The 66,944-nt window shown below is 46.0% G+C and overlaps 2 protein-coding genes across 3 annotated transcripts in view; both read left to right on the top strand.

Moving 5' to 3' along the window:
- znf423 (zinc finger protein 423) overlaps positions 1-22,313 on the top strand; it is a 134,867-nt gene extending 112,554 nt beyond the window's left edge. For both annotated transcript variants that reach the window (XM_076042661.1, XM_076042660.1), the window contains exons 19-21: positions 6,014-6,145; positions 8,395-8,510; positions 22,066-22,313. In XM_076042661.1, the coding sequence (XP_075898776.1) occupies positions 6,014-6,145; positions 8,395-8,510; positions 22,066-22,095 (278 nt within the window). In that variant the 3' untranslated portion in view covers positions 22,096-22,313. The remainder of the gene's footprint in view (positions 1-6,013; positions 6,146-8,394; positions 8,511-22,065) is intronic.
- A 3,459-nt stretch (positions 22,314-25,772) lies between these two features.
- On the top strand, positions 25,773-54,200 carry peds1a (plasmanylethanolamine desaturase 1a). The gene is made up of 6 exons (XM_076042662.1): positions 25,773-26,036; positions 40,158-40,277; positions 40,462-40,553; positions 46,749-46,893; positions 50,228-50,440; positions 53,331-54,200. Exons 1-6 carry the CDS (start codon positions 25,877-25,879, stop codon positions 53,453-53,455), a joined length of 855 nt encoding a protein of 284 aa, XP_075898777.1. The 5' UTR covers positions 25,773-25,876; the 3' UTR covers positions 53,456-54,200.
- The last annotated feature ends 12,744 nt before the right edge of the window (positions 54,201-66,944 follow it).

Raw genomic sequence — 66,944 nt, 5'->3', positions numbered from 1 at the left:
CCCACACTAGCAATGGGTCAAGCTCACCCTCCCACCCCTCGCATCAGCACCCACTCACCCCCCCTCCCTCCCCCGCTCCCCCTCCTCCACCCTCCATCCCTCCTCCCTCGGTGGTTGCCATGGAAACACACCTTGAGCGAACCCCCAGAGAGGTGCACACTCCTCCCCCACCTCCTCCTCCTCCTCCTCCTCCTCCTCCTCTCGTCCACTGCTCTCGACCGTGTTGCACTCTTTCTTTCTTTCTTTCTTTCTTTCTTTCTTTCTTTCTTTCTCCCTAAGCCGCCGCCGCCGCTCCTCCTCCACCATCCATCCATCCCTCCATCCCGCCGTCTCTCACTCTCTCTGTCACCCCCTTGCACCACCTCCCATCAGTCGCCTGGCCTGCTTTACGGCCTCCGCGCCGCCAGGGACCACACACACACACACACACACACACACACACACACACACACACAAAAGACATTTTGCGCCACTCTCCCGCTCCCTCACTCACATGGAGCCTCCTTGGCCCCACACAGTTGTGTGCTGAGGGGGGGGACCAGTGGAGGTCATAGTGAGTTTTTAACCCCCGAGGGCCTTTAGTCGCCTCCGTGGACGCAGAGGAAGAGGAGGAAGTGGAGGAGGAGGAGGAAGAGGAGGAAGAGGAGGAGGAGCAGCAGTCGCGTTCTGGCGACGGCTAAAAATGGTTTTAGAGAAGTGTTTTTTTGTTTGTTTTTTTGTTTTTAAGCGTGTGCACGCTTGGGAGCGAAGAATGGGGGGGGAATCAAACACCCTCTGGGACCCTCAGTCAGTCCCTCAAGGTGAAAGCAGGGGGCGCTGGTTCGTGTCTTGCTGCAAGATTGCGTGGCGCAAAGGAGAGAGAGACAAGCGATGCCACCTGGTCTCTCTGTCTGTCTCTCTCTCTCCTGCCGCTCGCCCCTGGTCAATTAGCAGAGAGAAGGGGGGGCGGGGGGGGGGGTGACGAGAGACTGACAGGCGTTTGCTTGTAAAACGCTTTTTTTCCCTCCAGAGGGATTTTGCCCCCCCCACTCCTCCACCGTGTCAAGTCTTTCTTCCCCCCCTCCCCCGTTTGCATCCTTCCTCTCACCTGGCTGCCTTCTCTCCATCCATCCTCTCACCCCTCCGTGTTTGCATCCTGTCCTCTCAATTTCCCCCCATATTTCCCCCTCTTTTGTTCTCTCCCCCTCTCCCTCTCCCTCTCTCTCGCTCTCTCTCTCCCCCTCTCTGAGGTAAAACCTCATCAGTAATTCTACAGAGGCACAGCAGTTCCAATTACCTGTGGCGCGCGCGCATGTGTGTGTGTGTGCGTGCATGCATGTGTGGGTTTAGAGTCAGACCAAGCCCTCCTCGCTCATTTTTTTTCCTTTTCTTCCATCTCTCTCTCTCTCTCTCTCTCTCTCTCTCTCTCTCTCTCTCTCTCTGGTTGTTTGTCTACATCTGAGACGTAATGAGAACGCTGCTGCTGCTGCTGCTGCTGCTGCTGCTCCTTATTCGTGTTCGGGGCTCAACACCTCAGAGTCAAGTGTTGGTAAAGGAGTGGCACAAGCTCACGGAGATTTACCGCAATTCAATCATCATCTTTCCAAACTTTCAATCTTCTATCCCACCCGCTTTTTTTTTCTACCCCTTCGCTACCACACGTCGCAGTGCACGTCTCATCGTCCCAAATTCCCAATAAATGCAGCAGCACCCTCCTTGATAATTATCAGTGGCTATGTGTAATTGATTTTTTTTTTTTTATTCAACCTTTATTTCACCTAGAAGATTGAAGCCATTGAGATTAAGAGCCTCTTTTTTTTTTTCAAGGGAAACCCATCAGCCAGCAGCAAAATGCAAAGCACAGTCGCAATATACACAAATAAAACACAAGCAAAATACAGTAGAATTAAATATGGCCATACCAGGGTTGAGAGCTCTGCTCGTACTCGTAAAATACACGCCGATACTACGACACCGATGCCAGTTGTATATGTATGTGCCCGACAATTTAGTTGAATTTGTGCTTGTCGTGCAGTGAAACTTGTGACAGTCGCCCTAAATGTTCTAGAAAATCATGCTGAGGAATTTTGTTGAAATAGCAGAACATCTGTGGGGTTAAAAAGAAAGTCCAAGTATTTTTTAAAAACGTGTATTATCAAGTACTCTGTAAGAGTTTCAGCGAGTACTGAAATGCAAGTACTCGTACCCGTATCGGTGCATCCCTGAGAAACAGTAAGTAAAAATCAAGCACATGTAGTGGAGTCGGCCTCGGGCGATCTCAGTATCCAGTCATTATTCGGCATCTTCCACGCTAAAGGCTAAAGGTGCTAAAGGTGCTAAAGGCTGATGTGAGCCACATACAAGAGGAAAAAGTCAATTTTCTGTCGTGCGGTTAACAAACTCGAGTCCTAACCTTCACCCCGTCTCTCTCTCTCTCTCCCTCTCTCTCTCTCACTATATATTCCTCTTCTCTCATCCCTCTCTCTCCCCTGTGTTCTCTGTCCCAGCGTCGGCCTCCCAGGGCTGTCTGTGTCTCTGTGTGTGTGCGTGCCTGTCTGTGTGTGTGTGTGTGTGTGTGTGTGTGTGTGTGTGTGTGTGTGTGTGTGTGTGTGTGTGCGCGCGCGCGCCGGCGGATCAAATGCACTCTGTGAGACAAAGCGTAACGGCAGGATGCACTACGACTCTGTCATCTCACTATGGGTCACATACGCGCACACACACGGGCCGCCGTCTCAGAGGGGGGACGGCGCTCAGAGACGGCGCTCCCCGCACACACACACACACACACACACACACACACACACACACACACACACACACACTGATCAAAACAATGTATTTGTCAGAAAAGAGAACTCTTTCATGGGACACACACACACACACACACACACACACACACACACACACACACACACACACACACACACACACACACACACACTGAGGCCTCTCTCCATGCCCTTGTGCCGGACAGCCCAATTATCTCTCTGCACCTCGCTGTTTTTTCCCTTCCGTTCTCTCGTTCCCTCTCTTTTCCCCCCCTCTCACACCGTCGCCGTGTCTTTCCTCTCCTGTCGCCCGCGTTCCTCGCTACCCACGTGTAATTGATTGACCCTTTTAATTAGCTTCTCATGTTCCTCCGACCTCGTCGACGTCGCCCGCCGCTCCGACTTCTCCAGACCGAAGTTGTTTTGTTTTTTGTTTTGTTTTTTTGTTTTTTTTATCCTTGCGTAAATTATCCGGTTCTACATTATCGACGCCGCTCGCTCAGCTTTCGCTTTTGCTTTTTGATTGTGAGGGTGAAGGTCACGGGACCCTGGCTAATTGGCCACGTCGTTCGTAAAGGTAGCCGACGCCCAGCCGGCTCGCTGCGATCCTGGCGGCGCGGCGGAGCGCACGACGCCTTGTGGAGACAACAGCCCGCACGTGTTAAGGGCAACAGCCGCGCTAAAGGGGCTTTTTATTTAAGGCAGGACCCCCCACCCCCCCACCACCACCACCACCCCCACCCAACACACACTGGTGTTGTAGTCAAGACCACACCAACCAAGACCGAGACCCTATCAAGACCAGAGAGTATCGTGATCGAGGCAAGACCAAGACTTTATACATCAAAGAAAAATAGCAACATAACAGAAAAAAAATCAGCAGCATTTCTTTTTTCAAATTCAAGCATGCTTCTAAATCAAGGAATCTTTTTCTTTACCATTTTGCTGCTTTGGAAACTATTGTAAACTGTTTGAAAAAACAAAAACAAAAAAACAACTTTGCTTCCTGTCAAGTCTTGATCAAAAATCCCCAGTTTGTCCAGTCCAAGTCTGAGACAAGACCAAGACCCTTAAAAAGTGGTCTGGAGACCAAGACCCATCTTGAGTACCACAGCACTAAGACGCACACACTCACATACACACACACACACTGAACACAACTAAAAACAGTCATATTGTCTTTGAGATTTGCATCATCATTTGCATTCATGGTCTTATGAAGTCGAGGAATTGGCGAGGAAGACTCGAGTGATAATTAAAATATGGATTATGACGACTGATTAAACTGGGAGTGTTGGACACTCCCATGCCGCACCCCCCCCCTCCCCCCATGTATCCCTCTCTCTCTCTCTCTCTCTCTCTCTCTCTCTCTCTCTCTCTCTCTCTCTCTCTCTCTTGCTCCATGTGACTCTTTCCTGCTGTTTCAATCTCCTAGTAAATGATAATGAACCTCTATCTGTCTCAGTGTGTCTTGGACACGCTGGCGCCCCACACTACCCTGGCCGCCTTTGAGGATTGTGTGTGTGTGTGTGTGTGTGTGTGTCTTTGGGGACAGGGACCATGCGGCATACCGTCTTCTCCATATAAGCCCCATGCACGCACACACACACACACACACACACACACACACACACACACACACTCCCCCCACAGCTATTGAGGCGGGATTAGGGCACCCTTGTGTCGGCCTTCCAGGCGAGGGAGATGGGAATCTTTGTGTTGGGTTGTGTATATTAGTCAGTATGGGTGTCATGGATGTATGATTGAAGACGTTATTAACCCCCACAATCCCCTGCAGCTCTGCGGCTGAACTTCTTCACGCTGCTTAAATGCATGCACAGTTTTTTTCTTGTGTGTGTGTGTGTGTGTGTGTGTGTAGAAGCACACTACAAGACATGAGATAAGTGACAAAAAGCACTAAAAACAGATTGTGTGTATTTCTGAGTCTACGTGTGTTTGTGTGTGTGCGTGTGTGACATCACAAGGGTGCTACAGACTGGCCTGCTGAACACACAATCTGATCTCCCTGGGTTGCACACACCTACAGTGTGCATCTGTGTGTGGGCCCCTTGCTGTGTGTGTGTGTGTGTGTGTGTGTGTGTGTGTGTGTGTGTGTGTGTGTGTGTGTGAGAGAGAGAGAGAGAGAGTCACACTGGGATGTTTGCACTGTGTGGTATAATGATGATAAGGACATCAGGCATCATATATGCAAACTACCATCCATTTTTAGGTTTAATTTTTGTCTCTTGTGGAGAGGGAGAGAATTAATATTTAATTTATATAAGCTGTATGTTGAATTAATAATGATCAAATTAGTTGTTTTTTTTAATCATTGTAACTGCTTGCAGTCCACACAATTGTATGTGAAACATTTTGGTGGAATGGTTCTTCTCTCTCAAAGGCCACGTTCTTCAAATCTCCTTAACACACATGTTTACGTGGACGTAAAGCGTTGAAAAGAGGAGAGACAATTAGACGGAAGGAAAAAAAGAAACATGGCACGTGATGGAAGATAACAAGAGGGTAAAGGGGGGGGTAGGTGAGGGGTTGGTTGAATTGGAGTCCGCACCAATTAATCTGCGAGCGATGACCCAAGAGGGACGGGGCGGATTCAGGGGGGGCGGGGGTAGGGGTACGGCTGATGCAAAGGACAGAATGAGTGAGCGAGATGGGGAAGGTGGATAACGAGTAGAGGGAGGCCAGGAAGGATGGATATAGGAAGGACAGATCATCTCGGCCTCGGTGGGGAGGACAGGCAATTACCAGTTGGGGCCGACTTGGCACTGGGAATGGTGTGTGTGTGTGTGTGTGTGTGTGTGTGTGTGTGTGTGTGTGTGTGTGTGTGTGACTGTTGGGGGGGGAGTTCACGAGAGAGAGAGAAGGAAAAATGAAGGGAGAGCGTGCCGGGGCCTGGGAGAGGAGGGAGTGTGTAACGCAACCTGCTATATCATAATGTCTATCATAAGCGGCGTGTTGAAGAGGGGCCTTCAAATCACAGGTTTGGATCTGCTCTCCGAAGGGCGTCCGGCCGCCTCCGCCGAGCACCGACGGGCGGCGTGCTGTCAGAAAAATCAGTCTGACTCAAAGAGTCACTTCTTGTCTCTTCTCTCTCTAAATTTACTGTATGCCGTCCGCGATTTCTTATCAATGAAGTGTTTTTTTTTATTCCCCCTGATGCTTCTACCTGCTTCCTGATGGTGACATTTTCTACGTGTGCGATTCCCTAACCCTGTCCCGCGCACGCGTTGTCTGTCTCCCATTTGCAGAGGAGGGCATCAATCACGAGTGCAAGCTGTGTAACCAGATGTTTGATTCACCTGCCAAGCTGCTTTGCCACCTGATAGAGCACAGCTTCGAAGGCATGGGAGGTACCTTCAAGTGTCCCGTCTGCTTCACAGGTGAGAGAAAAGACTCACTCACGCACGCACCCACCCACTTTCAAGGACGTCAACGTCTTGTGTGGTTCGCTGATGACACAACGTACTTTATGTTCAATTAAACCCTTGCACCTGTTCATTTGGGAATATTTATTCCATAGTACCCGCGCAGGCTTTGGATATTATATTATTAAAGACACAAAAAAGTCATAAATGAATATGAATCTTTAAACGCACCAGCACCACTGCTACTGTATTTTCATTTATGATTTATGCCATGGGAGTCTATGGGGTCAAAAGTCAGCTTTGTCCTAGAGACATCGGACCACTTGCAGGTTCAACGGGATCCCTCAAGACACAGCCACGTCAAATTTGGGGCTTCTAGCCCATGAGGAACCCCGAAACCCTAACCCTAATTCCAGCAGTAACCCTAACCCTAACCCTCATTCCAGCCTTATCGCTAACCCTAATGCCATGTAAGTCTATGGGGTCAAAAGTCAACTTTGTCCTAGAGACATGGGGCCACTTGCAGGTTCAACGGGATCCCTCAAGACACAGCCACGTCAAATTTGGGGCTTCTAGCCCATGAGGAACCCCAAAACCCTAATTCCAGCAGTAACCCTAACCCTAACCCTAATTCCAGCCTTATCGCGAACCCTAAGCCACGTCAAATTTGCAGGTTCTAGGGGGGCATGAAAAGGTGTGAGGCGTGACAGAGAAAGTTTGAGAACCACTGATTTAACTTACGAGTAGAACCAAGCTGGTGCGCACTGAACCCAAAAGCAAGGTACGTCATCTTGCCCTAAATCAAACAGTCGCAGTTGCATCACAAGCTCAGTCTCCTCCTCCGTTCAAACATAACGCGCCATTTTCACTTGAAGTGAACTGGTTACGTGACCACGTACATCACGTCCGGTGACGTGAAAATTTGAAAAAAGTGTTTCCATGGCATACCTCTCTTTCGATACAACCACCTCATGAGAGCATAAAAACCTTTTAGCCATATTTAAGAGGTTTTTCGTTTAGGTGCTTCCATTACCAGTTTTTTATTGCGATATTTAGGTTTTGCGCAATTCTAGGGGTAATTGAAACGCAGCTACAGTTGTACAATATTCACAGAAGCAGAAAATGAAACCGCTTTTCTTTAAAGTGTCTCAGCAGCATGTGTAATTGTTTATGCATTATTCAATACATATTAGAGAGTCTCTCCGAATGAGCCATTAGGTACAGTATATTGATTAAGCTAAAAATGGAACGATAACTAACAATACAGAGTCCTCACTGCGTCCAGGTCCTCGTCGTATGTCGTGGCTGCACGGTTTTGCATGTTAGAATGAACTGGCGGCGCTCGCAGGGAGCCGTGGGGACCACATTTGGAATCCTTCATTGTTAAACACGCCTGTCTGTGGACTCGCGCCGCGGCGGGGTGCCACTGGCCGAGAACAAAGCAGCGTACATGCTGGAGCTGGTGCAGTTAGACCTCCAAACAGGACCGTTGTGGACTTCTGTTGGGCTCTTAAGCCACAAGAGGAGCCAAACAAATTGCTCCATGGCCAGATTAGGCCCGTGGTGTTCAAAGTTTTATTCAACGGCCTCGGTATATTACTAAAAAAAAACTAAAAAAAAATGCTTCTACCCTCGCTTCTCTCCCTTCTTTCCCTACTCCTCGTCCCCCTCCCCCACCCGCCCACTGCATTGTTGGGAGATTGTCTTGCGCTGTCTGCCCCCACAGGTACGCAGCGCTGCGTTAAACTTTAACTCTATTCCTCCGTGGCCTATGAATTAGTAAGATGGGCACCGCTCCTCTGGGGCGTCTTAATAATTCAACACATACACACTCAACAGTGGAAAAAGCAAAAGTTTACTGAAACAAAGGGGAGCGAGAGAAAGGGGAGGACTGCGTGAGACAACACAGGGATGCGCGTTTAAAAAAAGGGAAGGATAATTTATTGATAAATACCACAAAATCTGCCGAGGGTGGCCCCTCCTTTTCCGTTGTCCCTCTATTACGTCCACTCCCTCAAGTCCCGGACGAGTCGGCGATCACCGATGTGCAGATATTTGGGTTGGTCGTACACAGTCTCTAGTAGCCATCTTCAAACCAACAATACTGCTTAAAACTGGGACTGATATACAGTATATGCAGAAACCAACACCTTTGCAAGACATCTGAAAAAATATATTTTCAAGCAGGCTAATTTCAAGCATTTGGCCCACGCCTGCTTCAAACTGACTTTTGACGTTTTCTCCTACCTTCTCCTTCCTTCCAGTGTTTGTGCAGGCCAACAAGCTCCAGCAGCACATCTTTGCCGTCCACGGCCAGGAAGACAAGATCTACGACTGCTCCCAGTGTCCACAGAAGTTCTTTTTCCAGACAGAACTACAGGTAAAACACTTGAGTGTCTCTCGGAAACCCTCCACAGCGTCCCGGAGCAAGTGGGCTGTGTTCCTCTGGAGGCCGCCAGTGGTCCCCATCCTTTTTCCATCTGTCCGTCTTTATCTCTTCTCATGAGGTGCAGCAATTCTGGCAAGAATTGTATACTTGGCTGCAAGTCCAGTAGAAGGGTCCAGTGAGTGTGTATCCTATTGACACACTGCTTCAAGGTTGGTTGTGTTGTGAGTTCAGTGATGCAGATTATGCTGCATTCCTTGGTCAGCCAGTGGTTATTTGAGCTACTGTTGCTGGTCTCCAACCAGTCTTCCCATTTCCTGCAACCTCTGGCTTCAAGTCGACGAGGCACTTTATACTTTAAACCCAAAGATATTTTACGACCCGCTGTAACTGTGGCTTGTGTTGCGTCGACCCCCCCCCCCAAAAAAAAAATCAGCTGCAAGAGAGATGACTGAATGGAATAATTCCACTAAACAGATGAAATATGAATAATTCATCAGTAAGCAAAGCAGACAATCTTTAAACACTTCAAAGATGAGCTTGCGGAGTCGCCACAGTAACATTGAGGCTGGTAGGTTGTTGGTTTTTTTTCCCATTCACTATTTGGCTCAAGTGTGTATTTGGCTCTGTCTGTTTTTTATCTTCCGGTTTCAGTCACACTGAGCTCTGAGGGCTCCAAAAAGCCTCAGATTTCACTGGTGAAGAGTCAGACAAGTAAGTTTGGAGGTTGCATTTCATACCTGAATGTATTTCTATATTTATCGCGATAACTAACACCGAGGCGCTCCCGGAGTGGCAGTGATGTAGTGCCAGAGGTGGTGGGCATATGGCTGGCCAGCCCATTTAACGGCAGGGTGACTGCTGGACCCTGTGGGTTAATGTCCGCACACAGGCGCCGCTCGCACCTTCACACACACTTCTTCACACACACACACACACACACACACACACACACACACAGAAACAAAAGGCACCTCCGCTTCACTTGCAGCGGTCGCCTCATCTCCAATGAATTCCTTAAAATTCAACTTTAAAAATCAAGCTGGTTAAGTCAGTGGTGTTTTTAAACTGCATCTTTTGGTTTGAAGTGGCAAACGCTTGCTTTGTTACTGTCGTTATTGACTTTTTTTTTTCAGGGTGACTTTATAGCAATCTGCCTGTCACCACTCATATGAATTAGAGAGAACAGCAAATCTTTGCCAGTGTTGATTTAATCATAAGCATAAACCTATGTCAGCTTGTTTCAACTGCCATGGGGTTAGAGTTGCATCTAATTTAAATTTCAATCCAGGCCAAATTCAAGGAGCAAGTTATCCAAAGCTTTAAAGTTTAGATTTTTTTTTAAGCTAATTTAGCCAATTTGTTTTTACATTTCTGGAAACTTATTCAGGTTTACAGTATGACCTTATAACAGTCGGCCTGTCACCATTCCTCTGAATTAAAGAACAGCAAATCTTCACCAATGTTAATTTTAACAACAAACCTGTATCATCTTGTTCTTGTTGCCCGAGGGTTTGGGCTGCATTCAATTTACATTTAAAATCCAGGCCAGTCATCGGGCCAGAAATACAAAAAGAAAGAAAGAATAGAAACTGTACATCAACAACACAACAAAGATATGACTTGAGATGCTGCAGTGTGGAAGCATCAGGGCCTTTAGTCAAGGTAGCTCCGCCCCTGCTTCGTCCTGTCAGCTCTGCCTTTTAAACGGTCGGGACCTGGTCGGAACTCCGGCGTCTCCTTATCGTTACGCTTCGGTCCTGGACCGAGTCGATGTGATTGAGTGAGCGCGTGTGCGCGCCTGTGTGTGTGTGTGTGTGTGTGAGAGACAGAGAGCTTGCAGTTGAAGCCCGACCCGCCACGGCTCCTGGAGCCCCACGGGAGGGCTCTCTAAGTGGGCTAGACGGGGAGGGCCGACGGGAGGAGATGGAGAGCCGTAACCGTTGAGGTTAATAACGCCACTGAGCTGATATCGCACGTGAGTTTGCGTGTCTGCGTCTTGCGCGCCTGTGTGTGTGTGTGTGTGTGTGTGTGTGTGTGTGTGTGTGTGTGTGTGTGTGTGTATGCCAGAGGAAGTGGAATAGTGGCAATGTGTGTGTGTTTTTTAATGAGGTGCGGATGGATGAAGAGGGCTGCTTGGCCAGCTCGAAAAGGCTTTGGCCTCTTTCGATCCCTCAGAGGGGCCAAATGATGTCCAGCTAACTCTGCTCACCCTTCTCCCTCACTCCCTCCGACACACACTCGCACTCGAGGGTCCTGCATGGACGCAACTTCCTCTCCACCTCCTGTGGCGTCTTTTCTCCCTCCGCGCGCAAAAAAAAAAAAAGACCTCGACTTTTTTTTCTTTTCTTTTCCCCTCCCCGCAGCCGCTCCATTCTTTTTCGGGCGGAGGCGCGTCGCAATTTCTCAGTTTTCATCTCTCGCTCCCTCCTCTTGTTCCCTCTTCCTCCCTTTCCCTCTGCCTCTCCTTCTCCCTCTCCCTCTCTCTCTGACTCCCCCCGTCCGTCCCAGAAGAACCAGCCCCTATGCATATTTTAGCCCCTCTCCTCTCTTCCTCTCTTCTGTGCCTCTCCCCAGTGCCCCATAAATAGTGCAGACATAAGCTGGTAAATAAGAGATGTTTTGGAGTGTGTGTCTGTGTGTGTCTGTGTGTGTGTGTGTGTGTGTGTGTGTGTGTGTGTGTGTGTGTGTGTGTGTGTGTGTGTGTGTGTGTGCGTGTGTGTGTGCGCGCCCCATGTGCGTAAATAAGAAATGCTGTGGCCCTGATCAGTAAGGTCCTTCTGAGTCTCTCTCCTGCTTTACTCCCAGACTTCACATGCAGCACATCTGATTCTGTCTTACTTAGGTGCAACTTGGATTAACTTCTCTTTCGCTCTGTTGTTTTTTTCCTTGTTTGTTTTCTCCCTTCCTTCTTATTAAGCAGCAAGTGAGTTTTTTTTTTTTTTGTGTGTGTGTGCTAATACTTTAAAGAATGTCAGTGTCAAACCAATTAAGGGCAAATGCCGCAGCTGTTTCTGCTCTTTGGGGACCTACAACAGAGAACTCGCACCTTGCTCAAAGACGGGCTCTGCGGCGGACTTTTTCTTTTTTGTCATATTTTATTTATTAATTTTCACATTCTTCTGTTGCCTCCGGGGGGTGCTGTACTGCAGCTACTGCCCTTAGTGCCTCTACATCCGTCACGCTTGCACTCCTCCCCGATCGCCACCTATTTTTTTTCTCCGTCTGTTCTTTCTGCTCAACTCTCATTTCGCGTTAGTAAATATTTAGACGCTGCTCAATGTGTAGGTTGCCGGCCAGATGAGTGAGGGGATGAAAGTGTGGCCCCTCATCCTTATTTGGGTGTTGATTCCTTTCCCCTGTGTCTCGGTGGTGTTGAATATTTGACTGTTCTGCACACCTAGATACCCAAACTCACAAATGAGAAAGTGAGAATTAGCGTCATTGTGGACAAACTTGGAAAAAAATAGCACATACAAATTAGATGTGTTCATAAAATGAAGGAGTTAAATTGGAAGCTAATCGCTAAAAGAGTAAATTAGCAGCCGTCTGTCATGATACTTCAAAAATGTGATCGTTCTTTGCGAAATCAGCATATTTTGTCCAGATTGGGGAACGCTGACACAATTTGCTCAAGTCAAGAGTGAAAACTTTCATAAGGTGCTTTAACGCAGAGCACAGAATGAGTGGAACCGAGCTGTTGGATACCTGTGGCCAGGATTACATGTATCTGAATGCGTAGCCAGCTGTCGTTAGCAGTCTGCCCGCGTCCGGTTCTAAGAGCTTTACCGTCTCCCTCTAACTGAATTATGGAAAGGTGTGGATGAGGCTGAACTCGCGCTGGTGTTTTTTTCTATTTCTTTTTTCTTTTTCTTTTTTCTCTCGTGTGCGTGTCTCCTGCTTGTCTGGGCTGGGTGTTGCAGTCAGTTCCTACCGCTGTGTCAAGTCATAGTCTGTATTCTCTGATCCGTGTCTCCCACGGCTCCGTGTGCGAGTTTGTGTGTACGAATTTGATCCGTAGATCCCTGTGGCGTTCCAGGGGAGCGCACTCAGCTGCCCTCCGCTCACTGGGACATTCCCTGTTATTAGAATGGGGACCTGGGATGTGCGCACGCACTCGCACAGCGCGCGTGTGTGTGGGGGTGTGTGGGTGTGTGTGTGTCTGCATCCCAAGAGTTGGCCGCTATTTGCAGCAGGGAGACGAGTCAGACACAAAAAGAGTTTTCAAAACAAAGGCGAGACGGCAGCTAGTCCGCTAGCTTGGCTCGCGCTAAGCTACAGCTTCTGCTTTTAATTAGAGGTAAAAAACAATAATACAGAGAGAGAGAGAGAGAGAGATTGCTTTGAATTACACGCAAATCAAGCGCAGCAAACAAAGGGAGCCGACGTTAACGCGTGGAAAAGATGCGGAAGACAAAGGCGCTCTTGGCAGACATTTTAACCCCCGTGACCACCTGAGGAAAAGCTGCATACAAATTGTGATTTTTTTTTTTTACTCTCTCTCTCTCTCCAGCTTCCATTGTTTCACACTGTGAATGCAAAACACATTCGGCTCATGCATTTCTGTGAACAAGGGAGGAAATCTCAATATGGGCTCAGGTAATCATTTGGAGATGCTGTATTAAGATGCACGGGTACACCTGTGTGTGTGCGTGTGTGTGTGTGTGCGCGTGTGTGCGTGTGTGTTTTACATTCATTTATTAAAGGACAGACCGCTGTAAAGCGATGGAAACAGAGGTACACAGTGGCTTCCACTGAGTCTCTGGATGAAATGAGTCCTGCTTTGATGTACAGCCAGACAGCAAACAGGCGACTGTAGAGACAAAGACTGACAGACAGAAGTAAAGGGAAGAACTGTGACACTGTGTGTGTGTGTGTGTGTGTGTGTGTGTGTTCTTTATTTTGATTTGATTTTAGATTTTTTTTTAATGCCGATAGAATGCTAAGTCTATCGGCAGTCTGGCGCAACCACACACACACATACACACACATGCACGCATAGACACCTGCACAAGACACAATGCCATACCAGGCCATGCCAGGCCATAGAAACAGTGCGACAAGCAGACCTGGAGAGGCCAGAATAGCCGAGTACAGAGGGGCAGAGAAGGAAAACACACACTGTCTCTCTTGTCTTAAGCACAAAATCAATTTTAAAACTCTCATTGTTTCCCTGCACGATTTTCTACGTTTTGTAGAAAAGGCGGATGCCTCGTGATTCCTCACCGAAAAACAAAAAAGAAACAAAGAGAAACGATTATCATTGTAAAGTGATGTTCGGAATCGCCCTTTCGTCTCTCCGAAATTACCGCATTTTATAATCCAGTCGTATTTCTTCTGTGGCAAGCAAATGAAGATAATATTGAAATGTTTTTCGTGATGAATTGTGACGCTAAATTGTAACGGCAAGAGAAGAGCACTTCACACGTCTTCCTGTCTGTCTGCTTTTGCTGCCGGTTCAGGGCAAATACACCACCAGTCAAAAGTTTGGACGCGCCTTCTCATGCAAGTTTTATCTTTGCCACTTTCTACACTGCAGACAGATACTGAAACATCAAATAAAAGAAATATGTAATTATGCAGCAAAGAAACATGTTAAATACCTCTAAATATGCTTTTTATGAAAGGTGACTATGTTGAAGAATTTCAATATAAAACATGTTTGAGTTGTTTGACACTTTTATTGTTTCTTACATAATTCCATGTCTGTTCATACGTAGTTTTGATGCCTTCAGTGAGAAACTGCACTGTCAACAGTCATGAGAATGAAAAAAAAGGCATTAAATTCATAGGGTGAGTCCAGACGTTTGACTGGTAGTGTAACTATGATTAAAAAAAAAATAAAAATAGAAAAAAAGCTGATGGGCACCCAAGGGACCCAAGGGTTGACGTGACTGTTGTCATACATCAGTGACACTGGGCCAAGCTTCAGCTTTCTTCCTGGCCGGGTCATGTCTGCGCATTTATACATTGTTTTTCATTTGATTTCTCCAAACGCATTGTTCACCAGTGTCCGCCGGCCGTTTTTCACCGTGAGAGAAGGAAGTGTTTTACACAATGAGAGAAGAAGACGAGGGCGGGAGGGAGATTATTTTGGGTTTTTTTTAGGTTGTTTTTTTGTTTGCTTTGTTTTTCTCCTCCGCGAGGCTCCGACTCCGCCGTGTCTTGCGGCTCTCAGGAGCGGTGGCTTGTTTGCGCTGGAGGTGAGGTCACTTCCTTTTTGGTGTAACAGCTTCCAGCAGGGAGGCCCCTCACCTCCGCCACGAATCTGGTGCCGATCCGTGACTCCTCGCCTTTGACGTCGCGCGCGCGAGTGCGTGCGTGCGTGTCGGCGCGTATTTCGTGTGTAATTTTCGGCTGTGTTTACATATCCAAAATGCGACTGTCTGGGCCGGTAGTGACAGGCCAAGGTCCCCACGAGGGTTACAAACGGGTGGCACTCCAAAACAGGACGCGGGTCAGAGCTGGAAACCAAAAGGTGATGACGACTGGAAGTTGTTTATTGATCGTCTGAAGTCAACGCAAAGACAGGCGTCGGGGGAGGGGCGGGGTCAACAGCGGGAAAGCAGGAGAGGAAGAGCGTATGTGTGTGTGTGTGTGTGTGTGGTTTGTGTGTGTGGGCGGGGGGGGGGGGAGGAGTGAGGAGGGGGGAATACGTGTCAGCGGGACGTTAAGGGCAGGGGGTGCGTTTATTTTTGATCCGCTCCCGAGGTAGCATCCTGTCCTGGACGGGTGGGGCTAGAAACAAGCCAGGGAGCAGAGGAAGACGGCCCATCTGCTCGTCCCAGACACACACACACACACACACACACACACACACACACACACACACACACACACACACACACACACAGACGTGGACGCACTCGTTGGGCTGGAAAAGTGTCAACTCCGAGCTATAAATACACTGAACCCGAAGAAGACCACAAGGCGACTAAGGTGATTTTTCATGTGGTGTAAAAAAAATTGTGGAGGTAGGACACACACACACACACACACACACACACACACACACATACTGTTTGGAAGGCCTCCAATACGACCGTACACACACACACACACACACACACACACACACACTTGACACAAATTAGCTTGCTGAGGGACTCTCACTGAGAGGGGTGTGTAACGCACAGCGTCAGTGTCCCAGCAGTGTGTGTCTCAATGTCACTTCCTGTGTCCCGTCACCTAGTTTTCAATGCGCGTGTTTACAAATTGTGACTCTTAATGGAACCAATTTGGCATTTCTTTAGCAGAAAGCACATTAACCAGCTGACATAATGATGGGATGCATGCGGTTGTTTAGGGGGATTGTTTTTCTTCTTTATTGCTAACGTGAGGGAGAATCGTAATGTTCTTGGCTTTGCGCTCCACTTCAGTGTGACGCCAGCTGCGTTTTCGGTCCGCCTCGAATTGCGGAAAACCTAAATATGGCAAGAAAAAAAAAAAAACACCCAGCATACGGAAGCACCTGAACTTCAAAGTGCCTCTCGGATATGGCTGAAAGGTTTTGGCGCTCCCATGAGGTGGTTTTTCAGACATATTGATATACACTCTGAAAAGTGTCATGCAAATACTTTTTTTCCGCATTTACACGTCACATACCGGGTCACATGACCAGCTCACTTCAAGTTAAAATGGTGCTTTATGTTTGGACGGAGGAGAAGACGGAATATTTTATACAAGTAATCAAAGATAAAAAAAAAAATATATATATATATAACCACCATTCTTGGATGGTTAGCTTCTCCAAAACGCAAAATGTTTTGCACCTCCATCCTCCTCAAGTTCTTGCGGGACAAGATGTTACACCATTCAGTGGAAACACCTTAAAATTGCAATCGTGCTTTGTTGAAATTTGTTGAAATATTACTTCTATTTTGCGAAAACTGTAGTGACAGGGGACATTGGAATTGGAGGCAGCAGAGGTTAAAAAGTCTCTTTGGAAGAGGACTAGTGAGCCCGTCAGAGGGGCAGCACGTGCTAGACATGCTGGAGAGGGAGCAGAGAGGCCAGACTGGGAAGGGTTTGGTTCATGTACAGTGTAAATACAGTGACTACATCAGCGCTGAGGTTGGGATCTGCCAGGCAGGAGGTCTGGAGGAGAAGAGCAAACCTGAGGTCTGAGGACATGAAGTCAGTTGGTGTGAGAGGAGGAGAAGAACAAGAAGAACAAGAAGACAGAGGGAGAGGATGAGATGGAGGTAGACAACTGGCTGTGTTGACCTCTGAAGGAAAAAAAAAGCAACAAATAAACATTCTCTCTCTCTCTCTCTCTCTCTCTCTCTCTCTCTCTCTCTCTCTCTCGCAATGCAGTCAACAGCAGCAGAATGTTCAGGATGAGACAGATTAGATTTTCTCTTATCTTTATCTTTTATTTTCCTCCCTCCCTCCCCGCTTTCCCCACGAGACCTTGTGTGCGCGTGCGCGCGCATGTACATGCGTTGTGCGCACGAGTATTTTTACATTTCTTATTTTTGCCCGGCACTGTGCGTCAGTGGCTGCTTACGCTTTTAACCGTGAACGCCTTCCCCCGTGCGCGTGCTCGTGCTCGTGCTCGTGCGTGCTCGTGCATGTGCGTGTGTGCGTGCCAGCGCTGTGCGTGGGTAATGCGACAGGGCCATATTTCCCCTGGGCCCGGGGCTCTGCAGGCTTTAGCCTCGCTCCCTCTAAGCAGTTTAGGGAAAACAATGACGGGCCTCCATATTGACTGGCCTGGTGTGGCCTGGCAGAGCAGCAGCAGCAGCAAGCTAGCGCACAGATGGCTGTAAGAAAATCAAGTAAAATAATAATAATTGAATGAATGAATAAATAACAGCGGAACCATGGGAAAATATGTAAAGCATTATGCTAACTCGAGTGTAATTTTACAAGTTTTTACTACTCTCTTCTGGTTTTCCGCCCTCCTTTCCTGCCTCGTTAAAAACAACAGAAACCTCCCGACTGGACTGGACTGGGCGGAACCGGTAGAGCAATGGTTGCCATCCTGTGTGTGTTTGTGTGTGTGTGTGTGTGTGTGTGTGTGTGTGTGTGTGTGTGTGTGTGTGTGTGTGTGTGTGTGTGTGATCATGGTGTCATGGCATGAGTAGTAAGTGAGGAGTGCACCATTCTAAAGATCTCACCGCACACCCGTCGTATAGGTACTACAAGTGCGATGTGTTGTTGTGGAGCTTCCTCTGGACACCGTGTGTAGCTTCAGAGGCTAAGCAGCTAGCAAGGTATTGCTATATACAGTATCTGCCGTCATTGGTAGCCGCTCAGTGTGGAGAAGGCGCTGCTTTTTGTAGCCATAGAGTGGATGTGGTATCGCAGCGTTGCCGTCTGTTAGCCTCCTGTTTGTATGTCTACTTTAACTGTTAAACAATCTGATTGACTCCCAATGATTCGTTTGCATTGATAGTATTTATGTCCTTATTGCACTTTGTATATATGTTGACATGAATAAAGTACTTGAAGTGTGTGTGTGTGTGTGTGTGTGACTGCACCGCACGTGACGGACCGGACTTATCCCCCCTCCCCCACCACCACCACCACCACGACCCCCAACCCCACCCCCCCAGTGATCCCTTTCTGCAGAATATATCAATTACTCTGCTGTAGAGCAGATGCCACACTGTGACACAAACACGCGTGCGCGCCGCTCGCGATCGATCGCCGCGTCGCGTAATCAATACCAGAAGACCCCCCCCGCACACACCCTACACACACACACACACACACACACACACACACACACACACACACACACACACACACACACACACCTTTTTACGTCTCTTCATTTAAGTTTGTTCGTGTGTGTCATGGTGAGACGAGTGCAGCGTGGCAGCCTGTCATCCTTCCATTACATTCCGCTCTCATCTGCTGTCCCTCCGCCCCCTGTCCCCCCCCCATCTCCTACTCCTCTGGGCTATTTCCAGCCAGACCACTGCAGCTCCTCCGGGGAGCGACCGCAGGTTCCCTCCCTCGTCTTCCTCCTCTTCCTCCTCATCCTCCTCTTCCTCCGCCCGTCCTTCCGTCCTTCCTCCCTGCCGCCCCTTCGCTCCATCCACAAATCAATACGGCAGCAGCAGGACCTGCAGAACCGCAGGGGAAACACATGCACGTGCGCACACGCACACACACACACACACACAAACACACACGCACACGGACGCCCGCTTTCCTTTCACTCCCGCTATGGGGCTGGACCCCCCCTCCCCCCCTCTCTCCCACTCCCCCTCCCCCTCCCCGCTCTCGTCCCTAATACCTCATATTCAATGTGACCTCGGCAGCAGAGGTCATAAGCAAAAGTCCCCGTTGCTCTTCAGCCCCTCACGCATGGAGGAATAAGCCTGACCTCTTCTGGCAGCTGGTGGAACTGCAGGTCGAGAAACGGCGATTGGAGGTGGGGGAGAGGGTGGTGGTGGTGGTGGTGGTGGGGGGGGGGGGGGTTGTCACAGATTGGGGTCACCGACTCCCGACGCGACTCGGCCTCCTCGCCGGAGACGTCCTGCTGCTGCTGCTGCTGCTGCTGCTGCTGCTGCTGCTGCTGCTGGATTTTCTCACGCACTTTTTTTGCCTTCAAAAAATAAAATCATTTTCCCCCGACAATTTGCTGGATTTGCGTGACAGTTTTGGACGTTTCCGAGCGTTTCGGACCGGCCCTGAAGTGGACCGAAACTCTCTGGGGGGGGAGGGGGGCTTCGATTACCAGGTGACCGAGCACTCGCGCAGGATTCCTCCCGGCCACTCCCAGACACGCACGCACGCACGCTCGCACACGCACGCGCACGTGCACATGCACGCCAACCAACCAAAAGGGGGCTCCAGGAAACATGCGCGGCAAGATAAGGGCCAAAGAATGGCAAAGAAGTATTTATCAAGCCCAAACCACATATAATCCCTCTCACTCCGGACCGCCCCCTCGCCGCCTCTCCGTTCATCCCCTCGTCCCCTCCTCTCTCTCTCTCCCTCTCCCTCTCCCTCTCTCTCTTCCTTCTTCATTCTCCCCCGTCCGCTGTTCTTTTGTCCCCTTTTTTTCTTTCAGAAGTAGTGCCCATCTTTGGGAGAGAGAGAGGGAGGGAGGGAGAGAAGGAGAGAGAGAGAGAGAGAAGGAGGGAGAGAGGGAGCGCTATTAATCTGAAAAAGCAGCTTTTAGTGGCGAGGAGGGACGGGGGGTTGCGTTGATTGGTAAGATCTCGCTGGGAATTGAGTGCGTCTGGTGCACGTGCACGTTTGAAAGGGTGTGTGTGTGTGTGTGTGTGTGTGCGCGCGCGCGCGCGTGTGTGTGTGCGTGAAGGCATGGATCATGTAAAAAGATTAGAAAGATTTGCGTGTTTCTGTGTGTATGCCCATGTGTGTGTGTGTGTGTGCCTCTGTGTGTGTGTATGTATGTGTATGCCTCTGTGTGTGTGTGTGTGTGTGTGCGTGAGTGTGAGAGAGTTTCTTAGGGAGCACCATTACGGTCTGGGGAAAAAAAAGGAATGGGAAGAAAACATCCTTGTGGAAATTTCTCGGAGACACACACACACATACACACACGCACACACACACACGCACTCACACAAACTCCAGGAGAAATCTCTGCAATCATCTTTGCATCTCCTGCACGCACGCACGCACGCACACACACACACACAGACACAGCGTACCCGTCAGCTTTAGATGTGATGTTGCTGAGTTGCGAAGCAGCAAATCCAGATTAGGGCTGCAGCAGCTCCCAGTGGCGGCTGATATGCAGCGGCCCACTGAGGGCTGATGGTGGAGGTGTGAGAGTTGCGGCCCGTCTGATTAGCGGCGCTCATTTCCGCGAGTACATTTTTTACTTTTTCACCAACCTGAAGGAACGACCACGTATGTCTCAGCGCACCGCAACATTCCAGGACTGCGGCGCCGATCGCAGGCCGTCCAAAAAAAAAAAAAAAAAAAAAAAAATCCTCCAGTCTCCAAATCTCAGCACTGCGTCTCTGCAGATTTTACCTGCCGAACTCCTGGTGCCCACAACCCCCTGCTGTGAATATTAATTGTTTTTTTTTTTCCTCTCTGTGTTTTGTTTTGCTGTTGTTATTGTTGTACTGTTTTGTTTTTTTTTTGCATTGTGATTATGTATTGATGTGTACCGTGCCGATGCCGTCTCTCTCCGAGGTATAGAGACGTTCTATGTAAAATATTTATCGCAATATCACAAAACAAAACAAATAGAGTTGTCGGGCTTTTTCTTGGTTTGCACCAAAAGAAAACAATTTACTCTTAAAATACCAATTTGGATCCGACCAAAATCAGCTTCTGTTTCTGATCAAAGTTTATCTGAAGACTCACAGTGTGTTGTCATTTGCAACAAACTAATACAGCGGTCACCTTGTTGACGCGTCGACTGATCACGTTAATGAGTTACTGAGAACTCATTAACGTGATCAATTTCTTCTCATGGACAGGAATGTTATGATGATAATATATAATATCTAGGGCGACACGGTGGTGCAGTGGTCACAGCAAGAAGCTTGCGGGTTCGATTCCGGGCCTGGGGCCCTTTCTGTGTGGAGTTTGCACGTTCTCGTGGGTTCTCTCCGGGTTCTCCAGCTTCCTCCCACCGTCCGAAAACATGCACGCGAGGTCAATTGAAAACATCTAAATTGTCCGTAGGTGTGAATGATTGTTAGAGTCTCTCTGTGTGGCCCTGCGATGAACTGGCGACTTGTCCAGGGTGTCACCCTGCCTTCACCCTGTGACGGCTGGGAGAGGCTCCAGCAGACCCCCGAGACTCTGAGCTCAGGGCCAAGCGGGTATTGAAAATGGATGGATGGATGGATGGATGGAATATATAACTAAAGTCCAACTGAGACTGTAACAAACTGGTGGCCCTTCATATGACGCATATGTACCCATGAAGCAGCTGTCAAGTTCACAAAGGTCGGTGACCCCTTGAACTAATCCATGGTAGCATGAGGAGCTCTCTGATCATCTGACCAAATGTTCTAACCATTGCACCTCTTCCTGACTTCCTGTCAGCCGCGTGTGACCAATGAGGGAAGAATAAGTCGAAAATTTTCCCCTTTCGGCAAACAACCCTAAAAGTCCCTCTGTCGCTTTTAAACCCATCAGTCTTGGGGTCAAAGTTCCCCGGGTTTGCCGACGTGCACCTGAGCTTCATCCCGGAAGACTTTTATTTTTCCTCCCTCTGGACTGTCGTGTTTTATCCACGAGCGACAACACCGGCGCTTCTCCTCCTCTCGCGTTGTTGTCGTCGCCCGTCTCTCTCTCTCTCTCTCTCTCTCTCCTCTCCTCTCCTCTCCTCTCCTCTCCTCTCGCGCTTCCTCGCCTTTCATCAGAGACGCCGCACAAAGCGAGGAGGCCTCGCTGTCTGTGCTGTGGGGAGGCGGCCGTGTTTCTCTTCTCTTTTCTGTTCTTTTATTGTGTAGGGGGTGGTGGTGGCGGGGTGTGTGTGTGTGTATGCGCGAGTGGAAAAGGCTGCCGCACGCTCACGTAGCCCATTATTTCTCTCATCATGTGTTCTCACTTTCTCTCTCTCTCTCTTTCTCCCTCTCTCCCTCTCTCTCTCCCTGCACAGAACCACACACTGAGTCAGCACGCGCAGTGAGACCAAGGCCCGGCAGGATCTCTGGGCTCAGCCGGGGCCCCCCGACCCAGAGCCGGCGGGGGACCCCCATCTCCACATCACAGCCAATCAAAGTGTCATTTGCTGCTCACATGTAAAACTCTAACGATCGCGCCGCCGGGCGCGGCTATTAGGAGCAGCGGGGGGGGGGAGAGGAATATTAATGGGATATGCTATTAAATAAAGGGAAGGGGAAGGGGGGGGGGGGGAAGGGAGGGGGAAAAAAGTGGGTGAGAGAAAACGGTGAGAGCCCGATAGAAGAGGGAAGAAGAAGACAGGAGGAGGGAGGAGGAGGAGGAGGAGGAGGAAGAAAAAAGGTATTGTACGTGCAGTATTTTTTATTGTCCCTGCCAACAACCCCCCACCCCACCATCTTTCCCTTCCCCCGTCACCTCCCCGCCCCCCGCCCCCTCCCTCCCCAGCCGCCGCTCCCCGCTCCCCAGGTCAGGTATTTTATTTTTTTTAACAAATAGAACGGAGTGTGAGAGAAAAAAAAAAAAAAGCGAGAGACGCCGCTTTCTTTTGGGACTTTTTTGGGTTGTTTTTTTTTTTTTTTTTTTTTTTAAATAGACTGTAGAACAAAAAAAAATATCTTAATTTTCTTGTCCCCCTCTGTTGCTAATTGTATTAAACTTCCTAGGTGCCAATCTCTTTGATTTTTTTGTTTTCTTTTTGCCTTACGCGCTTATTTTTTTCCCTCCTTTGTTTTTTTGTTTTTATTTTTTGTACCTTTTCTTTTTTCCACCGTCAGTAGGTACTCGTGCCGTGTTGTGATTGTTTGTTTGCCAGTCGTAATATTTCTCAGTTACCCCGGGTCTCCTTTTTATTATTGATTATTGCTATATATTTTCCCCCCCTCTTTTTTGTAATTACTATAAAAAAAAAAAGACATTGAGCAAAAATAAAGTGCAGAAAACATACAGATGTTTGTTTTTTTTCTCTGACTGGGTTTTCCCAGTCTTTATGGGGCCGATTATTGTAAAAAAAAATGAATATCATCGATTTCAGTGCGTCTGGTCAATGACTGCTTTTTAAATGTGAATTAACCAGATTGCAATAATCTAGTACAGACAAAAAAATACAATAAATAAATGAAAACATTTAAAAAAAAATGTGTGCCGTGCATTTATTCTAAAGAGATTATTTGGGAACTTTTACGTACTTCTTTGAGCATCAGTTATTGTTCCTGTATTCAAGAGCATCTCGAGCAGCAGTGGGGCCACAATGGGTTCTAAAAATTGGCAGAGAGGCCGGAGCAGCAGTAGATGGATGGAGTGTTTTGGTGAGCCACCTCATAGGAGGAAAAAATATCATGGGATATGTAGAAAACATGTTGTTTAATGTCAATTGATTAAAAAAAAAAAGAAAAAAAGCGCGTCAGACTCAATGAGAGTCTGAGTTTGAGCAACAACACATAAAACACATTCAATAATAAGGCACCTAATGCTCAGGGCGTGGGTGGTATACTGCCATTTTCTTTCTTTTTTTTTTTCAATCAATTTAACAGCACTTGTTCCAACACGAATTATATTGTTTTATGTGTGCGGGCTGATTTTGTGAACAAATTAACAAAGATAATAAACCTTTACTGAGATGAGTCAACAAGTGACATGAGCGATATTCAATTAGCATTGAGAGTAAAAACAGTCTTTTAGAAGTTCCAGAAACAATGATTTTCCTCATGGATGCTGCAAAAAGTGAGTTGAGCTGATTGGTTTAGCTTTCAGCGAATGAAATTGTTCTGACCTACCTTGTCACGCCTTCATTTTTAAGAAATGTACCTGCGCCAGTGGGGCAAATGAAAAAATAGTCTTTGCCGAGAAAAAATGATCACGCTGAAACAACAGTTTCCCACAAGAATCAAAAAAAAAATTCTTCCTCCAAGGTGGGGCGTGACAGAGAAAGTTTGAGAACCACTGCCCTAATGTCATGCAAGTCTATGGGGTCAAAAGTCAACTTTGTCCTAGAGACATGGGGCCACTTGCAGGTTCATCTGGATCCCTCAAGACACAGCCACGTCAAATTTGGGGCTTCTAGCCCATGAGGAACCCCAAAACCCTAACCCTAATTCCAGCAGTAACCCTAACCCTAACCCTAATTCCAGATTTATCGCTAAACGCTAATGCCATGCAAGTCTATGGGGTCAAAAGTCAACTTTGTCCTCGAGACATGGGACCACTTGCAGGTTCATCGGGATCCCTCAAGACACAGCCACGTCAAATTTGGGGCTTCTAAAAATTTTCTTCCTCCAAGGTGGGGCGTGACAGAGAAAGTTTGAGAACCACTGTTCTAATCTAGTCATTAAAACCCCCAAAGTGGGAAAGATGTCAGCACCAGCAACAGCGTCAGCACCAGCAGACAGCTGGTTTTCATTCAGTCATTCATGCAGTATTATATTATTATTGCTATCATGATTTGTGTTATATTACTATGCTAATCAAGACTGTCCACCAAATTGTGTCAAAACGTATTATTTTGTTCACCGAGACTCAAACGTGGCGGATGGTGGTTAAAATTAATTCTGACAAATGCAGTATATTCTATAGTATTGGTCCTATTCTTGCTGTAACTGATGAGCATTTAGGTACAAAAGACTCCTCCAGGACAGGTCGGACCAGTTGGCCTTTGACGATGGCCAACTATCCCGCTGAGAGGTAGAGCCGATGGAAATGATGGTGTATGTCCAGATCCAACTGAATTTCAAAATTTCAATCAATCTATCAATTCCTGCTTTGTTTTTTAAGACGTTTTGTGTAAAGTTTTGTAATGGTTTGTGAAACTTGGAAAATAAATGACAGTTAGCACAGCTCTCACCTCTTGCTATCCTGGATTTCTTTGTTCCACTTCAGTGCAATACCCTGAAGAAGATATTTGTGAGAAAAAAAAGCAAACATAAAATGATATATGTTGCCTTTTAAGCATGAAAACTTACTTCGAATAATAACAAAGAGAAGAAAGGAAAAAGGTAAGTGCTATGGTGGGTTGAAAGAAATAGAGGATTGATTTAGAATTCATTCAGAAAATCCAGTGAAAGTTTTTTCTTAGGACGTGAACAAACACAAGTGCACCTCGTTAAAGGAGTCACAATCAGTGCATCCCATAAAATACTGCTGATTGTAAATTCCAATCAAGATTGCATATTTTTTTCTGAGAATACTTAGGAACAACCATGTACCACAAAAAAAAAAAAACTGCCAGCCAAAATTTTTTTTTTTTTTGAAAGACAGACATTCTATGTATAAATAGTATCATGGAAAAAATATACTATTATTATTATTATTATTTTTAAATCAACATATTGACTAATTTGCCCGACCAGAAGTGTCCAACGCAGCGTTTTTTAACCGAACCCGCAAAATGCAGACGGTCCCTGCAGCTTCGCGACAGTTAAAGCGGCTGTGAAACGAAACTTAACGAAACTCAAACAGAAACAACTACCATTTAAGGACAAAGCTTCGTCTTTTATTTATTTTTTTAAAAGCAACTATAACAACAATATTGCTTTTTGACCCCCCGCCCCCCGGAAGCCGCTCGTTTCCACCGGAGCAGGTGTTTAACTCGGTGTGCGCGGCGCGGCTCGGTGTATTTCCGGGTGATGCTACTCCGGTACATCCCCGCCACCATCCCCTCAGTTCAGCCTCCCTCCGACACACACACACACACAGAGAGAGAGAGACTCAGTTAATGCCTGACAGCTGAAGAAAAAATAAAATAAATAAATAAAAAAAGCCACAGCGGGGGGTGTTGTTAGCGGGCAGGAGCTATGGCGGCGTCGCTTCTCTCCGAGACCGACATCAGACACCGGTCCATGGCGGAGGAGGATCCGAACGGCAATGAGCACGGGGCGGCTGCACGCAGCGCGGTGCCTCGCTGGGGACCGCAGCACGCCGGGGCCCGGCAGCTAGCACGGCTGTACTCTCCCGGTGAGAACGTGTGTGTCACTGTCGCTGTCTGTGTGATTGTTGCGAGTCCGCTGGGGGCGACATGTGAGGCCTCACAGAGCCACCACAGTGCGACATCAAGGGGGATGGAGGCGAGGAGGACGGTGGTGGTGATGATGGGGATGGTCAGGGTACAAGCCGCTGCTGCCGCCCTATATAAGGCTAACGTTGCTGTGGCAGCTCATTCCCGACGACTCTGACGCATGTGCGCCCCTTGTTGTTGTTGTTGTTGTTGTTGTTATCATTATGGATTGTGTGCGTGCCGCAGTGACCCGCTGCGCCGCTGCCTTGAACAGTAGCGGCGGCCTGCTGTGCGCTGCCATCAGCAGCACATGATCACTGTCACCATCACTCACATCCTCCGCCGTGAACAAGTTTTTGGAGGGGAGGGGGGGGGACTGTGAGAAGTGAGTGGCTGGAAAGTTTGGACTGGTTCAACATGGAGGCTGCACCTGCACTTGGAGAAGATCTACACGGAAGTAGTTTAAGACTAACGACAGAGAAACGCACGAATAAGAATGCTAGTTGGTTTTTTTGTTTTTTGTTTTTTTAAATTGCAGCGCTGCATAACTAAAACACCAGTCAAGTCAACTTTTTCCAAAGTTGACACAATCTATATAAAGATATTCTTGCATCAGTTGTGGGTTTTATGCTGCCAAATGTGCTCAGAATGCTTTCTGCCGTTGTGCATGCCAAGTAGCGTGACTCGTTCAAGTGTTTGATCGCTGAGTCTTCAGTAGCGTTAAAACTCTCCCTGCAAACTACTTGCAAAACGTCTCAGTTTGATTTGTCACCTTTCAATGAGAAGTCGTCAATTTGACGTACACAAACCGCAAAGTTGTCGAGTTTGATATCGGATTGAAAACATGGAAAACTGGACGGCTGTTACACACAGATACCCTGCAGCCAGTATTGAGGCCCTGTCGTGGCCTCAATTTGGGCCACAGCTGACATCCGAAGGTGCAGCTGAATGTGACGTTTTGGTCAGACACCGATATGAACTCTGCGAACCACACAGACGCAACGCGTGGTGTTGTGCTAGTTGCCGGCCGCTCGCCGCTGCTGCACAGCCCTGCCTGGTGATGTAACCTCACCTGCGGTTGTGTCACAATGGTAACTCTGCACTGTCTGTACTACAATCAAGGACATGATTGTTAGTGAGGAACAATGGAAACAAGTAGGTTTTGGCGTGCATGCATACGCACGCAGATTCGCACTCGATGCAACAAAAACATGCAATGCAGTATTTCATTTATACACAAAACCATTCATTTAAACAGCAATGTTTTTTCCTCACGTGTCCAAAACCCTGTTTGCTACTGCAAGACAGCAGTATGCCATAGTGTGTGCTGGAGAAAGACCAGTGTTTTCCTCATGTTGCAAACAAAAGTGGGCACGGAAGGCAGCATTGGCCCTATCATCATCTGTCGGTAAGCTGAACCCTCTTTTGCGAAATTCACGTTCCAGACCTCAGGTCTCTGCAAATGACGCTGCCAAAAATGTCTGAACAAAGTCGAGACAAATATATACGGAACAGAAGCAATAAGAAGAGACTCAGTGGCACTTCCTGTTTAAGTCTCTATTTATTCGTCATGATGAAAGCAGAAGTCTGTTGTGTAACGCTGCTATTATCTACTCTGTATCATCTCATGTTGTTCGTGAAGCTGCAGGTGTAGGGCTTGATTCTAGGCTACCTGAGGAAGTGTCACCTTTCATCCAGGCTTCTCTTCTCTGCCTCTGCCTCTTATGTTGTTTACTTGCTTTGGGATCAGTAAGTCACCTACGCTAACTCGGTTCTCTTCCCAACTCCTCTGGACTCACTCTACTGTTAGAGCCAAAATGCCCATGAAGTTGTCGTCCAGTTACCTGCTTTTCTGCTTGGTGCGTGTGAATCCTAATCATCGCAAACCGTCTTCATGCCCACAAAAGACTCCACTTGCGTACAACTTACGCAATGTAAACGCTGCCGGAGCTGCTTTTTGTGCACGTGATGCCGTGGTGATTGAGATGAGATTGTGATCCGATTCATCAGGCAGTGCAACTGAAGGACATGTAGGAGCGGCCGCCTCCAAGCCAGTTAACTGTGTGTCCTCCACTAACATAATCACTTCTGTGTGGCCACACAAAACCTGTAAAATGTAGAAGCGTTGCGTTGTCTCCAAAAACCATCCAGTCCTTTTGAGAACGAACCTTTGGGGACAACAGCGGAAGTCGTTTTTTTTTAGATATATATTGCACCTCTGTGAGCCCCTGGTCCAACTGAGGGGAAGTGGGATAAATGCAGAGTTTTTCCTCGGCGTGTGCGAATCTGTTGATTCCAGAGTTGCGGTGGACGGCGCTCTGAGTCTTAGCAACGGAAACCTGTTTAACCAGTTGTGCCTCAAGCTGGACTGTGCCATCTTCTGCCCGACCATCTGGCCTCCTTCTCACTTCACTGAGCTTTTTAATTGCCTCTAGCCGGACTTGTTACCATTTCTAAAATAGGAACAATGATCAGAGAATTTGAGAATTTGCGGGGCTGTATTAGCACCACTGTGAGGTTCATACAGGGGCACAGTGTGTGTCTGTTTGGGTTGCCACTTGAATGTGAAGCCTTTGCAGTGCATTGCGCTCATGCTAACAGCACTGACCTGGGCTCTGTGGGCCCCGGACTCACTGAGCGTAACAGGGAACCTTTTGACGTCAGCGCTGACGGAGGAGTTTAAAACTTTATCGCCACTTCAGTTGAGTTTTTGCCTGGAGAATCCAACCCCCGAGAGTGTGAGGATGAGGAGGCACCACTGTTTTTTTTTTTTTTTTTTAAAGAACTCTGTCGCAACAGCGACACAGGGCCACCTCGCGGCGTCGGCGAGACGGCCACGCACGCTCGTCCACCATCGATCGACACCAGCAGCGTGTGTGCGTGTAAACAGAGACGCGACAAGCTGGTGCACGTGCGAGCGCAGCGCTCGCGCTTGATTAATTAGCTCCATTAAAGTTGTGGGAGAGCTGACGACTGGAGGCGAGAGGGGGAGAGAGGCGCCATGCCAGGGGTGTCAGAGGGAGGCTTTGTTCAGTCATCAAACTAATCAGGGTTAATAAAATCTGCAATGGAAACTGTTAACAACAGTGCAGGTGTGAACTCTGTGTGTTGACGACAATATAGACGAAGTCCAGAGTTCAACTTTATGACCTGGAAGAGTCAGAAGGCGACATACATACATACTTGGCTATATATATGTATATATATATAGGTGTGAACTGTATATACATATATATATATATACAGTTCACACCTGCACTGTTGTTAACAGTTTCCATCGCAGATTTTATTAACCCTGATCAGTTTGATGACTGAACAAAGCCTCCCTCTGACACCCCTGGCATGGCGCCTCTCTCCCCCTCTCGCCTCCAGTCAGCTCTCCCACAACTTTAATGGAGCTAATTAATGTGCCCAATTTATTTTTTATTCGCCTCAGAAACAATTTGCCAATCTGCTACAGTAGGGTATTACAATAACAGTATATTACAATAACAGCAACATCAGTAATGCTAATATCAATATATGATAGTAATGATGATATTATTAAAATTTTTTAAGGCGCTAAGATTTTGTATGTTGAACTTTATCAACGGCATGTTTCATGCTGCCAAATTTGTTCAATAGCTGCATCTGATCTCATCCTAATAAAGAAAGGAAAGTTAATTTTCTTTAGAATGACCATGATGACGCGTACAGCATACAGCAGAATGGAACTGGTGCAGATGCACAGAAAGCATGTGGCCAATCCATTCACAATGGCACAGATTCTTTCATTTCCTAAACACAAGAAACATCAAAAGTGAGCAACATCCGAGCTCCCGTCGTCGTCGTGTGGCAGGGCAAATGCACGACACAGAGACTGTGAAGATGCTCCCACGAGCTGCAGTCATGTTTGTCCTGCAGGCCTGTTGTTGACTGCGGCACTGAGAGGGGGCTAAGAGGATCACACATGCATTTTTAGGTCCCGAGACTTTACCCCCCCCGCCCCCCTCTCCCCCTCTTTGCGGTCACGGAGCTTAGTTAGAAGAATCTGGATGCAAAAACAACTCGGGCTGCCATGTCAGCATTGTTGTTATCAAACACGTAGCTGCTGTTGGACACAACGAGGAAGCATTGTTTGGATTTTTTTTCTCATTCTGAATTATGGTGAAATACTGCTGCGTGTGAATTCCTCTCTTTTCCTCTTTGGAACATAAATGAGCAACACAATTTTTCCTGTGACGGCGTGTAATATAATCATTTGTGCGCGCAGGCCACCGTAGTTCACTGGCAAGCTCAGGAGGGGGAGAGAGAATGAAAGACGTTGCAATCTAAAATGTAACCACTTGAAGTCGCTGTTTCTTCTTCAAAATATCCAAGTATGACCAACTACACCTTTGTGAGTAAGATTTCTTTCCATGGAATTCCCAAAGTGACTTTCTTGTCCCTTTTGCCGCCTCCAAAATCACTTTCCCTCCTGTGTAGCGATTAGCACAGGACTGAAAGTGATTTCGCTGAAATCGAGGTTTGGCGTTGACGAGCTTTTCAGGGAAAAGATGCCGAGACCGAGGACTCGTCTGCATCCATAGCACGAGGACGCTAACCAGAGCTTCGATAGGATTTTGAGCTTTGCTTATTTGGTGAATAAATAATGAAGTGAATGATTGCGTTTTCAGACGGTTTTTTTTCTCAGCGCAAGAGGAGAGCAGAGGAGAGCAGAGAAGTCAGCGGACTGTAACTCTTCAGACGTATGGGAGGGCCGGGCGGAGACGAGGGGATGAATAGAGAGTCGGTGGGAGGAATGGAGAGACGCAGGAACAGAGGGAGCGGGGAGATGCGTCCAGCTGTTTGTCCATCCCAGCCTCGCTGTAATGAGGCCATGTTTGGCTCCGCGGAGCATCGCCAACGCCTCATCTAACTTCTCCAAACTCTAACAAGCCAAACTGCTATTTAGATTTACCACCTGCCGGCGCTGAACCGGGCCCGGACAACTAAGCACATAACAGCGTGGCGCTTCCTTAAATGGACACTCTGACATTTTGAATTTGGGCTGTTTATTTGTCTTTAACAGACACTTATCAGCATGTGGGAAACATTTTTTCCCTTTTAAGTTTCCATAAAAAACAGCTCGGCCACATTGTTAGCGTCGCCGAGCATGTCCGCCACTTGCCTCCCGCTGAGCCCTTTGGCTGGGATGAAGGAAAGCTTCTAAGTCATTGTGAGAGTTACCTGGTCAAAGTGCATGCGTTGGCGCGCGAACCCCCACGTTCTCCTGCGTGATTACAGCGAGAAGACCTCCTGACCAGCAGCCGGAAACAAAAAAAGAACCACATGCCACCCAGTGGCACGCTTGGGCTTTTGAATGCACTGTGAAACTTGGTCTAATCAATGCCATGCAAGTCTATGGGGTCAAAAGTCAACTTTGTCCTAGAGACATGGGGCCACTTGCAGGTTCATCTGGATCCCTCAAGACACAGCCACGTCAATTTTGGGGCTTCTAGCCCATGAGGAACCCCGAAACCCTAACCCTAGTTTCCAGCAGTAACCCTAACCCTAACCCTAATTCCAGCAGTAACCCTAACCCTAACCCTAATTCCAGATTTATTGCTGAACCCTAATGCCATGCAAGTCTATGGGGTGAAAAGTCAACTTTGTCCTAGAGACATGGGACCACTTGCAGGTTCATCGGGATCCCTCAAGACACAGCCACGTCAAGTTTGGGGCTTCTAGCATGAAAAGTTTTCTTCCTCCAAGGTGGGTCGTGACAGAGAAAGTTTGAGAACCACTGATCTAATGCGAGGTTTAACTGTCCTTCAGCCGCTGTCAGTTTATCAGAGTCAGAATCAGAATTTGAAATACTCCAAACTGTCTATATCACAATATTTAAGTAACACATTTTAATTATGACGAGAATTCATCATACATCAAATCAAAATCTTTTCTTTTAAAACACCCCAAATACGTAAGTACAAATCCATTGTTTTAACAGCAAATTCCATCAATTCAGTGGAAATTAAAAGAAAACACAACACAACACCAGTGCAATACAGGCTGTTTGCAAACACATGCTTTACTTTATTGTATGTGAATCAACAGTGTAATAAAGTGCAATGTGTGAAATTCAAACATCTGGTTGGGATTGTCGGACAGTCCCTCATGTTTGCGCTCATAAACGAAACAATTTTAAATCAGATTCTCTGATTGAGCGAGAATTTAGAGGAGAATCACCACAATCAGCACCAGGTTATTTTATACCACCTGACTTTTTTTTTGGTTAGTTAGTTGTTTGGCTGTTTACAGAATCTCAAACAACAGTTTTTTGCTTGCCGATACGAGACGATCAGAAGTAAAAGCACAATACCGATTCCCGCCTAAACTTTGAGTAAAATCCATGCAAGACTTAAACAAGGTTGGCATGAATACAGCAGTCAGTATTTTTCCATCACAGTATGTAAAGCTGCAGTAAAACCAACGTTTTTTTTTAATGTACAACTAATTTACCATTCAAATTGCTTCTTTGTGTCCATTACTCCAACAGATACCCCAACACCATGTATTACACTACATTGTATTTTCATTCTATTCATATTTTTGATTTAAAAAAACAAAAAAAACAAAACATTTTAAAAATATCGGTAAAACGGCTATCTGTTACAACAGTAGGTTAATAGTCGAGCTAACTTGTAGCAACTTTAATCAATGACAAACAAAATATCTGAACTCCAGTAAACATTAATTTATTTGAAAAATAGACAAAAAACATGAAAATACAAAATTACTTTCTATCTGTTTTCAATATCTCGGCCCTTAAAAATAACTTGAAGGCTTGTGTGCAACATCAACAAGGCAAAAAAAAAAAAAAAATCATACATACATTTATTTAAAACTTAATTTAACACTTTATGGTTCCATTTGTCGTCAGCCAATAATAGCAGTAACACATTTTAGCACTGAAAGTGGGAGAAATGATCGCTAATCTCCTCACTGAGAACATGCAGACAATTTTAATTTTGAATTGAACAGTATATATTCTTGGACAAACACAAAAGGAAAAGACGTCAGCACACAAGTCTTTTCAGTAAACCACATGTCCACATTGATCATGAGCCACGTGTCAGATCTTAAATGTTCATAAAGTATTTTTTTAAAAACAGATAAAAACCGAGATTTTTGTTATCTAGAAAATGTTTGCTTTTCCTTTTGTTGAACCAGACACACACACACACACACACACAGGGTGTCGCAAAGCCAAGTGCAACACACAGACACGCACGCGCACCTACAGTTTCACCATGGCTTTAGGCGAGCCTCCTAGGCAGGATTTTTACTGTTGACCTTGACCAACAAAAGAGAGGAGCAGCAAAGGCTGCACATTTCCAGTGATGAGCTGTGTGTGTGTGTGTGTGTGTGTGTGTGTCTGTGTGTGTCTGTGTGTGCGCGTGCGTAATAATTATTATGAGGGCCGCAGATGAATATGGTGGTAACAGAAGCCCAGGAGATGCACAAATTACGCTCTGCACACACTCGTTTGCACACACGCATGCACACACACACACACACGCACGCGCGCACACACACACACACACACACACGATGGGATCTGTCCGTCCTTTTTTCACCTCCACAGGGGAGTGGGGCTGGAGCTGGGCCTACTTACACTGGTTCTCGTGTGGGTTCAAATGTGTGTGCGTGTGTGCGTGTGTGTGTTTGTGTTATTGTGCCTGGATCTAAGTGTCCAATTGTGTCCTCCTATATATGTGTGTGTTTGTGTATTTGTGTACTTCTGTGTGTGTGGTGTGTGTGTGTGTGTGTGTGTGCGTGCCATTGTGTTGGTATGCCGTCACTGAATCTCATTTGCCACATTCCTCTCTTTGTTGCTGTTGAATCTACAGGGTAATGGATTTATTAAGTTTGTCTGGCAGGCTCGTGTGTGTTTGTGTGCGTGTGCGCGTGTGTGTGCGCGCGCGCGCACGCGCCCGTGTGCGTTCGCCGAAACACAAAAAGACGTACAGATTGTGTTTGTGTATTGTTTCTTCATCTTTTGCCGTATGTGCTTTGCGTCGATGTTGGTTTTGTGCGTGCGTGCGCGTGCGCGCGTGTGTGTGTGTGTGTGGGTGGGTGAGTGTGTTTTCCTCCGTCCCTGTGTTGTGTCTCCTCTAATTGTGCGGGCGCGAGCGTGCATGCGTGCGTGTGTGTGTCCCAGGTTCTGCGGTCCGCTGAGATCAGATGAAAGCGGGCGGCGGGGGGCGGGGGGGGGGGGGGGGGGGGGTGCGACTGATCCACTCCTTCTCTACAAGGGAATTCGACCCCCTCTCCCCCTCCTCACCCTGCCTTACCCCCGCTACTGTAATTCTCTGAGCGAAGCCTCCCAGTCGTCTCTCCCTCTGTCTCCCCCACTTTATTTTTTTTTATTATTTTTTTTTTCCCTCTCCCATTCCTCTGTCTCTGTGCATGTGACCCACTTTTCCCACCCACATCTCTCCCTTCCGCTCTCCAAGTCCCATCTGAAGAAGGTCTGCCGAGAGCAGCGAACCCGCACGCAGAGAGAGAATTAAAAAAGAGTCACTTGCACACGCAGCAGCCTACACCCCCCCCCCCCCCCGCCCCCCCCCAACACACACACACACACACACACACACACACACACACACACCTCCCCGTTCCGCCCCACTGTGATTTTCAGCACCGCCCGTGTTCGCGCCGCTACGTGTCGGTGTGAGTAAGCTCTTGTAAACGCAGTTTATTTTATTTCAGAGGCGACCAGTAGGTGGTGCAGGGAGGGAGACAGGGGAGGTCGGGGGAGGGGCACAGAGGGGCACAGAGCAGCGGTGTTTTGGAAGCCCAGACTTGGCCTGACAGTGTGTGTGCTCGCAAGTGTGCAACTTTAATTTTTTTCTTCAGCGCGTGTGTTCAGAGTGTTTGCCTGCATCACTCTCCTCCCCCCCACCCCCTCATAGATACACACACACACACACACACACTTTTTTTTTTTTTTTTAAATGTTGGAATGTGACCTTGTGATGTGCAACAGTCTGCGTCAGTATTAAGGAAGCGACTCTCGTTCTTTTAAACTGTTTCCAAGCTCCCTGAAGTTGAGCCCTGAGAAAGTTTTTGGTCGCTGTTTGTTAGTTAGCATTAGCGTCAGTTGGCATCAGTCTCTGTCTAGGGCAGACGGAAGTGGGCTGTTTTATAAAAGAATAGATTAGAAGAATAGAATAGAATAGAGTTAGTTTGTCAGATGCAGTTGCTACACCTTTTGAAAAACATTAAAAAAGATAATTTTTTATTTCATAGTGATATCTGAGATTGTGTAAAATTTTAAATAACGTCAAAAAACTTTTCTACTTTTCTATTCCTCGAAATGTTCAATTAGTGAGTTAAACAAACTGAGTTTAATTTAACACTGTGTGAAATGTGGCGTCCTGGAAGGGCGACCCTGTGCGCGTCAGACCTCAAACTGCGGCTGGAAGTTTTTGGAAGCCGCTTTACTTCCTCATTCCTCGCCACCTGACGACTCACAGGGACGGATAGCGTTTTGGGGCTGATGGGGGGGTGGGGGGTGGGTTCTGCCTCCCAGTCTACGTTTGTCCATTAGTATTCTGGGTCGGCCTCCGCTGCACGCTCGCTGCCCACCACTTAGTCCCCCCCACCCCCCTCCCTACGCAGAGGATTCAGCCGGCGTTGATTAATTTCAGCCTATTAGCACCCCTCGTTCCCCTCCCCCGGCTCCCCGCCCAGGTTAAATCCCCGCGCACGTCCGTGCGCATGCTGGCAGGCGGGGCCGGGGGGCCGGGGGCGGGGCTGGCGGGGGATGGGAGTGTGTGTGTGTGTGTGTGTGTGTGTGTGTGTTGGGGGGGTGATGCTGGGTGAAGGATTGCCGAGAGGTTGCCAGTTGTTGTCAGAACGATATTAATGAGCGGCGCAGCCCCGAAAATGTGCGTGGCTATCGGTCCGTCCGTTACATGTACGCTTTTACTGGCTGTTTGTGTATGTGTGTGTGTGTGTGTGTGTGTGTGTGTGTGTGTCTGGAGCTGCGTGTGATATCCAGCTATGCCATGGCCTGGGGGACAAGGGCTTATGTGTGTGTGTGTGTGTGTGTGTGTGTGTGAGGGAGAGAGAGAGAAAGAGTGCACTCTGCGGAGGCCTGTCCTAGTTTCCTTCCCTCACCAGGGAGCCGGAGGATCCAAGGACTGACGCACATCACCTGACAGCCGCCCCACTGCTCCACGGCCCTGAACCGCGACTGTGTGTTTGTGTCGTTGCGTGCGCGTGCCTGTGGTGCGCGTGCGTGCGAGAGAGGGCCAGACGTAGAGTGAACGTGTGTGTGTGTGTGTGTGTGTGTGTGTGTGTGTGTGTGTGTGTGTGTGTGTGTGTGTGTGTGTGTGTGTGCGACGCAGAGACGGGACAATGTGAGTAAATCCGTCCGTCCGTCGGAGAATTGTTTAGCATTGGCGATGACTCGTTTTGCCAGCTATGCACACGTGTGTGTTTGGTGTGAGGGTGAGTGAGTGCGCGCTCAGATGGACACGTGGAGAATTAGTTGCCGCGCACTGGTGCAAAGTTGTGCGTCTTGTCTCTGCAGTGCACAAATGAAGCCTTGAGACGACAGAGTGATCCTCATTATGGACCTGTAGACAAAATCCAAGCCTAAATCCTGCGTGCGTTTTAAGAGGTTCCTTTAAATTCGTCTTACCGACATCAAAGATGGTGGCAAGAAGCGGTCTCGGGTTCAATGCCCCGGGCCCTGGGCTTCTGCGTGGAGTTTGTATGTTCTTCAAGTGTCTGTGTTGCCCACCTTCCTTCCAAGGTCCAAAAACAAGAACTCGATTGAAGGAGAAGAACATACAGAAAATGGATGTATGGATAACATTGAGGACTTCTTTTCAAAATGTCTTTGTTAAAAAAAAAAAAAAAAAAATCCATTTTTTTTTTTTTAATGAGACGTGATGTAGATTTTGGTTACCAAAGAGTTAACGATTAATTGTGGACACATCTGTCCACAAATGAAATCCGAAACGTCAGTTGACGCAAAACCATTACTCATCTATTGTGTAGTGTGTCTTTTTCACTACCAGTGTTGCTATATTAGATGTCGGTCGTGTGTTTTGGATATGGTTTTTACGAACTGATGATGGCTGAAGAGTGGAGACCTGACCCGTGCCAGATATTACCCGGATTACCCACATTGGAGCTGCACAAGCTCCAAACACACAAAACAGAATTAAATGGTACAGTGTGTGAAATTCTGCCATCTAGAGGTCAGATGTTAGATTGCAGCGCTCATTCGCTCACCCTCCCTCTCCCAAGCTTGCCAGTTAACTCCATTGGCCCGCCGCGGGCACACAAACTTGGGTACCTCGCCCACCTTCGACTCTGTGGGTTTATTTGAGGACGCGAGTGTTCACGCTGTCAGGTGGGCTGGATGATTATTAACCACGCATGCAAGACGGCAGCTAACTGAATAAGAACCGTTCTGTGGGTATGAAAACCAAATGACTTTTATTATACCGTGAGAGTACACTTTTGTTAATGTTTAAAGAGAGTGTATTAAGCTTTTACCGATATATAAATCATAAATCAGGCCAAATTTTACCCACCGGACGGTTAAAGTGGTATGTTATAACATTCCTGGTTCAGTTACTTCCCTGCCAGACTCAGATTTGAACAGAAATATGTGACCGAGTTATACTTAAATATAGACCGTTGAGCGTTTTTAAATTAAAAAAATATCTCCACTGCTTTTGTTACCGAACTTCCATCCTAAGCTGCTTCTTCACAGAAGTTTTTCGAATCGACGTTTTTCTGCATAGTCAAACTCGATCAAACTTGAATTGCTTGAGCCAGCCGTCTGTCCTTCCAACGCTTTATTACCATCTACATTTAGAAGGTTAAGGGTCACATTTGATGAGTTCGTAAAAATATCCATAATCCCATATTTTAAAGGTCCCATGATAACCACTTCTGCTCAGACCTTATGAGAGACTGATGGCATATTCATGGTCACACAGGCCTATAGGCACTCCCACTTGCAGGCCAGTGTGCTGCTTTTTTTTTTTTTTTTTTTTTTTTTTGAAAAGGAAAAACTGTCATGAATTTCTTATGGGCTGCTATTGCTGTGTGATACGTAAGGATCTGAACCCATTAAAGTTTTAGGAGCACGTTGAAATGGCAAAGAAAGATGGACGCCTGGTTGACGGGTCGGGCAAAGGCGAAATGAGTGTCAGCTCGTTTAGTCTTGGCGGCCTGTGTGTTTGATTACCTGAAACGGTTGAAATCTGTACGCAGATTTGTTGAAAAGTTGGGGACATTTCAATTAATCGCGGCTCATTGAATGTGACGGACAGACGGACGTCCGGGTAAGACGTGGTTCTGATGAGTGACATCCGCTGTGTCCCAAATTGTAAACTTGAAAAGTATTTCATTTACTGACACGATAAATTTGTGTTGTCAGAGGAAGTTAAAAATGTGTGTGTGTGTGTGTGTGTGTGTGTGTGTGTTTTTTTTAATGCTGAATTGCAAAAAAAAGACGGGAAAGAAACCCTACAGTATTTAGCTCTGTGTTGAAATGACTCTTAAAAAACTGGAAAAATGTATGAGATAAAGCTGTTTTATGCCTTGCTTAATATTAATATAGATATTTCAAGTTTCGGCGGGCCAGATTAAAAAGCTTAATGGGCCGCAAAAGGACTGTCGTTTGCCCATGGCTGCTTTAACCTCTTTAGGACAAGTCGTGCAAATTGTATACTGCATACTTCCGCTTGAACGCCTACCAGTGCAAACACAATGCTAGTGCCCTGACGGGCTGAAAATGCATGTGGTTGATTGTGTGTTAATCCGGGAAAACCCTTGCCTTAGATTTCTCCGTTCAGTCTCGGATCGCTTGTGCGCGCGACTCTCGGGCTTTCACTTTCATCATCTTGCTGATGTGCGACTTTGAGTGGAAGTACTTTGACTTGGTCCCTCCTCTTCTGTCCTCTCAGCTAATAATGCTGACCTCTGAGTTTGGCCCTAACCCTGCGGAGGCCCGCCTCCTACCTGGCAGCGCCAAGCCGCGTCTCCGTATGGGTCCGCTGCTGCGTCAGCATCGGTGTTTCACATATGGGAGGTCGTGACCCCGCAGCCTGGACTACACTTGTCTTCATCTAACTGATTACATATTAACACCACAGACACACACACACACACACACACACACACTATAGGACTAAGGAGCTGGATGGTCCTTTGACCTTTGGTACGGAATGTGTTGTTCTCCCAGTGGTTGAACGGAACCTGGACTGGGTTATTAATGCGGCACGGGAGAGATGGTCGCAACCAGTCTCTTCTCCTTTGCTCCCTTCAGAGGTCTCCTCCTTTTAACAATATGTTTATTTCTGACCCGGCCTATTTGTGTTGGACCGACTATTGGAATCGTGATTTAATCTGCAACCCGACAGCTGAAGATCACAGGATTTTTTTTGGAAAAAGTTTTGTTCTTCCATTTCAAATTGAATAAACTTTCTGTTTACCAGGTCTTTGTTTGCTTGCTTCGGGTTTTCTATTGTAATTTCTTTATTTTTTCCTGCAATTCGGGGGTGTCTTGTGGATGGTGCAGCAGTTAGCTGGATGGCACAGCTAACTGCTGCACCATCCACAAGAAGGTCAGGCAGTTGCACTGCAGCCCCACAGGAAGAAGGTCAGGAAGGGTCGTGTCTGCGTGGCTTCTCTCCGGGAGATCTGGCTTCCATTCGCATGAAGTTGCCGGGAAAAATAAGTCGGCTGTAGGCGTGAGTGCAAATGCTTGTTTTGCGTTTCTGTGCGGCCCTGTGATAAACCGGTGACTTCTCCAGAGTAAAACCCTGCCCTCACCCCAAAGCAGCTGGGATAGGCTCCAACACTCCTGTGGCTCTGAGTGCAGAGGCTGTGATAGAAAATGGAAAGATTGATTTTTATCGTGTGGTATTCATTTTTTCTCGTTATTCTATAATGGATTCTAGTGATGTTTACAAATGGTTATTGTCAGAGACTATGAGTTGAGAGATGTTTTCCTCCCCCCTCTATTCCTCTCTTATCTCGACAACTTTGAAAAAGTGTTTTTTTTTCTTCTCCCTCTTGTCATTCAGGTAAGCGCCTGCAGGAGTGGGTGTGTGTGATTCTGTGCCTCTTCCTGTTCATCGTCAACTTCTTCTTCCTTCTCCTGCACTTCTCCACCGCTCATATCTACAAGATCTTCCTTGGCATTGGTAAGAAAGACAATGGCCCTTTTTCAGATATATTATTAATTTGTTAAAAACAAAACAAACAAGCAAACAAAAAACATTGCTCTTTGTAGCACTTTTGTAGCACAGTAAAATTGTGTTTTTCCGAAGCTAATAACATATGTTTTCTTTTCCTTTTTGACTGTGTCCCCGTGTGTTTGTGTGCCAGTCCTAGGTATTGTAACGGCTGACTTTGCATCGGGGATGGTACACTGGGGGGCGGACACCTGGGGATCTGTGGACATCCCTGTTATTGGCAAGGTGGGAAAACTATATATTGCACACACACACAGTCAGGCAGCAATAAATAGCTTTGAGTAAAGTGCCATCAATTAATGGTGGTACAAAAGAAAGCCCCATTTTTCCCAATTTCACCTGGTATCAGTCGCAACTGAGTTGGCGCATGGATGAGAGCGCTAGAAACAAATAACACGACCACTGTCTGTTTTTTTATTAGGGACTGAGCCCCAGCAATAAGACCAGCTCTGGAACTGAGCAGGTCTATCGCCATGGCGAAAGACAACAAAAGTCAACCCTTTTCGAAAAACTACAAAAGTCCAAAAGTGTAGGTGTCAGTGGCTTGGAAAATATCGTATAAGACAAATGAGACCTCAATGATTAAAATGATACCAAATTAATTAGGAAAAAAACCCTACACTTTTCATTTTCTGGCCCTTTAAAGTTGAGGTACACATTTGAGCCACACCCAGCACATCATAAACGGCCATAGTTTTGCCCAGGAATGAGCTACAGTCATGAAACCAAAACTCACGTGTTTGTCTCATTAAGGTCTACAATCCACTGGTGTAGTTTTTTTTTTTTTTTTACGTCACTTATACAGATGTGCGCTATTTGAAAAATTTTCTTCCTCCAAGGTGGGGCGTGACAGAGAAAGTTTGAGAACCACTGCAGTATGCTTTGTCATTTTTTTTCGGACAGATTTTGCTTTGTACTGCTCCTTCGCATGCCCCAGCATGCCCCATGCGACAATCGCAGGTGCAAATTGTGGCTGGGTGACTGCAGGTCCAGCTTTGCAGGTACTTTTTGCGGCTGTATATGATCAGGGCAAAAACACTTTGTAGGTACGATGCTAAAGTGTCGAGTGGCAAGAAACGCCGTCATTTACAACTGCATCCCAATCTTTGTGGATCTGGCCCTCAATGTTTTTATATATTTTTTTTTTTCTGTGCGCTCAATGAATTTCTAGTTTACATATCTGGCTGTCTACTCCGGTAAGATACGATGAGTAAGTGCTAAGTAACAATTGCTTGTTGTAAAACTACATATCAGAACACAGAGTAGTTCAAATAAGAATCGGGGCACTAATGAGTATGAGCAAATAGTGTAGTGTACTTGCAGCCGAGTGTCTCTCTCTCCTGAGGCCTCGTCACACTGTGCACACGGTGGCTGCACCTTATTCCTCTGAGCCTCAGCACTACCAAAGTGACCTGGAAACTAAATGTCACTGTCTCAAAGATGCATCTCCCTGTAGACAGTTATGTGGTTATGGCCATAGTCCACACACACACACACACATGCATGCACACACGCACGCACACACACGAGATGTGAATGGCCTCACCTTGAACCTTCACAGCCTGAAGCTGCAGTGCCAGAGGACATACATGCACAAGCATGAATTAAGTTGCACGTAGACTTAATGCTCGCATTAATACAGGCTACCTAATTAATTCACATGTGCATTTTCCCCAAAGCCAATTAGAGTAAAGGTTATGGTCTTAACAGCCAATTAAAGTCTGTGTAGTCAGGTGCAGCCTGCAGATTGGCTCATGTGAGTTTTGTTTTGATTGATGATCGCAGTCTCTGTGCGAGTACGTGTGCGTATTTCCTTAATCGTTATTATTCACGCAACCATAAATGATGTGGTATTAAACTGGAGAGCAATGAACAGGAATTGGAAGTAAAGTCAATAGGAACTCCGTATAAACAATATTGTTATCAAAAAATATTGTTAACAGCAGGTAGTCGTTTTTGCGAGATTGCAGAGGAGTTTTTCTGTTTTCAAATACCACACTATTTACATCATAAAATCCTGCAGTGCAGTGGTATACTATTACTCAAATCCAGCTGCTCGGTTGGTATTAAATGCACATCAGAAAAAATATTTTTTTAGTGTTTGGTTGCTGAGATATCTGCTGTCTCCACTGTTCTGTTCAATCCGATATCATTGGAAAGATTGGAAAGCATTCCTTTGTTTTTTGTCAATGCCCCATTTGTAAAGATCAAACAGGTTGAACTGCACATCTACGGAGTGGATGAGATCCCGAGAAAAATATGGCAAATTTCTCATTGAAAAAACAAACAAACAAATTGACAAAACAAACAATTTAGGATATTATCCTTTTGGATGATTCAGCTCAGTCAGTAACAAGGACTGAATATGCTGTAGGTAGGTAGTGTCCACACAGGAGACCGTGGGTCACATCCACAAGGAACAGAACATGGCTGCAAACATTTTTTTTTTTTTTTTGCTCTAATGTGCGAAATATATGCAAAGGATCAATTGAAATGTATTCAAATGAGCCTTGTTGTTACCTGCGATGTGTCGCATTTTCCGCCACTTTTTTCCTTTCCATTTCCACAGATTTAATTTGTTTTGTCCTATTTCGGGTTTTCGGGTGCAAAAGCCCGTCAATCGCTCTGTGGATCTGGCCCCATGTGTTTTTATGAAAAAAATAAATAAATACTGCTACATAGATGCGTGAGCATCCACAAGTAGTAGTCACAGAAAGGGCTGCTGTCTACCTCCAGAGGGTGTAGGTCTGAAACGGTGTGCACCAGTTCACTACGTGGCATTGACATAGAAATTCTCGCTGATACCAAGAACCAATCTTTTTAACCAAGAATCGCCAGCCTGAGCTCTGAGTGAGTCCAGTTGTCAAGTTGAAGTTCTTCTGTTAGGATTTGTTGTGTTCAGATGGACGTGGCAGCTCTTATGGCGAGGAAGGGCAAACATCTATCTTCTGCCGAGGCATTCAGAGCTCCTTTGTTCTTTTTTTTTTTTTTGTTTGGCAAAAATGCCATGGGGTCTGATGTTTATTTATGATGGGACGTTTATTTGGATTTACTGTAGTCACTTCGACCAAAGCCGCGGCAGCGGTTGCAGATTTGCATGGTGTGCTGGACTCTGTTGGAGACTTCTAATAAAGACCTTAACTGGCAGAGAAGAATGCTAGTCAAGTGAAACGTGTGTTTGTGTGTGTCTGAGGCAGAGAATAAAGGAGCCCTGGGTGTCCAGTTACGCTTAGTTTGAATATCAAAGATGAAGTGTGACAGAGAACACCTGAGGGTAATAGTGGTCCATTTCTGAAGTCAGAGAAAATGTTTGAAGTCGGTGTCACCCACACTTGTTTGTTCTGTCAGTTTCTTAACAAGACCAGGATCCCATATAAAATGTACTTTTTTTCATGCTCAAACACATGTTCTGCGCAGTTGCAGAGAAAAAAAAAAAATTTTTCCTAGCTGTCAAGTGAATTTTAATGGACAGTTATTTGGTCAGTCAATCTCGTCCATGGGAGCTAAGCAGTGATTTGAACAGAATTTACATAAAGTATTCAAGGTATTAACCGATAAGTGTAAATACACCTAACAGTTAAGCTTGTTTGATCATTTTCCCATTTGAAGCTGATTTTGAAATAAATAGATGTACGCTATTGATCCCAAATTGGGAAACTACACAATAAAAAAAGAGAAATAAAACATCAGAGGGCATGCATGCCATTGTTTTATATATATATATATATATATATATATATATATATATATATATATATATATATATATATATATATATATATATATATATATTTATTCCTACTTTTGCAGGGTCAGAAATGTGTGAGGAATGGGAACGTAGCAGTTAATCTTAAATTTAAAAATCTTGAAAGAGTTATAATGTGAAAAGTGAATTACACATCATGTAACACAACATTTAAGTTGCAAAGAAAAATCCTCATCATTTCAATTTCATTTTTATTTGAACAAAGATCAGATAAAATAAAAAAAAAAAGGATTTTGCTTAATTCTTAATGGATCAATGAACTCTAAAGGCCCAAGCTCATGCCCAGATTTCCTTTAGTGAAAGTAAGGTCTCATTGGACAGCAGTGTCCAATCCTGAGTTAAAAATCAAAGAACAATTAATTATCAGTGGGCAGCTTTAGAAAGAAAGAAAAAAAAATCTTGTTTTATCACCACCATCATCAACTTTTATTTTTGATGTTAATCCACTTCGGCTCCCAGAAGAGTGCACACTGCTCCTGTCCTTTTTACTAGATTGTGTAACAGTCATTTGTTTTAATTTGGAGCCATGAGAGCGCTTTTACTCCCCATTAGTGAAAAGCGGCGACGCATCTTCCAAAAGTGCACTCCGTCCTCCCGGCAGAGTTCAGAATCGCTCCCGCTGTCTGTTGTCGTCATCACGTCGATGAGCTTTAATTGACTCAACCAGGATTTTCGCAGCCCTCTCATGACAACACACGGAACGAGCTCAACCCTCATTAGTCTTCAAACGGCCCTCCACTTTAGTTCCTCGCCTTTGACGATCCGCCGCTCTCCGCTTCTTACGTGGATACCGCCGCCCGCTTCCCGCTCATTGTGTCGATTAACCCCGTTGATTGGCTGTCTCGTTTATTAACAACGCGCTAATCGGAGGCGCGATGACAACGCCGTTGCTGAATCGGAGAAGAAGACCGAGGCAGGAAGTGTTTGGACAAAAGCGGGGTGGGCGGAGGGGAAGGTTGGAGATACGACAGGACCGAGTATGATGATGAATAAAAAAAATAAAAAAAAAAACAACCATGCAGTACAAAGGTCGGTGGGACGGAAAAGAAGGGGGTGGAAGGGCGTGTCCGCGCGAGCAGTGGGACGGCTCGCTTGCTGGGCGACGGGCGATGTGAGCTGGTGATTAATGAACGTCGTGCAAGGTGGGCCGCTAAACGGTGTGGGATTAGAGGACACATAGCAGCCGGCGGCCCGCCGCTAACTGGAAGCCACGCTGCCGCCGCCGCCGCCGCCGCCCTGCTCGGCACGACCTCCGCAGCTTAGCCGGGCTTTCATCTGGGGGTGAGGGCTGCGGCGAGGGTGGGTATGGGCGGGCGGTGGGAGAGCAAGGGTGGAGGGAGAGTCAGGCGGATGGGGGGTGGGCGGGGGGGAATGGAGATGGGTGTATAATTGCGCAGATATCAACAGATAGTTTCTGTGTCTTCGCGGCGGCATCTCGCCAAGAATGTGCGACGACGGGGCCCTTTGCGATTGGTCCGTGCTGCTGTTACGACAATAATGAGTTTTCATGCTGGCGTCCAGGGCGCGCGCACACGCACACGCACACACATGCAAAAGGTCTGTTTTGTTTTTTTTTGCTTTTTTTTTGGGGGGGGTGGGGGGTGGGGGGGCGTAGGGGGGTTGTTCTACTGGGGGAATTAAATTACCTTTGTCCTGTGTTTGCATGTGTGCGCATATTTCTTTGTGGCCTCCTTTGTGCTTGTGAGATTCAGATTTGGTCTTTCATTTGAGACCCCCGTGATCTCACAGACAGGTGTCTGCCTCTGAACAGCGCAGGTGGGATTTCTGACTGTGTGTGTGTGTGTGTGTGTGTGTGTGTGTGTGTGTGTGTGTGTGTGTGTGTGTGTGTGTGTGTGGGGTGTCCATGGGTCATTTATGCTTATGAGTGTGTTTCTGCAAAGCCAACCGCTGTTCTGTGGTTTATTAGAATGCTGGATATGAGCATTTGGAAGCCAGTGGTGCTCGGCACCGCTGAGTTGCGGCGCGCGCGTGCCTGCCTGTGTTGTTTTTATCCCCGAATTTGCGTGAAAGCTGTAAACAATTCCTTTCGGTGTCTGCGCGTCGGCTCAGTTTTAAAATGAGGCTAAAATATTGGGCACACGACCGAACGTCTGCTTCTCTCAGTGCTGTGCTTAGCACACCGGCTTGAACGCTGACAGCGGCGAGGAATCTAGCTGTTAATGGTTGTGTTAGGAATCTTGTTTTTACCAGGGAGGCCATCAGTTATTTTAACATTGGAACACTGCGTTAATTGTTTTGTTTTATGTGCCTGGTTTTGTTCACTTTACATCCTACATACATAGAGGGCTGTTTTGAAATAAAGGGAAGAAAAAGTTAGATTTAGATGTGAATTGCAAAAAAGGCATCAAACCACAAAATAAAACTTTTTTTTTTTGTCTATTTGACCTATGTATTATGCATGGCTCAAACCCCTCCCTGCTGTACAGCCTATTTCCATAAATCTCAGTGTTTTTCAAATGTTTCCTATTTTCCCTCTAAATTCTGATTTCAAAACGTACCTGATCCATTTCATTAACCTCAAAGTAAATGGAGCTGGCTTGAAGGACATGATTATTTTGGAGGGGTTTGCTATTTCTAATCGCTCTCCCTCGTTCTCTCCCTGCACCGACCCCCCACCCCCTCTCCTCCTCCAGGCATTTATCCGTCCATTCAGGGAGCACCACATCGACCCGACCGCCATCACTCGCCACGACTTCATCGAAACCAACGGCGACAACTGCATGGTCCCCATCCTACCGCTGGCTCACATGGCCTACAAATTCCTCACAAACACACCAGGTAGTGCACGCACGTGTCAGACACTGTACGCACCGCACACACACACACCTACCCATGGCAACGTCCACTGTATGCGTAGAATAATTCTACTATAGCATAGCAGAGATGAATGTTAGTGAATGAGAATTTTTTTTTAAAGGTCCAGTGTGTAAAATTGGGCCTGATTTTTATATTGATAAAAGCTTAATATGCTGCCTGTAAATACGTTAACAAAAATGTATACTCACACTACAATAAAAGTGATTTGGTTTTCCTAAACATAGGACATTTTATATCTATATATAAGAATAAACATAGAGCAAGGGTCTTGCTTCCAATTAACTGCACCGCCATATTTCTATGGAAGCCTGTGTGGACAATCCAGCCCAATGACAAAGCGTTTCGTATTTAGTGTCAAATAAACCAACGTCTGAGTGCGCATGCTACTGTAGTTCACTGGCAAAGCTTGGGAGAGGGAGAGTGAGCGAATGAGCGCTGCAATCTAAAATCTGACCACTAGATGGCAGAATTTTACACACTGTACCTTTAACTGTCCTGTTATTTTTTTTAATTGACCTCAGTAAGAATAGTCATTATTTCTAGTCGCGACTAATCGTGACTAATGGGGATCGACAAACAACGAACGTCTAAAGTCAGTTTGAGAAAGTTCAATGATTATCTGAAAGGGAAACTTGTGAAGGTCCAGCAGCAGGGGCTCGGTGGTTCAGGGGGGAGTGGTGAGACAAAAGGAGGAGCGAGCTAACTGGCTAACCCGTCGGTGACATTCACACCCGCCAGCAGCCAAGAGGTCAGGAGACAGAGACACGGAGCGACGCAGCGACACCTCCACCTGTCATGTCCACACCTCAAGAGGTCACCGCAGACCAAGGAAGAGGGACGGAGAGCGGGATGCGCACGGGGGCGCTGGCGGGGTCACGTAGCGGCGAGTTGACATCTAAACCCGTCGTGTCAAAGCGTCTGGCGGTGTCAGCTGGTCGCCAGACAAAGACGGAGACGCGGGCGGACGGAAAAAGCTGAAAAGCCCCGGAGGTGGCGGAGCCCCCACCAGCCCCCCGCCGCGGCGTCTGCACTTGAAGCGGGGGTCGCCTAATCGCTGTTTTAACTGGCGAGCAAGGCCGAGGAGGAGGAGCGCAGAGGACGGATCTAAGTCACCCTCGCTAGCGAAGGCCCCGACGGGCAGGTTCCAGTGATGGGTCTAGGCGAACGAACCGGTTCTAAGAGCTGGAACTTTGAAGTGAACTAAGTGAGGCAGCTCCTGATTGGGTGGATCCACATCCACTTGCAGAATGTAAAACGTATTTTAGTGGAGCGGTGGCGCAGTGGTTAGCGCTGCCGTCTCACAGCAAGAAGGTTGTGGGTTCGATTCCGGGCCTGGGCCTGGGACCTTTCTGTGTGGAGTTTGCATGTTCTCCACGTGTCTGCGTGGTTCTCCGGCTTCCTTCCACAGTCCAAAAACATGCATGTGAGGTCAATTGAACATTCTAAATTGTCCGTAGGTGTGCATGTGAGTGTGAATGGTTGTTTGTGTCTATGTGGCCCTGTGATGAACTGGCGACTTGTCCAGGGTGTCACCCTGCTTTCACCCTAAGACAGCTGGGATAGGCTCCAGCAGACCCCCGTGACCCTGAGCTTTTCCATACCTTGGAAAATGAGTGAATGGATATTAGAAACGGCTCTTTTTTCATAGAACTGGTTCTCTGAAAAGAACCGGAACTCCCATCACTAGCAGGTTCGGGCCGCAGACGGACGAGGAAGTGGTGGTTATTGCAGGTGTTTGGCGTCTCCGTGACGCTTGAATGCAAATGCTCGGTGAACAGCAGGCTCGGCTCCGTCCGGGAGCTGTTTTCATGAATCATAATAAATGGATGCTTGTTGCACTCAGCTGCTCCCCCCCCTGTTTGAGTCCTGACACGTTTGTCACCTGTCAGCTCACATCAGCAGAGACGCCGTAAACCTTTTTCACAGAGAACGCCACGCAGATTGCCCCAAGGCGGAGTTCTGTATCGAGAGGGTCTTGTTAAGGTCTTTAGTTCATCTTTTAGCTGTGATTTAATAGAAAAAAAAAGATACTACACATTTCTAGATGCTCTGTTTGCCAGAGTGGAACACCGGCTTGGACTAACGTCTCTGTCTTGGTTTTCACCAGTGGAAATATTAAAGCAATTTGGCCTGTAATATATACATATATTTGGTTCTTTGTCAAATCATTGGGTTTTCTTTTCTCTTGCAGTTTTAACCAATAGGCTTAAAGCGTCAGCTTTTCATCGGAAGTCTAGGCCCAACACTGAATTGTCTCAATACGTGAGCGCGAAAAGGCAAACGCACAAAATATACAACTTTTACAGTTACGTCCCCGACTCTCTGAGAAAACATAGATAACATAAATACCAGATCTTAATTGAAAATAAAGAGATTTTTAATGACAATATGCCATTTCCTTGTCTAATGAAATAATGTACTCCTGTCTCTGCCTTTACAGCTACAAAGGCTTTAGTTGTAACCATGTCATTTGTACGACACTTCTGTTTATCAAAAGCATTGATGCCTTCGCTGGTGGTGCATCATCAAAGTAGAGCGCAACAAATACTGCGATGTTTCTTGTCAGCCACATTAAAGAGCGCCATTATGGTAAACTACCGCCTCTTTCTCCCGTCTGAATATTACATAGAAAGGTTCTGTCCAGTCAGTCCCAGGGCGCCCAACTTATACTGATGTGCAATTCCTTCAGAGTAAGAGCGCAGGGTGTTGCGGTGTGGTGGTTGGGGGATGGGGTGGGCAGAACTTGTTTAAATATTCAAAGGTAATGGAGGGGTTTGATGATTCATCGCTGCAGTTAAGCATCAGTAGCAGCGACTTGCTCCATAAAGAACAGACAGAATGTGTGTTGGCAGTGACAGTGTCTCTCTCCTCCCTCCCGGAGCCTGTGGCACTAAGGTGGCGCCGCTGCTCCACTGATATCAGCCCAAAGCCTCCCAAATCACGATACGCTCCCCGTCCTCGCCACTTGGTTTTTGTTTTTTTTCTTCCGCCACATTAGTATTTTGCCCTCGCTCCTCATCGTCCTACTTGTCTGTCTCTGGCCTCTCTTCCCCTTCTCCCCTGCCGCAGCTCGTCTCCCCCCATCCCACTATCTCTCCGCCTCCCCTTGTTCCTCAACCCCCCCGGTCTCTGTTTCTCTCTGAGGCTCCTGCCAGCATCCTCTCTGTGGGAGTACGACGCCTTCATGCTGGCCCCCTTCATTACGCTAAACAGTTTGATCAATTATTCCATCAACTTTACTCTTCTTTCTCCCTCCGTCTGCGTTTGTCTGGTTGCGTGCGTGTCTGCTTCTCAGAGGCCTTGGCGTCCTCCTATCCGTGGGACTGCTACGTGTTCGCCCTGGCGGTGTTTGTGACCCTGACGAACCAGATCCACAAGTGGAGCCACTCCTACTTTGGCCTCCCGCGCTGGGTCACGCTGCTGCAGGACTGGCACCTGGTGCTGCCGCGGAAACACCACCGCATCCACCACGTCTCGCCGCACGAGACGTACTACTGCATCACCACAGGTGAGAGCCAGCGTTTGAAGAGAAGGTGTGTCGATAAATGTCTGGTCTTTTGAAACGGGGTTCTCTTACAGTGTTTCGCCATTGTGTCAGCTGGAGAAATCTCACAAAGCCATTTTCCACAAGCTCCCATAGAAAGCATTTTCCGTTGGGTTGAGGATGCCATGCAGATCCCTTACTTAGAAGTACATGCTGACCCGAGAAGACAAAAAACAAACACAGGAAGCAAGCTAGGGAGTTTGGAAACTGGAATTGCAGTGGCATTTATCGTAACGGTGCGACAATTTCATGGTTAAAGACCAAAAACAAGCAAATAACAACAAGGACAAGCTGTTTTCACTTCACCCCTGACTTTAACTTTGGCAAGAGGCCCACTTTAAGAACCATGAAGCATCGCAGCTCACCAGGTGGTGATGGAAAATCTGGGGCGCTGGCAGCCACCTGAGTTGACCTGAGTTGGGTCCCCAAGCCAGGTGAGACCAAAAATGCATCAAAGGGGGATTGAGCTCATTGAGGCTTTTCCTTGTGCTCGTTCTTAAGCCCCAGCTAAATGAAAGAGTTGTGTCAGGAAAGACGCAAAAACCTGCGCAGTAAGTAGTAGGTAGTAGTCAGTTTGCAGAGACTGTGGCCTGTGTGAACGGCCTCATAGTTACGAGAACGTAAAAATCCAGCAATGTCTTTTTGGACTCGTCATTCCCATCGTGCCTCAAGTTGAATTCACTCACTTCCACCACAGCGGCCCGATGGTGGCTGGCTGGAGGATGGACACAATGGCTGATCTCAAACCAAACCTGAGCACATTTTAAACACGTTGCTGCATCCAATTCACCCACCACCAATATTATTATTATTATTATTATGTGGACGCCATTTTACATCGCGGTCATTAAACCCGATGGCTCCTCCCCCCAAAAAAAACCAACAATTTTGCTTGCAATCCTCGCAAGACTTTGGACAAAATGGTGTCTGCCTCTCCGTGTCTGCCCGAATCTTATAAATAACTAAAAAGAAAATGTTCTCTTTTGCGTGTTTGCGCGTCTTTGGAGACGCGCGGCCTGGGTAATAGATCCTTATTCGGTATTCTGTGTGCATCTGGGTGAGCGGGAGAGAAGGGAGATGGGGACGGTGGTTGGTGACGCAGAGGGGGGGGGGGGGGCAGAGGGGTGGTACTACGTCACCCTGGTGCCCCCTGTGGACGACAGATGTGTGCGCGAGTCAAGTTGGTTCGGGTGGGGGGTGCGCGTGCACGGTTTGCCGCGTACATCTGCACGCTGGAGCATCTGTGCTGCACCCGGCTTATTGACCTCGTCCTGGTGCGTTTCGAACCTGAGCGTGCGCGCCTGTGTGTGGGTTGGTGGCGGCCGGGCGAGGGGGGTGGGGGGGCGGCCACAGGGGACAGCGCTGCCCCCTCCCTTACCCACCCACCCCCCTCAGCCCCAGTCTGGCTGCCTGGGCCGGGCCGGGCCTCCGCTGGGACCCGCCTAGCTGCCTTTGTGTTTGCCACCGGCTGACAATCCCCATGTATATTTAATGCTAACCTGCTGTCTGTTCTAACAAATAGGACTTCACAGGCCGCTGGAGGGGGAGGGTGGGGGGGCGAGAGGGAGCGGGAGGGCGAATGGAGGTTTTGAGAGGAAGTCGGGGATCGGGAAGGTGGGATGGAGGGGCGGAGCGAGGGAGGAAAAGAAGGAGAGAAATCAAACAGAGAAGCGTCGGCCGCTCTCGCTCGTCTTCCAGCGGAGAGGGGGGGTCACCGGAGGGACACACACACACACACACACACACACACACACAAAGACACACACTGTCCTGCAGCTATAGCATGCAGCCTATGCAAACACATGACGGATGGTGAAAAAGGGGAGGCTGAGTACACACAGCCCGCACGGATGTCTGTGTTTGCTTCTTCGCAGACTCTGTGTGTGTGTGTGTGTGTGTGTGTGTGTGTGTGTGTGTCTTATTTAGCATGTGCACATACATGTGAAAAAAAAGCATGCAAATTCTGATTTTGAAAGCACTTGCCAGGTATGCGCGCGCATTCTCGTGCGTGTCTGTGTCTGTGTGTGTGTGTGTGTCCTCGGTAATAATGGTGAAAAAAAGAGCTTTTATCTCGACCGTCACGGGACGGCTGGGCTGCTTTTAAACCAGCGACGCTCATGCACGTCTGCTCAACATAAGCGCACGTGGGTTTTTTTTGTTGTTTTTTTTTTTATTGTCAGCCTGTTCTACATTCATACATGCATGTAAATGCCCTGTGGCCTGCAGCCATACATACATTAATATATTTACCTTGGACATACAGTAGTTTCACATGTGAAAAAAACAACTTGAAAGTGAAAAAAAAACGTGTGTTGGCAGTTCCTGGAGGCATCTTCTGCAGCAGTGCCCCCCCCCCACCCCCCCCATCCCAAGGTGTGTCTGCCACCAGGGGGCAGCGTGTAAGTTATGACCCCCCCCCCATTATCAGGTATATTATTTATTAGATTGTTAGGGTGCAGGTGGCATTAGTGGAGAAATATTGGTAAGAAAAAAAAAAGTAAAAAAGGGATAATGGAGGAAAATGTTAACATAATTTTAAAGTGGTTAAAAACTGGCACCAGTTCTGATGCAGTGGGCGTCTTGTCATCTGCGGGTGTTTGTGGAAAAGTGCTGTCAGCAGGTTTTCTCTCTCTCTCTGTCTGCATTTGAATTGTACACCTTCACACTTGAGCTCATGGAGAAAAAGGTGCACTTGAAAACACGGCCTCACCTCAAATATATCTTTTCCAAGGCAATTTCATACTAAATCAAAATCTAAATCAATCGATCCAAATCTTTTTTTTTAATTTTTTTAAGAGATCATCATCTGTTCACTTCTTTTCCTTCTTTCCATGGGTTTCCCCTCCCGCCGCAGGTTGGTGCAACTACCCCCTGGACCTGCTGGGCTTCTGGAGGCGGATGGAGCAGCTGATCCAGCGACTCACCGGACAGAGGCCGCGGACGGACGACCTGGCCTGGGCCAAGAAGACGGACAGATGAACACGACGGCGGACTGATAGTCATAGGGGCGCAAGAGCAATAGAGACGGGGCACGTTTTTTTCTTTTTTGTTTTTTAAGTTTCTGTGCTTCTTGCTTATTTGCTACACGGTGAACATTGAAAGAAAGTGTGCGCGTGGAGAAAAAGAAAACACACATATATAGAGGAGGGATGTTTGTTTCGTTGGTTGTGTGTGTGTGTGTGTGTGTGTGTGTGTGTGTGTGTGTGTGTGTGTGTGTGTGTGTGTGTGTGTGTGTGTGTGTGTGTGTGTGTGTGTGTGATGTTTTTGAGGCTTCGATCGTGGGAGGAGCAAACATTTTGTGGAGTGCAACAGTGCAACAAGCTGCAGTGGTGCTGCGGTGTGTGTAGGTGGTGGAGGTTTCTGGAGGTTGGGCTCTCTGGGAGTGACACCTAACACCTACACACACATACACACACACAGTCGACATTTTTTTTGTCTTTTGTTTTTCGACTCGGTTTTAATAATTGTTCGTTGTTTTTTAAAAATATATATATATATATACTTCACCGTCCTCTTTAAATGATCACAACTGTTTTTTTCTGACACACAGGGAGGGCGAGACCTGACGATTGTGTGCTTTGAAATACATGCCGAAGCAATTCTAGCTTCTTTGTTGTGCCTGTGAGGTGAAAGACATGGCAGTGAAAGTCCAGGACGAGCACATTGAAGCGCGTCGGACGAGCTACGAAATATCATCTCCCAATAAAGCTTCTGTCAATCTGATTTAAAAAAAACAAAAAACATTTGAAATTCCAACAATATTCCAGCAATCATCCAGTTTTAGATAATTCACAGATTAGATTTTTTATTTTTTTTTTGGCTGTAACTGAGCTAAACTTGAAATAAAGACTACAACCAGAAGTCTAGCAACAGAGGGAGAGGAGAGCTACGTCAGTTAATCGTCATGTCAGAGGTTCGATTTCTTGCTGTTACACTTTTCTTTTAAACGTTTTGTCTGATGTGTTGAACCCAAAGTTGCTCCTGCTATGGGTTGACGAATGCATCTGAATCAGCAGTGTGAAGTGCTTTGACACAAAATAAGTGCCCCTCCCTCCCTCCACCAAGTGTCAGGACAGGACACTTGCATTTTGAACATTGTCACCAAAGACCTCATTACATAAGGACAGAGCTACTGGTTTCTGCTGTCTTAATCGCATCACTTCCCACCGCAGGTCATTTTACGATTCCATCCAGTGTACTATTGACTATAGTTGCCCAGCTATAATCTGCGTAAAAGGTCCAGTCTGTTGGACGTCATGATCACGCTGTCATTGTGTGTGTGTGTGTGTGAGCAGGATTAAAGGTCAACCTTTCTGTCTTCACACGTGCAGAATTTGCTTTCTTTAAACCAGGCGTGGGCAAACTATGGCCCCGGGGGCCACAAGCTTTTTAATCCGGCCCGCTGAACTTGAAGAAATTATGTTAATAGTAAAATAGCTGTATTTCATTCATTTTTTCATTGTGCTAAGAGTCGTTTGAATAAAGAGCTAAATACCGCGAGGCTTCAAAGACACATATTTTGTTGAAACACTTTTGTTCATTTTTAATAGACGTTAAAGCACATGTCTTCTACATATCCTATGATATACATTTTTTTTCTCCTATGAGGTGGGTCACCAAAACACTCCATCCTTCTGCTCCTGCCACGGCCCCTCGTCAAATTTTTTAGAACCCATTGTGGCCCCACCAGTCATAAAGTTTGCCCACACCTGCTTTAAACAGTCACACCCCCTCACCGCTAGCTGTACATCATCACAGCACTGTTCCAAGAACCACCACTGATAGATATAGACGTACATGTATTACAAAAAAAAATACTTTGCCTTTTTGTCCTTGTTGTCGTCTTAATTCCCACCGTAGAGCTCATCAGCATTTCTTCAGCGCTGCTTTTCGGTGCCGCCGACTGCCCGACCGTGCCGCCTGTTCGGTAAAAATAATAATAATAATAATAAAAAAAAAAAATACAGAGACTTTTGTGAGTCAGCTCAGTTGCAGGAACGGACTCTCACAGGCAATTGTTGTGTCAAACTTTTGACTTTGGACGGGACACCCTACAGTCACACAAGGTCAAAATAACAACACTGTGCTGAGACACTGGGGAAATTCCTGAAAATGTGTCTCTTAAGGAACCTGCTCTCGTATGACCAAACCCTCAAGGACGGACACACGCGCGCACACACACACTTTCTTCACGTTGCATTCTACTTTATTTCCCTCTGGCTTTATAATTTTCTATTTTTTTTTTAATTGACGGGCCGAGCCTTGTATAGCCAAACTCTGATGTTCCATTCTGCAGCTCGCTGCTCGTCTTGCCTTAATGTTTATATCTGCTCTTTGGTTTAAATAAAGGTTAATCCAGAAGGTGTTCTCTCTGCACTTTTTCTATGAAACTGTCACAATTTTGAACGCCTGTTCAAGACCTTCGTCAACCTGTCTCGCGCTAAAAAAAAAAAAAAAAAAAGTGCACGAAACAAACACGTGACAATACACGACAAATGAACAAGGGGGCTTTGGGCTGTAAAATGTCGCAGAATGATATATTGAACAGAGTGACACTGCACACATTGATACGAATGTATGGCACAGTGCAGAACAGGGTACAACATTAAATGAAACGTAACTTGAAACGACTGGACAGACACCGGACTTGAGAGACAGCTAGTTTGTTGTCGCCTCAAGTCACCCTTGGACCACCAGCACCCTCTAGTGTTAGGCGGAAGTCACTGCTGCTGCTCGGAAAGACGCGGACGTTTCAACGCTTCGCGAGACTAACCGGCGGACCGTGACTTACTGTTTAAGTTTCACCATCCACAGTTCTTTATCTACAACAAAGAGTCGAGCCGCTAATAGTGAAGATACACTTGCAGGATGACTTGGCATAAGAAGGAGAGAAGGATCAGCACAAAGGTGGAGACATCGTTAAATAAAGCGAGCGAAATGTCGCCGTATATAGTGTTCACGTGAAAACTACATGCACAAGTGCCGCCCCTTTTGTATGTAATAGTGGACATAAGTGGACCTTTATTGTCCGACAGTGGTAAGACTCATCACGGAGTTGCCTAATGATAGTTTTGACCGTCAGTGTCGAACCATTTCCTCACATGCAGGCATCAGCTTAATTTACATTTTCTCTGCTGGAAGAATCGGTTGTGCATCTGACATGAGGAGGCTGCAGCTGATTCCGTTCATGCTGGAGACTCATCGCACGGGCAGCAGCAAGGACTCACAGCAAGAATGTTCCCTTCAAAAACAGTTCGTGCTGACAGCGTTTCGAGGAACGTAATTTGAGGAGTCGAATGGCCTTGATTGCTTTTTTCTTTCCTTCTTATTTTGTAAAAATAAAGAAAGAACAAAATAGATTAAGAAAAATACAAGTAGTCCTTAAACACTTCAAATTTGTCTGAAATATTGAACAAATATATATAATATTATTTTTGTTTTACTTGGAGGACGGAGGAATTGATCTCTATGAATACCAAGATGATGTGTGTTCTGTCTGGAACAAAGAGGAAACAGAGCCTTAATGCAACAAATAGGGGAACACATTTAAGGTTCTTATGCAAGTCTATGGGGTCAAAAGTCAACTTTGTCCTAGAGACATGGGGCCACTTGCAGGTTCATCGGGATCCCTCAAGACACAGCCACGTCAAATTTGGGGCATGGAAAATTTTCCTCCTCCAAGGTGGTGCGTGACAGAGAAAGTTTGAGAACCACTGTTATAGTTCAACAGATCAGGTGTGATGATATTTATTCTTCAGTTAGTTTTTTTTTTTTTTTTTGTCTATTTAGATCTGTGCTGCTTTTGTCACGCTTAAAATTATATTTCTTTAGAGAGGCTTTTTTAGGGCATCTCAAGAAAGGTCAATCGAACTACAGACAGAGCTGACCGTCACGAAGTTTGTCCAAGACACGCTAAACAAGTCACCTGTCAATAGCAAAAGAGTAAAGGAAAAAAGATTTCCCCCTTTTTTTTTTTTCATTTGATAACAATGAGCCAAATACACACTCACACTTTGCACCCTTTGTTTATGGTATAAAAAAAAAAAAAAAAAAGACCTGAAGATGAAAACTCAAACAGTGAGGCCTTCACACTCGTCATTAATTGTTTTGCCTCACCAGATTTCCATCTCAACGTGCTGCACAATCAGCGTCCCGAGGTGGAAGATAATAGGCAAATTATCTCCTCTATTTGTATTTTGTATTTATTTACACAAGCTTTTTATTTTTTAAGTTTGCATGGTGACACAAGGGCACACAATTAAATCTACCTGAAGACATGCACTCGCACGTGCACGCATTAGTCGCACGCAACCCGGAGATTTCAACATGTTGCGGGAACTCTTGCTGATCTCAAACATCTCCATATAGCTCACAGCGAGACCTCCTTTGTCACTCCCACATTAATACCATCACTCGCACTATTTCATCCAGCGCTAACAAGACACGCATGCGGCTAGCCTCCCACGTACACACGGGCACACTGCCGCTCTGCGTGGCGTTGACATATTGGATCTCACTACGCTGATGTGCTTGGTTGATCATTGTCTCACGCTGCTAGCTATTAAAGTTTCTATCAGGCACACTGAGACGCGGGGCATGGTGGCGGCAGGCTGATGCGGGAACGCGAACATGCAGCTTTTAACTTGATACTTCATTAAAATTTTGAAAAGTTAGCATTTCAGGCAAGTGACGGATACGTGTGACCATTTGAATAAGTTATTGATTGTCTTGTATTGCATAGTTTTTAACAAAGCATAATATTCTGTTAATCACTTTCACTACAAATGCCTAATATTTCTAACAGTATTTTACAATACTCTGAGAAAAGTAACTGCTACTCTGCTAGAAATTAGCCTGATGTGATGTCACAAAGGGAACGCATGATACCAAAGGCTGTAAACAGAGGGCTAAGTACGTCACGGGAGGAAAAAAAAAAAGACTTTTCTTCTTGTAATTAATCAAATCCAACAGCTATGGTGGATGAAAAATTAGGCTCTCACAATTGTATGGCACCATTCAATCAATTGTAGAAAATGTAAAAAAGGCATTTTGAGTTATCGATTAATAGCTAGTCAAACCAGTCAAAATTATACAATACATGGATACGTTTTTTTTAGGGTAGGGTGGCCAAAATGTGGCGGCGGCTCTATTTTCATCTTGCATTTTTGTTGGAAAACTCACTGTTTCATGATTTAACGCTCCTTTACTTTTAAACCCGAGGAGTCACGTCTTAGTAAATAAAAGAGCCATAATAGTTGAGGCCTACAATTACTGGCCACTGTCTGTTTTTTTGTTTTTTTTTCTTTAAAACAAGAACTGAGCTTTGCATACATACATATGAAGAACCGAGAACGACGGGGATCCTCGATTCCTCGGATAAGGGCTGCAGTTTGATACAGTGTGAGAACTGCAGGGGTTCTGTCACTGATCAAGGTGTGTTGACACCATTCCATTGTAAGTGATATATCCGAGTGTGTACACACTGCACTACACATCGGAGAGGATTAGACTCTTGCAGGTTTTTTTCTTTCTTTCTTTCTCTATGCATGACTATGATCTGTGCTCCAGTGTGTCACTGTGACTCTCCCGCAGGTGCCTGTGCAAGTTAGAAAGCTAATTATCAGACCTGAGAGCTAAGTCGGAAATAATTTAAAGTCCGCTAGCGTCAAGGCAATTTGAAACAAAAGAAACAAAGAAATGCACCGAACCTTTTATTAAAGGGTCATCCAACACAGTCGTGAAAAACCTTTTCTGCAAACCAATTATTAACTATGTGTTCTTCCGTGCCATTCATAACCATATGGTAACTTTAGGTAAATTTAGGCACCAATATGTCGCTGTAAACATTACCCTTGAATGCTAAAAGGACTCAGGCAAAGAGCTGAATTATTTATTTTTCAATATCAATGACTGGCTGTTTTTGTTGCTGTAGAAAAACACTGGTCATGGGAGATTTGGTTGTAATCCTAGCGAATTACATTCTGTCAATGTAATATTACAATGTAATGTTACACATGTCAAAATTAGTTGGAGGACAATAAAATGACTTTGTTACATGTTACTTTTGCTAGGAGGTGTGGCATCAGCATAGTTTACCTATTGATTCTCCATCGAGAAGGTTCATAGTTTGTGAAAAAGTCTTTGTTTCAGGTATTGATGTTGCTTCAAAAGCACTTAATTAATAAAATGAGATAAAATGTGGAATTATAAACTTTCAGGTCTTGAAATGTCACAGGGTGTTTTATACTGTGATGTTCCTAATGCCACAAATATAACACACAATAAAAAAAAAAATCTTCTCAATCTAATCCTCAATCTGCTCATTTTGCTGTGCAGAGATGTAGGAATGAATCTGTCAAGGGCAAAGTTGAAGTGATGCCACCTTGTGGTTGCATGGTGGTTGTTGGGTTAAACACAGCAAGTGAATCGAAGAAAATTTGTTGATACTCTGCTGGCAGCAGAATTTTGTTCCGTGAATTTTTTGGTTGATGCGGGTAAAAACATTGTTACGATAATACAACTGTTATTAAGTGAAAAGCGTGTCTCTCTTTTTCTTTAAACATTTCACGCTGTTCAACTATTATATTGTCAGTCCAGACCGCTGTTAGAAACGCGCTGAGCTTCTTCTTCTTCGTCATTTTAATGGATCTGATCTGCAGGAGCACCACAGGCCCACCAGATGGCAGAAACAGTTTAGCCGTCAGGACCAGAATTCCAGGCCTCAGCTTTTTGTGGAATTCAAGCAAATGTGATTGGTCCCAAAACTTTAGGGACACAGCACACCTAACTGGGGTAAACAAATGTGTGTAGTTGTTTTCTGCGACCCAAAATCCTTTATGTGAATTATTTATACTAAGTACTCTAAAAGTAACACTAACAAATGTATTCCACCAATCAACAAGGTACGTTATAGAAACCTAATTTACAATCCAGACATAGAAGAACAGTGCAAATTTATCTTGTAACATTTCCAGCCTGATTTCACAATAACAATCTACTTTTTCTGTATTTGCAGATGGATTGAAAGCATTGTCAAATTTCAGAGAATTTTCAGTATTATTAATGATCTATTCATTTCGCAAGGTTTCAAATGATTTTTTTTTTTTGTGGTTAAGTCTCAAACAGTGTTCAATCTTAAGGTCTGCATGATGGGTGGGGGTTACCGGGTAGCGGGCGTTTGCTGGTATCTTGGGACTTGTGATGAATTGATGACAGCAGACTTGAGAGATCTGAGCGCTGTCAAACTGTGATTCCTCTCCCACCCACCAAGCATACTAATAAAAGATTTGTCCGTCTGGATGTGAGTGTCTGTAGAAAAACGTATGCATGCGTTGGGTTTGTTCTTCCAATAGATTAAAACAATGATGATTTATCTTTTTTTAAATATATATATATAATCTGAACTTGACTTAAGTTTTATCTAGTATCTACATAACTGTGCAGCATGATTAATCTCATAGAAAACACATTCAAGAGCTGAGCTTGTGCTAATATACAATTGCACAAAAAGCTGTAATTTAAAAATAATTTTGATGTGTCTACATGTTGCAACCTTGCATCCTTGTCTGTTTGCGTTTGTGTGTGTATGAAATGATCATTAATGAAAATAATGTTTTCGTTCAAATAAATTAGGGAATAAAATTTGGTTGCCTGCAAGTCAACCTTCACAAATCTAAATCTCACCGTAAATGAGGTTAAAACAGAAATTGTGACAATTGAGGGTGGGTCCCCCCCCAATTGAACCACTTTGGATTTTTAAATGGCCAATGCTTTTGAATGTTAACAATAACAATGGTGACTGCATGATTTATAACTCGATTTACCTGACAACTAAATCATCCACATGAATTTTCTTGTCATTTATTTATACACAGCACATTTGTACTTATAGCAGTAAAACAAAAGTTACAACTGTAAGTACAGTACAGTGAATCCCGGACGACCGCTAGTCGGCGCTTCAAGCACAGGAAGTCTCCATCTTGTCCATCTGCACGGGTCGAGTACATACTGTGTACCACCAAAGTCATGTCTGACCCCACGAGGCGATAAGTTCCAGAGGTGGCTCTGATCCTCTTGAATGCTCTTGCAAAAACACAATGATGCTGCGACAGTTTGAGTGACTGAACGCTCTGGCGGTCTCCCGGGATTAATAAAACTGTAGTTACAGTTGTAACTTTTGTTCTATTTCATCCCTACTGGCCGCCAGAGGCGGCGCTTCCAGCACTGGATGACATGCCTTTTCCAGTCACTACCTCCCTGCACGACGGGACAGAAGCCATGGCTACGTTCACCAATGAAAACACTCTCTGCCTCCCTGGGGACAGAGTGAGGACACAGTGACCCGACACCTTGACCATTCTGTGCCTGTGTCACCTGTCAACTTGGGAAAGGCTGAGCACCCATCTCCGTACTGGGCACAGGGCAAGCAAGCAAGCCCAGAGGAAGTGCAGAGGCGGTCGCTGCAAGCCTGCCTAAAGGTCGGAAGGAGTGGACATAAGGCAACGAGCACTGGACATCTCTGTCATGTGCTTGAAGCACAGCCTGTAGCCGTCAGTGGGGATGAAATCGCACTTGCAGCCGCAGGTGCCCTAAGGCGGAATGAAGGAAGCCTGGCCTCAATTTACTTTTAATTTCAAACTTAATGTTTTAAATCGTGCGATTTCCAAAGCAGCTGCACTCAGTATTTGTTTTATGTGCAGCCGATGCTATTATTTATAATGTGCATTTTGACTTACGCGAGTGCACTTTTAATACCATTCTGCAATAAAGAGCTTACCTTTCTTACGGTCAATGACCCCTCCTATACATTCCTATGCCGTGCTGGAAAACCCAGGCCTTAATACAATCGCCTTGGAGAACTTCTGTGGCCCCAAGATGCATTCAAAGACCTACTGGTTTCTCTCCAACAGAGAATTTGGATACACTCTTTGGTGACGCAAAACTATTCAGTGACTACTATTCAAACTACTCATGCTTTGAGGATGAAACAAGCTTTTAGCTGTTTACCTTTACGACAAAAATCAAATAGGGATTCTAGCTGATTCTCCAGATTCAACAGAAACAGCAGGGCTGTCAAGACATAAAAACAAGTTAAATATGACGCTCAATAGGTAAGCTGAACAAGTTGTACTCTTGATTTTTCGTCTTTGTGACCACAAAATCAGTATTTAAATATTGTTTTATTGTGTCAGTGTCCACACACACACACACACACACACACACACACACACACACACACACACTCTTATATATTGTTAATAGGAAAATTCTTTGGAACACCACACCCAAAGTACTTTTTTTCCTCCCTATAACACCTTCGCTTGGTATTTTTATATCTGTTAAACTGAAGAGACGGTAATTAATTGGAGAGAACAAATTATGTACAGTGAGAGGCGATGATTGAGGTCTACACGCGATTAAAAAAAAAATGTTTTGTGCTTTTGGTCCAGCAGAGGGCAGCAATGTACCTTAAAGAGCAGACTCGAAATTTAAGTGGTCTGGCACTCTGACTGAATTTTAAGAGGGGGCTGCTGCGTTGACTCTGGTTTCTCTGCATCGACTCCCCCCAAAACACACACACACACACACACACACACACACACACGCGCGCGCGCGCACACACACACACACACACACACACACACACACACGTCCCCACATTTGGTCTCGAAGTAATTTGTTAATACTATTCCCATCTACTGATGCCTGGGTTCATTTGTCAATTAGTCTGTAAATTTTCAGCTTCTCTCTTTAATCAACCACACAATGAGGTGTGTTTGGTTGCCTAATTTATAATTTTCCCTTTTCAATTAGAGAATAACATCAGTGCATCAGTCGTATTAAACCTGTGTCACATAAAATGTATCTGCTTTTTAAACTTCTCTATACTTTTTTTTAAATTTAAGTTTAATTTCATAAAATCACTTGAACAGGCCCAATCCTAATATCCTAAAAATAAATAGAGATTTTTGTGTTTGTGTGTGTGTGTGTGTGTGTGTGTGTGTGAGACAAAGGCAGGTATTATGTTCTTGTAGTACAGTAAGATTCTTGTTTTTAATCTATTCTTTATTTAAAAAATAATAAAATAAAAAAAGTCCAAAAAAAGTCAGAAGTCAGAAATCAGGATGGAGCAGATAAAGACCAAGAGAGAATGAAAGGATAAGGCAAAAAAAAAAAAAAAAAAAATCGGAACAACAAACAAAGGGAAAGCTTAGGTAAGGTGTGGGGAGGAAAAGAGAGATGAAGAGAGAAGAAGAGAAAACTGTCTGTGGGTTGAAAAGACGTGGGCTGTTTTATTTCCTCTGTGGGTACAAAACAACAGCACTGTCTGTCTCAGGTGCTGACACAGCAGAAGTATTAGGAGATATTTTACCCAGTCTTCAAAATGCATACTCGCACACACGCACGCATGCACACACTCACAGACACACAAACACATAAAGCAAAAAACAACAACAAAAAAACAACCAAATAAAATAAAGTCTGATGGACACTTCACTTATGTTTTGCATTCATATAACTTTAAGTGTATAATTATAACCTTACAAACCAGCTCCCAAATCTGACATTAGTGGTGATGAATTTTGCAGTGTTGGTGTGTCTGTCTTTGTTTTAGAGTGCTTTTGTGTGCATGTGTGTGTCTCTGACCGCGTGCGTGTGTGTGTGTGTCCCTGGAGACTTGCAGTGATCTGGGTTTAATTTGACCATACAGGCGGTCGAAGTCAGGGCCTCAGCAAATGTGTTTATGTGTGTGCGCGCGCGCGCGCACACACACACACACACACACAGGTGTGTACATTTTTGTGTGCTTTGTGTGGGCTGACCTTAGTGTTGAGTCGAGGTAGAGATCAATGCAAGGCAAACAGAAAGGTGAGGACAAAACTCACCTTCCACTCCACTCTTTCCATCACCCGCCCTTCTCTTCAATGGCCAGACTCGCTTCTCTCCCTGCACACACATATATATATATATATATTTCTGTGTGCGTCTGCGTGTTCATAGGATCAGTGGAAAATGCAATTGATCAAAAGCTAATAACCGCAGTGGCTGAGGCTCAGCTGCGCACTGACTGACGGACTGAACAGGCCTCCAGCCTAAACAAGGTAGAGCGTGCTGTCGCTCAAAGTATATTCAGTTTGTGCTCTGGTCAAGAAGAAACACAAATATACTTGCCTCAGTAATGACTAAAGGGCTATCTTTATTTCGTAATTGTGTTACTACTGAAAGGCATTTGCAAGGTGCCAGATGGACGTCACTGTCATTAGATAAAAAACGTAAACAAACAAAACAAAACAAGAAACGCTTACATTCACCAACCACACACCCCTTAATGCCATGCGAGTCTATGGGGTCAAAAGTCAACTTTGTCCTAGAGACATGGGACCACTTGCAGGTTGATCGGGATCCCTCAATACACATCCACGTCAAATTTGGGGCTTCTAGCCCATGAGGAACCCTGAAACCCTAACCCTAATTCCAGCAGTAACCCTGACCCTAACCCTAATTCCAGCCTTATCGCTAAACCCTAATGCCATGCAAGTCTATGGGGTCAAAAGTCAACTTTGTCCTAGAGACATGGGACCACTTGCAGGTTCATCGGGATCCCTCAAGACACAGCCACGTCAAATTTGGGGCTTCTAGCATGAAAAGTTTTCTTCCTCCAAGTTGGGGTGTGACAGAGAAACCATAGGAAATGTACAGGAATGTTAGGCCTGGGGTCTGTCTTGTGTTTATGATTTGTGTTTATTCTGAAGTTCTTTTTGCTGATGTCAGTATTTCAAGTGTTGCTTCCCGTCTTTGGTTGGTCCCACCTGTTTGTGATTACCTGTCGGCACCCTAATGCGTTTCACCGGTGCCTCGTTCCCCAGTGTATTCAAACCCTGCCACATTGTGTTTTCCTCGCTGGACTGTCTTTGTCATCCTGTGTGCAAGCTTTCAAGCAGGTCTTCTGAGTCCCTGTCGATTTTGACCAGTTTCCATGCCGCGTCTGTTTGTCCCTTGCCTGATCCCTTTCTGCTCTGCTTGCCCGGTTCTGAGAACTGGCTTTTGAACTGAACCCTCCTGCCTCCACTTTCTGCCTACTGCTCTTTGGTCCATTTGCCTGGTTCGTTACAGTACGCAGTCCAAAAGCATGCAATTGAGGCAATTTGGGAACTCTAAATAGCCTTAAGGGGTTTTGTGTCTTTGTTTGTCTTTCAGTGTGGCCCAGCAATGGACTGCCGACTGGTCCAGGGTGTACCCTGCCTCCATCTTATCACAGATAGGCTACATAGGCTGCAAGCCCCAGATAGTGAAGGGGGACGTGGGTAAGGAAAATGGTTGCATACGTGAAGTTTACTCAATATACTCGATATCATGCATGCCTACGGAGAGTGGTGGGTGACTTTGGTATGCCATGATTACCTGGTGTAAATAGAGCCAGGTCATCTGCAAAGTGAAAATTGGTCAGTCTGGTCTTTTCCTATTTGATTGGTAGAATAGGCTCTGTCTCACACTGGTCACTGTATCAAAGTCATTGGTTGTACTACTACTGGTTTTGACTAGACAGGTGGAATTTCGGTCCAGGGCGCTGAAGGTGTTCACATATTTGGACAGCACGGTGTATAGCAAGGCGACCTGCCACAGTGGTTCCTGTTAGATGCAGTCAGAAGCCTTCTTGAAACCGTTGTGGTTTATTGTGAGTTGTGTCGGACATTTTTGCTGCTGCTCTATGACGTTATGTAAACCCGAAGATCTGTTTCGAAGCCGACTGATCTAAGGATGTTTATCCGCCGCACTCTTTTGGCACTGGAGCAGTGCACAGCACAACACCTTGCCAGGAATGGACAGCAGCGTGATACCCTGCCAGTGGTTACAGTCCCCAAGGTTTCCATTTTCGGGCAGCGTCACAATGACCCCACATCACCAGTCTGCAGGAACATTCGTGCTCTGCCAGATCAGATTAAAAAGGTTGGTGAGACTGTCCACAACAACCTCCTGACCTTTGCCTTCAGCATCTTGGTACTTCGACACTTTATCAAGTCCCAGTGCCGTGTTCTTTTTAAGGCTCTTGATTGCTTTGTTAACGTTGGTCTCGGATGTCTCGGCTCAAGTAATGTTCAGAGTTGGAGTTAGTGTTTCCTGGTCAAAAAGGTAGAAAAGCATTGAGGGTGTTGGTTGGTATATGCGCCTCTCAAAAATGCTCCACCCCTATCTTCGATTGGGTTTGATTGGGTTAGATTAGTCATGATGTGTAAATATTGTTAATCTGGACCATTTTCACTGTGAATGATTTATTTTTAATTTCAATCCTCTGTAGACTATCAAGTTAACTGCTTTTTTGTTACTACAAAACAAAAGTTAGTATTAACTGCCAGTGAAACTGCATTTCTTGACTCCCTTTTATTGTTAATTTGGGGGCTTTTCCTTTCATTTTTTTTTTTTTAAAAGGGGGCCATACAGGGTTGGGGTGGCAGATGTCCTCTTCGTT

This window comes from Nelusetta ayraudi, unplaced genomic scaffold, assembly GCF_046127955.1.
Source record: "Nelusetta ayraudi isolate G7.1 ecotype Tasmania unplaced genomic scaffold, CSIRO-AGI_Nayr_v1 ptg000071l, whole genome shotgun sequence".
In the NCBI taxonomy this organism is placed as follows: Eukaryota; Metazoa; Chordata; class Actinopteri; order Tetraodontiformes; family Monacanthidae; genus Nelusetta; species Nelusetta ayraudi.
Note: the sequence above shows the minus strand (reverse complement) of the source record. Positions and strands in the feature narration are given on the sequence as shown.

Bases quoted from the DNA above. Each gene is read 5' to 3' on its own strand.
- peds1a (XM_076042662.1), top strand. From the start codon at position 25,877: ATGGCGGCGTCGCTTCTCTCCGAGACCGACATCAGACACCGGTCCATG. The intron at 40,554-46,748 runs GTGGGAAAACTA...CTCCTCCTCCAG, and splicing joins ACATCCCTGTTATTGGCAAG to GCATTTATCCGTCCATTCAG. The intron at 46,894-50,227 runs GTAGTGCACGCA...TCTGCTTCTCAG, and splicing joins ATTCCTCACAAACACACCAG to AGGCCTTGGCGTCCTCCTAT.